Genomic DNA, 72089 nt, shown 5'->3' on the forward strand with positions numbered 1-72089 from the left:
ATCTGGTTGTGACTCACACCGGTCTAATTATCTGTCGGTGTGGTGATTAGATTTGAAGTGGGAGCATGATTGCAGTGATCTAGGTATTTAATTTGCAATCATGAGCTGCAAACACATGCAAATACATTTTGTGACCTGACGCAGCAGACAACCCACCATGAAAGTCGGGAGAGGAAAATTGAAACCATTTTACTCTAGCGGAAAACTGGGTTTTGACAACACCCTGAGTTTTTTGGTTCTGCTGCCATGATACAAGTCGCTGGCAGGACTGGAAAATCCTGCCCTTAGCCAGGCTACTTGCCACCTTTGTGTCGCAACTATGTGCCTGCATCTAAATTTACATCAAGTCCCATTTCCCTATCATCGTTGTGCTCACTGGCCTACAAATTGGCTCCGGGTGAAACATTGGGTGGGATTCTCCGGTCTCCGACGCCGAAATCGCGTTCGGTGATCGGCCGGAGAATCCCCGTTGATGCTGAAATCGAGGGCACCGCTGTTTTTGCGCTGCTCCGCCCCCTCCAAAACATGCATGCCATATGGATGGCCTCAGGACTTTACCTAAGGTCCTCCCCCCATGCTTTGCCCCCGATGGCCGAGTTCCCGACGGCATGGGTACCCATGCTATTTTTATTCGGGAACTCTGCGTGGCAGCGGACTGAGTCCAGTGCCGCCACACACAGTCGGAGGGAGCCGATCCGCGGGCAGGCGGGGGCTTTGGCGGGGGCTGTGGGCACTGGTAGGGGGTAGTCCAGGGATGGCGAGCCTGGCTAGAGGGGAGCACTATTTGGTCTGGTCTGCACGCGGCCAGCACAATGTTGCATGGCGTGGCCGCTGCAGGCCACCACCGTGCGCATGCGCGGTCAAGGACCCAGCAATTCTCCAGCTGTATCTGCAGCTAGAGCCAGATGCTTCCTAGCTCCCTACCAGATGGAGGATCATTATTGGGCCACTTTTCCGGGCGTAAAACGCCACTGTTCCCACGCAGCGTCAGCACTTAGTCTCAAAATCGGAGAATCCAGCCCATTGTCTTGTTTTTCAAATCTTTTCATAATCTCACTCCTTATCCTTGCAATCATCTCCAACCTCAGAACCCTCCAAGTCCCCTGCGCTCCTCCAGTTCTGGTCTCATATGCAGCTCCAGTTTTATTTTGTCTACCGTTCGTGGATGTGCTTTCAGTCACCTCGGCCCCAGGTTCTTGGACTCCCTCCCTACACTTCTCTGTCTCACATCCTTGCTTTCACCTAACCAGCACATCTTTGGGTTGTGGGGGTGAAACTCACGCAGACACGTAGAGAATGTGCAAACTACACATGGACAGTGACCCAGAGCCGGGATTCGAACACGAGTCCTCAGCGCCATGGTCCCAGTGCTAACCACTGTGTCACGTGCTGCCTGAAATTACACCACTATGCTCAAACAACGGACTCCAATTCAGTGCCAATTGGCTCCAATTCCCTTTCAAATCCTGCTGCCCATGTACAAGTTAATTGTGAACTAATAAGATTATGTAGACTTGTGTTAGAAAATAACCTGCCTCCAATCTTATAATGAATTAAATATCAAAGATTCAAGGACCTATGCTTTAGCTGTGTTCATTTCCCTCACAATAGAGACTCTTTGTCATCTAAAGAATGGATTCATGAAAATGAAACGACCATTTGAAAACAGCAGCTCTCCTCCCCACTAGACCATTTCATTCCACTACAGTTTGAAAGGGCAACTTTATTTTAATTCAACACCTGTGAAAACACTAGCTGAGGAATGCTTACTGTTCCCTCATAACCCGGGCCAGCACTTTTTGTGTTTAAATGCACTTAAACAGGGCTTTGTTTATCTGTACACTGAGGGCACCACAGCAGCTACAGTTTGAAATTGGTCTATTATTTGCTATTCATGTGAGGCGTTAAGAGCAAATAAGAGGATCTGTCAAACAGGAGGTCAGTAAGAGATTTGCAGCTTCCCCTGGGGGACTGTGAATTGTCTCATCCAGCTGTCAAATTATTCCCGGAGTTTCCCTCCCCCCACTTTAGTTTTCCCTGAGAAAGGGGATGAAGGAGGAGAAAAACAGTCTGTTGGTCTCTCTTGATTATCCGGAAGCGTCTTCTCAAAGGATCTTTTACTTAAATGATAACACATTGCTGAAATTCTGATGATGTCTGCTGCTAATTAGCATTTGGTAGAAAACGTTGCCCTTATGTTGAAATCAAGAGTGTTTAGTTTTCCTGAATGAAAATAAATCTAGGTTAGAATTTGTTGTTTAGATTTGAATCCTCTGATTAACTATGAAACCATCTGTTTTCTTATCAAAATAAACCTCCAAAGGCTCCCCTGATGGCACAGTGGGATAATCCAATGAAGCTGCTTTTATATTTGTATCTCTGGGGCGTCTGTGCCACTGATCTAAAGAAAGATTTGCATCCGTGCCTTCCCAAAGTGCTTTACAATATGTAAGTATGTTTAAAGGGTGGTCATTGTATGACTATTCCAATACATTCCGAGCTAACCAACCCCACCCCTCCATTTTACATCCTCCATAAACTTGAACTCATGCTACCCATATGCTAAATCACACCTAAGTACCATTTGCGCATCACTCATTGTGCTGTTGACCGAAATGTAAATTCTCTTTCTTGTTTCCAAATTCATCCATGGTCTTGTCATGGGGTAGGTGATAATGTGGGGTTGAAGTTGCAATCAGATCAGCCGTGATCTTACTGAACGATGGAGCAGGCTCAAGGTGCTGAGTGGACAACTCCTGCTCCTAGTTCATGGGTGGGCGCTTCTTTCTCCCTGTAGGGCTCTGCCATATTGCCCGGGGGCTGGCACGGAGAAGGGAACTCCCCGCGCATGCGTGAAAATACCCGGCCGGTCTGCGCATGCGCAGAATCATGCCGGCCGTTCCGCGCATGCGTGAGATTACGCCAGCCGTTCCGCGCACGCGCAAACTCGCACTGGCCCATCGTTGCCAGCTGGAGCAGCGGCAACCCCCCGGTGTCCACCTAGCCCACGAAATGCGGAGAATTCTGCACTTTCGGGGGCTGTTGACGCCGGAGTGGTTGGCGCTGGTTTTCCCGCTGGTGTGGAGACTTAGTCCCAAGAAGGGAGAATCCCAGCCCATGTGTTTGTATGCCAATCCCTATCTCTGTAACCTTCTCCAGTCATTCAATCATCTGAGATACCTGCTCTCTACAATTTTGGTAGTTTGCAAATCCTCAATTTTAATCAGTTAAATATTGGTGTCTGTATCTTTAGCTGCCTGGGTCCTAAGCTCTTGATGTTCCTTCCTAAGCTTCTCTGTCTCCCTCTCTCCCACCTCTGCGAAGAGACTCCTTAAAACCTCCTCCTTTCATTACTTCCGATACCTTTTTATGTGGCAGAGTGCCAAAAATGTGTTTGCTAGCTCTGCTTTGAAGCACCTTATGTTAAGAGGAGTATAGAAATCAGCTCCAGGGTCCCAGGTTCGATTCCCTGCTGGGTCACTGTGTGGAGTTTGCACCTTCTCCCCCTGTATGCGTGGGTTTCCTCCGGGTGTTCCGGTTTCCTCCCACAGTCCAAAGATATGTGGGTTAGGTGGATTGGCTGTGATAAATTGCCATTAGTGTCCAAAAAGATTAGGAGGGGTTATTGGGTTATGGGGATAGGGTGGAGGTGAGGGCTTAAGTGGGTAGGTGCAGATTCGATGGGCCAAATGGCCTCCTTCTGCACTGTATGTTCTATGTTCAAATGCAAGTTGTTGTTGTAGTCTACAAAGCAGGGTTCTCAAACAACCTGTCAACCAGAATGTAACTTGCTTGTTTACCAAGGCGGATGTTCAGCAAAACCTAGATAATTGTGAACTTCAGGTTAAGTGGCAGGTTGAGACCACAGATTTCCACTCGTAGTGTGTGGTGGCTCGAGACATACACTGGAGGCTTCCAGTAGTTAACAAAGGAATTTATTAATGAAAGTAACAGGCACAGAACACTATACAACAGGTCTTAACACTTTGGTTTGCAGGTCCACACTGCCTGGGGTCCTGCTCCCAGGGCCCAGCATAAACTTAAACTCCTCATTGGCCTGAGTTTGCATGCCCCCACACAATTGGCCGAGCCAGTCATATGGTCTGTGGAGTCCACTCCCCTCCCCTTAAAGGGCCGTGCTACCACACAGTGCAAAACATAATGCTTTAGGAAAAACAGTCTGCTGATTCCAAAGTAAAAACAGTTTGAGCAAACGAGTCACACAGGCCAGAAATGAGTTATGTTCAATTCCTAGTCCTTTCTAAGTAAGTGAAGGTGTGAGAATTGATCTCAATTGGGCAACATAGAATCAGAATTTACAATGCAGAAGGAGGCCATTCGGCCTGTCAAATCTGCACCAGTCCTTGGAAAGAGCATCCTACTCAAGCCCACGCCTCCACCTTATCCCCGTAACCCCACTTTACCTTTTTGGACACTAAGGGCAATTTAGGATGGCCAATCCACCTAACCCACACATCTTTGGACTGTGGGAGGAAACCGGAGCATCCGGAAGAAACCCATGCACACACGGTAAAAATATGCAGACTCCGCATCGACAGTGGCCCAAGCCGGGAATCGAACCTGGGACCCTGGAGCTGTGAAGCAACTGTGCTAGCGTGCTGTCCTAACATCATCCAGATTTCCTATTCTTAATCACTGACCAGTATGTGGACATCCAGCAAAGGTAGGATTGACTCAGTTGTGGAAATACTGTGGTTGAGTTACATGATGGCACTGATTGTCACTGATTCACGGAGCATGGCACTGAGAATGTTTGATACCTGTAGAGCTGTAACTGTATTATGTTCTTCGACACAGTACATGCATGCAGTGCTTTTCCCAATAAACCATCAGAAAACTTTGTGTAAATGCTCTGAAAAGAGAAACAGAAATGGTTCAAGGACAACAATTTGAATTTAGTACTTCAAGGGTTAATATGGTTTCTCACAGGCAAATTAAATATAATCACATAAACTGGTTAGACAAAGTGTCAAAGTTGGAGCAGTTCCAGATCAGACTTTCAAAATGTCATTCTGACAGTTTAACATTTAATTTAATTCCTCTTTCACACTTTATTCATCCGCTTTTGGTTTATATAAAGAATATATATGTAGTAATTGTCGACTGCTATTCGAATTCAGACCTGGCGACAGCCAGAACAATCACTGTCGACATTCATATCTACAGGTATGTATCACATCTGGTGCCTTGAATGCTTCCACTAACCAATGGGAGTTTCTTTGTTTCCATGATGCATGTCTCAAAATGGCAGTTATGTGACAGGAACTGACTTGCTTACTATGTTGGGCTGCTGCTGTACGAGGAGGAATATTTCCATGGCATTTAGCTGACTATGTCCAGCGAACTGATGAGACAGGCTATTGCTCGAATATTAACCAAGTTCAGATTTCTTCTATTTCAGCGTGTGACTGCTCTGAATTAAATGTCATCCTTGGCAAGCTAATAATTAGCTGTGTTGAATTGTCAGAAATATGTAATTAGATACATCCTCTTGTTTGTTTTTAGCAGCAATGTTTCTGCTGTGATTTGAACTGCAATGATATGGCGTACAGAGAATATTTGAGCAATGACCTCAAAGAGACAGGCAGATTGAGCAGATCCCAGAGTCACGATCAGTGAAGCGGAGGAAAAGGATGAGGGCGGGAAAGCGGAGCTGAGGTAGAAGTTCATCCATGATCGAATTGAATAGTGAAGCAGACCTGAGTGGCAAAAGTCCGAATCATAGAATCATATAATTTATAGTGTAGAAGGAGTCTGCACCGGCCCTTGGAAAGAGCACCCCACTTAACCCCACCCCATGTCCGTAACCCAGTAACCCTACCTAACCTTTTTGGACACTAAGGACAATTTGCCATGGCCAATCCACCTAACCCGCACATCTTTGGTCTATTGGAGGAAACCGGAGCACCCGGAGGAAACCCACCCAGACACGGGGAGAACATGCAGACAGTGACCCAAGCCAGGAATCAAACCTGGGACCTTGGAGCAGTGAAGCAATTGTGCTAACCACTGTGCTACCATGCCGCTCCTCCTATTTCTTATATTCTTACGAAAACGTTGACCTTGAAAAAGATAATTCATTTCTCATAAATTTACCGAACAAAATGATGCCGACCATAGTTTTCAGGCACAAAACAAACCCTAAAGCACCCAAGAGAGTGGGTGGTCCATCAACACTTAATTGCCAGAGGTGTGCTGCCTGCCAGATTGGATTGGGTTGCAGTGCGGCTGTTCAGGGCACACTCCAGTACTATTTGGATCACTGAATAAAATACTTAAATAGAATTATACACTTGTTAGAGGGCCTTTTTGAGATATTAGGGCTTTCTCAGCCCCTGACTCAGCACATGAAAAATTGGTCCAGCAATTAATGACACCAACAGGCAAGGACGACTTTTTAATAACACTATTTAAAGGGATTCTCTCCTTCATACGGGTTATCTGCTGGTTTGTCCTTTGAGGCTGTTGGTTAACAAGTTGTCAAAGTTTGGCCTGTTTTCTGATTATGAAAACTCAATTCTGACTTCTTGAAAAGAAAGTTTAGCTGCTGCAGCATTTTGTTTTGGCTGCCTTTTAACCATGAGTGCTGAAGTTGTGGGTGGTCTGGTAGACTGCCTTGGGGGCTGGAAGATGAGCAGGAGATCGGCAGGAAAAAGTGAGCAAGTAGAAGCGAACTTGCAGAACATGGAAGAGGAATGTACTTTGCCGGAGACTATACCTACATTGGATCTTTAGTGAGCATTTCCCCTGTCTGAACCTCAATGAGGATCAAAGTCAAAAGAGAAAATTCTGGAAAATCTCAGCAAGTCTGGCAGCATCTGTCGGGAGAGAAAAGAACTAACGTTTCAAGTCCGATGACTCTTTGTCAAAGCATCATGCGGATCAAAGTCCTTGATACTAACAGGGAAACAGAAGAATTTAGGGGAGCCAAAGGTCCCGAGACTCTGTTGATCTTGATATAGCAAATCATTAGACTCCACACCAACTGTTGCCAGCTTGGGTACTTGGCTAGTGAGTAGCAATAGAGATTTAGCAGCCAGGAGGTCCCAGTATTTAGTTAAAGGATGTAGTTCCAGCGAGTGGAACACCTCAGTGCAGAAAACAGGGCTATGTGCAGCCTCTGCTCCATTCATTTTCATCATATGTCTTTCTCTTGTCGTCTTCAGGGGCCAGTTTTCCCACAATAGGTGGAAGATATCACAGCAGGGGGGGAGGGACAGTTGATATCATTGCCCTCCCTGAATTCAAGGAGGCTGCTGCCATTTGGCTGGGGAGGACAGGGATCATTCCTGTGGGAGAAAGGAGATGGAATTTGCTAAGAAACCTGGTATAAATCGCACATCCATCAGTTCATCACACCCTGATAATCACTCACTGCTTTCCACAAAACCTCAGGGTTTGTGGTAGTACGACTAGGGGTATTACGGTACCTCAGAGGTGAGCTGCCATTGGTGCAGAGAACTCGCTGCCCATTGGCCCGGGTAAGTCATGTGCCTCTCAGCCGATTGGCTGAGAAGTAGGTAGCTCCGCCTACAGGGCGGGATATAAGAACCCGTGTTCCCCGGCAGTTGGCCATTCTTCTGTACGTTTGCTGCCGGGCACACATCTTGTGCATTAAAGCCTTTTGTTGGATCACATCTTCGCCTCGTGTCCAATTGATGGTGCATCAGGGTTGTCTGTATCTCCTGACTCCTAAATGCAAGACTCAGACCAGGGACTTTGATTTTCACATCATTGGTCATTTCCCTGAATAATGAATACTGTATTGCCTCCCTTCCCAAACCCCATCCCCCATTAGGAGTCTGCATGCGGCCCTTCCCTCTTTTGTCACTAACCCTTGCCCTTTCCGAATCAAGAGTCTGCATTCATCCCCTCCCATTCATTCATGTTGTTCCCCTTTCACAAATGTGTTTGTTAATGTTTTAATTACCCCTGCTAGTCTCCAGATTCCTATCCTTAGGACTTCCCTCTGTCTTCCATCATTCTGCCTTCTTCTCAATTACTTTGCAAAGCCTCCTATCCCTCTGCCTTCTATAGTGTTCCCTTCCCCAATTCCCACAACCCCTTGCCTAGCCTTTCTTCTCCATAACCTGGTGTGTTTATCACACCTAAGCTCTTTCCTAACCTTCCTTCCCTTTGTGTTTACCCTTTCTCACATTATCCCACCCCTCACAAAACTCCTTCCCCAGTCGATATGCTTGTATCTGCATGCTCAATGCTATCTGAGTACCGCTGCACACTGGTGTCCTTCTGGACAACGGTGGCACCTGCCAGTGCAAGCTACCCCTCCCGGTCAGATTGCTGGTCAATGTCTGAAAGTTGAGCCCTGCCTGAACTACTGCACAATGGAATCCTTATCCTAGAGGTAAGCACCCCTGTGGAGGCAACCCTCTAGCTCCAGCAGTGTGGCATTCCACTGACAACACAACAAAAGCAGCACTGTGGAAGATAGTCTACTTGTGGTGCACTCAACTTGAAGTCTTGAGTGAAGTGAGGTCTGATTTGTGTATGTCGCCCAGCTTGGGCCACTGTCTGTGTGTTGGCATGTTCTATACTTTACAACTATACTTATGTAGACTCCCCCAGGATAGCCTTAAACAATGGTCTCTAAGGGAATGGGCACTTAAGCTTGGCAGACAAATATAACAACTGCTTTGGATCCAGGCCACTTATCAGCAGCATCACCAGAGTCTTGCTACTCTTGCAAAATATATTCACCAATCACAGATCTTCTGCCAAAGCTGATCAGTACCATGAGACTTTCCAAAGATGTGCAGGTTAGGTGGATTGGCCACACTAAAATTACCCTTAAGTGTCCAAAGGTTAGGTGGGGTTATGGGGTTCCAGGGTTAGGGTGGAGGAATGGGCCTCGATGGGGTGCTCATTCAGAGGGTCAGTGTAGACTCAATGGGCTGAATGGCCTCCTGCACTGTAGGGATTCTATTCTATGACTGAACTAAATACATTGTGTTTTAATGCCTCCGATTTCATGGGAGACACTTGATATTACAATATTATCCAACAGTTTTAACGCAATGAGCTGGTATGTTCTCATAGAATCTCATGGAATCCTTACAGTACAGAAGGAGATCATTCGGCCCAACAAGTCTGCACTGATTGTTCGAAAGACCACGCTACCTCGGGTAAATTCCCCGCCCTATTTTTGCAACCCCATTCTAAGGGACACTTTAGCATGACCCTTCCATCGAACCTGCACATCTTTGAACTGTGGGAGGAAACCGGAGCACCCGTAGGAAACCCACGCAGATATGGGGAGAACGTGCAGACTCCGCACAGTCACCTGAGGTTGGAATTGACCCGGGTCCCTGGCGCTGTGACGCAGCAGTTGATAACCACTGTGCCACCATGCCGCTCCCTGTTCTGGAATACACTGCCTGAAAGAGTGCTGGAATCATTCAATAATAACTTTCAAAAGGAAATTGGATAAATATTTGAATGGGAAAAGGTGGCAGGGCCTTGAGGAAAGAGCAGGAGTGCGAAAAGCTGGACATTTCTTTCATAGAGCTGTCACAGGCACAATGGGGTGATGGTCTCCCTCCATGTTGTATGATTCTATGAGTTACAGAAATCAGATATTTCACTGATATTAGGTTTTGCTGACAACCTATTTATTTATTTCCATGCTGAGTTGCAAATCAGCTAAATGCTTTGAGATAATGGCATGGCTTGTTGGACCAAGCCTAACTTACGTACTCAAGTGCCATGTTGGGCCTTGAAGATATAGGGTGCGATTTAACAATACCGTACCGGCCTCTCCGAACCGGCGCTGGGGCGTAGCGACTAGGGGCTTTTCATAGTAACTTAATTGCAGTGGTAATGTAAGCCTGCCTGTGTCAATAAAGATTATTATTATTATTATAACAAGAAAAAAAAAATCAGTCCTGTTTTGGGCACATTTAGCGGGGTCTTTCTTGGCACCTGCATCGCTGAGAACGATGGAAGGAATGCCCTGCCGAGGCCGCACTTACCTTCATTTCCTGCATTGATGAGCTCAGCTCGTCAGTATAGGAAGAGAGATCGAGGTGGCATTCAAAAATCTTTCAATGCTCCAGACCACACCCCACCCCCCAATGCCCCAACTTACTTGGCAGCGGGTTCTCGAGATCCCTCACCCCACCTCATAAGGGCACCTCGAGACCCAATGCTCGGCATGGGCAATCTGCCACCTGGGCACCAAGTGCCAGGGTGCCCAGGTGGCCCTGCCAGGGTGCCCTGGTGGAAGTGCCAAGGTGTCCGTGTGGCTCAGGAGTGCCAGGGTACCACCTTGCCCAGAGCCCGACCAGCCTCCGATGCCCTGGGAGAGCCCTCGCAGGTGCCATTATGCCTGATCCACATTTGTGTGGACCAGTTCTAAATGGTGCCACAGCGAGGTCTCCCAGGCGCTTGCGTTCAGTCCCGGGCCTTGGGAGACTCTGGCAGTGACATATTTAAATGAACCCAACGTCTCACTTAAATATGGAAATCTGGAGACTGCCCAGCAAGGGCAAGATCTAGATTGCGTCGTCTTGCGAGATCTCGTTAGATCTTGCGAGATGTTCCGAGCATTGCAAATCTTGCGATAGGCCCTTTGCGAGATTTAATGGCCTCATCAAATCCCAAGCCAGGTGCAACGAATACATACGTTCAAACCCATTACTTCCAAACACAATGACACAAGAGTGCTGTCACTCAGTCAAGCAAATAGATGAAGAGTAAGCAACAACCCTGCCAATGGTTTGCGGAGTGGGTGAGGGCATGGGGTCAGCATCATGGAATTTTAAAGTTATTTCCCTGGAGTGTTCTATGTAACTGCAAATTGTCTGCTACATGATGGCATTGCCTGAGGCCTGGGCAAGCAAATGACGTCCCTCCACTGACAGATTGAAGTTCTGGAGAAGAAGGCAAAATAAAAATTTGCATGAACCTGCTGAAGCCTAGCAATATGCATGGAAAAATCATTCCGTAAGTCAAAAAGAACAGTTCCTTTAGAAAACAAATCAATCGCCACCAATACCAACCACAGCTAATTGACTTTCTCTTCTGTCAAAGTGCATATTAAAGTGTTAGTGAATTATCCACTTCCACCTTAACGTCTTAATGGAAATTTGAATCTATCACCCTAATTCATCAAAACCATGACCCATGTATCATTACAAATACTTCATAACAGTGGGAATCCCAACAATAGCTGAGAAGACCCAATGGCAAAAATGCCTATTTACAGGAGGCATTCATTAAGTTGTCAGGACAGAACATTTTGTCACATGTGCACCATGACAAAGAGCAAACAAATAAATTAAGAGGGTGTAATCGAGAATTGGAAACATTGGGCTTCTTCTAAAGTAACACATTGTTAAATTGAACATGAGTTAGCCCCACAACATTCAGATAAATTACAGATAAAAAGGGTAAAAGATACATAAATCAAAATTGGATGAGGTGTATTCCTAACGGACAATGCACTCCTGCCCATTTCCCACCACAGCTGATAGTTAAGGTCAGTCCTGTATCCATGATTAAAAATAACAACTTTTTTATGGTCACAGAAGAATATTTCTGAGCAGTGGTCGAAGATGTAGGTTTTGAGGAATGTTTTCAAAGAAATTTTTTTTTTTATAAATTTAGATTACCCAATTATTTTTTCTATTAAGGGGCAATTTAGCATGGCCAATCCACCTACTCTGCACATTTTTTGGGTTGTGGGGGCGAGACCCACGCAGACACGGGGAGAATGTTCAAATTCCACACGGACAGTGACCCAGAGCCGGGATCGAACCTGGGACCTCAGCGCCGTGAGGCGGTTGTGTTAACGTCTTCAAAGAAAAATAATGGTACAGCGATTTAAGGAGGAAATCCCAGGGCTTAGGGCCTTGGTACCTGGATGCATAGCTGCCAATGGTTGGGCAGTTGAAAATCAGGGAAAAAAGAGCCCCGTTTTAGGCATGTTTATTTGGGGGTGTTTATCGGTGCCTGCAATGCGAGATTGACCCTGCTATGAAATGGCAGTGTGGGGTTTTTGGGCCTCAGTGAGGAATGCCCTGCCAATGCCGCACTTCATTTCCTGCACTGACGAGCTGATATCAGGGTGCCATTTTTAAATGCTGCCCCGATCTCTGAACCCCACACCGCAGCCTCTGCACGCCCCCAACTTACCTGCTTGAAGGTCCTCGAGCCGCTCCCCACATCCCACCTCATGAGAGCATGGCACGCCTGGGCCCGATCCCTGGCAGTGCCCACCTGGCATCTGGGCACCTTGCCACTGCCAGCCTGACACTCTGGCCATGCCCCTGCAAGCCTGGCAGTGTGCCACCTAGGCACCTTGGCAGTTCCGTGGTCCGCTTCCGGTCCGGCGAGTTTGATAAAGTCATTGGAACAGTACAAAAACATGGCAAAATGCTGAAAGGTGTCGTAGAGGCATGAGACACGAGGACCAGCTTGTGTCACTCGAGACCAAGATTGCAGTGGTGGCCAATGAAAATAAAAGATTGAAACGAAGGTTGACGACCTGGAGAATCGGTCATGGAGGCAGAACCTCCGAGTTGTGGGTCCAGAACTAGTGATGATGCGGGTGGACTTTAACATGGTAAAGGCAGCGCTTTACATGAAGGGCATTTATTGTGGAGTGGTGTACCTGGCGAGGCTGTGGGTCACGCACGAGGCTGAGGACATTTTGAGATATCTGGGGCAAAATTCTCCCCTACCCGGCGGGGCGGGGGGGCTGGGCGTAGAGTGGCGCCAACCACTCCGGCTTCGGGCCTCCCCAAAGGTGCGGAATTCTCCGCACCTTTAGGGCTAGGCACATGCCGGAGTGGCTCCCGCTCCGCCGATGGCACCAAAACTGGCGGCAACGGCCTTTGGCGCTACGCCGCCCAGCGTCGGGGCTGGCCGAAAGGCCTTCGCTGGTCCGCGCATGCACCGGAGCATCACCGGCCGCTGACGTCACCACCAGCGCATGCGCGGTGGAGGGGGTCTCTTCCGCCTCTGCCATGGTGGAGGGCGTGGTGGCGGCGGAAGAAAAAGACTGCCCCAACGGCACTGGCCCGCCCGCCGATCGTTGGGCCCCGATTGTGGGCCAGACCACCGTGGGGGCACCCCCGGGATCCGATTTCCCCCCCCCCCCCCCCAGGACCCCGGGGGCCTGCTCGCGCCGCCAATCCCGCTGGCACAGAGGTGGTTTAAACCACTTGGCGGGATTGGCCTGTCATCAGCGGGACTTTGGCCCATCACGGGCCAGAGAATCGCCGCGGGGGGCACGCCGATTGGCGCGGGGGGCAAGCCGATCGGTGGGACGTGATTCCCGCTCCTGCCGATTCCCGGGTGGCGGAGAATTCTGGCCACGGCGGGGGCGGGATTTACAACAGCCCCGGGCGATTCCCCGACCCTGCAGGGGGTCGAAGATTTCCGCCCCTGAAGAGGTGAAGGACTTTATCAACAAACATGGACAGAGGTCCAGTCAAACGAGAGCTGTAATGTAAGGGACCTCTTTATTTGCAGTTTCTTGTAAAAGTTGAGGGCTGAATGGGATGGTAGGTTTTACTGTATATAGTTCTTGACATTGGTCGTTGAAGTATGCTCGTTTTTTCTAGTTGAAGGAATAATGGAGGAACTTATATGTTGTATGGTTGGTGGATTTAAAAACAATTTAGAGTACCCAGTTCTTTTTTTTCCCAACTAATGGGTAATTTGGCGTGGCAAATCCATCTCCCTGCACATATTTTTGGGTTGTGGGGGTGAAATCCACACAGACACTGGGGGAATGTGTAAACTCCACATGGACAGTGGCCCGGGGCCAGGATGGTTGTTGGATCTTTATTTTTTGTCTTCCTCAAAATGGTTTATTCTCATGTTGGGTAATGATTTTGTCCCTTTGCTTGTCCTGGTGGGAGCTACCTCACTAGCAGTGTATAATGTTGGCGAACAGGAGTGAGGTGGGGGGGGGAGGAGCTGCCGCCGTAAAACAGCACTAACTGGCTTGGAGTACTTAATGTCTGGGTTGGGGAGGTGGGGGTGAAGGGGCTGCAACTGCGGGTCTGGTTGCAGTTTGGGGATTTAGTGGGGAATAAGGTGGCGGGAAGGGTTAGCTGGCTGCTGGTTGTTCTATAACATTCTTTGTGTTTTTCTGGGGGCGGGAATGGCTGTCATCTTTGGGGTCCTTTGATCGATAGCTCTTTAAGGTTTATTTGCTGATCCCTGATGCCTGAAATGGCTGATTCCAGAAGGAGGGGAAGTGAGAAACCCCAAATTCGACTGGTCACCTGGAACTTAAGGGGAAAGGGTGACCTCGTGAAGAGATCAAGAGTATTTTCCCATCTAAAGAACTTAAATGCTGATGTGATGTTTTTGCATCATAGAATTTACAGTGCAGAAGCAAATGCTATTCAACCCATCGAGTCTACACCAGCCCTTGAAGGAACACCCTATCTAAGCGCACACTTCCACCCTATCCCCGCAACCTAGCAACCCCATCTAACATTTGGACACTACGAGGCAATTTAGTGTGACAAATCCACGTAACCTGCACATTGTTGGACTGGGAGGAAACCGGAGCACCTGAGGAAACCCACTGACACAGGGAAAACATGCAAACTCCACACAGACAGTGACACAAGCTGGGAATCGAACCCAGATCACTGGCGCTGTGAAGCAACAGTGCTAACCACTGTGCTACCGTGCCGCCCCATTTGCGGGTGAGGGACCAGGCCAGACTCCGGAAGAGGTGGGCGGGACACATGTTCCACTGGGCTTCGATGTTGAGCCCTAGGCACATCAATTTTGATAGAGTGCCCTTTTCGACCACCGGGATTGTGGCTGACCCTAACGATAGGTATGTAATAGCGAGTGGGTCTTCGGCAGGTACCCTGGTAGTTATGATAATGTATATACTCTAATTAGAACGATGTAGCATTTATCAAAGGTTTGATAGCCTCCATCCGTGATTTAGACACACATTGATTGATCATGGGGGTGGGGAGTTACTTTATTTGTATTTTGGAACCCAAAATGGATCGAATAATCCCTAAATCTCTGGCTCTCTCGGGGATGGCACCATGCTTCAAACTTTCATGGGAGTAGACCGATGGAGAATCCTGCATCCACGTGATCAGAAACTCACCTTTTTCTCACATGTACTATGCAAGAATAGATTACTTTTTGTTTGATAAGTCTCTGCTCCTGGGAGTCAGAAAAGTGGAATATTCCGGGATAGTGATCTCTGATCATGCTCCACATTTGGTTAGACCTTGAGCTGGAGACAGATTCCATCCAGTGGGCTCCATTGAGATTACATGCGGCAGGAGACTTCCGGTGGCAGCGATGACGTAGGAAGCCACACAATTGGGAGCTCCCATTTCAAACGGACTTTTCGGCTCTTTTTAGAGCCCAAAACGGAAATTTTTCGACGTCACCCGGTGGGAGAAGGTGTGCTGATCGACTTTCCCCGCAGTTCATGACTCGAACTCGGAGTGGAAAGGGGGAAAAAACGGCAGCAGCTCCCCAGAAAAACGGGGGAAGGAATCCAAGTTGGCGGCCGGCGTTGCTCCAGAGGAGTGGAAGCAGTGGGCCCTGGAGCAACAAACTGCTCTCCTGCGCTGTTTTGCAGACTTCAATGCTGAGGTACTGAGCTCTCTGCAGGAAACGAACAAAAGGCTCTCAGAGATTCAGACGACCCAGGGTGCTGCCATCAAGGAGTTGCAGACACAGGCCACTGAACGAGAGGAAGAGGCCGGGATCCTCGTGAGTAAGGTGGAGGGACATGAGGCACTCCACAAGAAGTGGCAGGACCGCTTTGAGGAACTTGATCACCGCATGAGGCGGAAAAATCTGCGGATCTTGGGCCTTGCGGAGGGGCTGGAGGGGTCGGACCTGACAACCTACGTGGCTACGATGCTGAACTCGCTAGTGGGGGCCGGGTCTTTCCATCTGCCCTTGGAGCTGGAGGGAGCACACAGAGTACTGGCCAGGAGGCCTAAGGAGAATGAACCCCCGTGTGCGGTGCTGGTGAGGTTCCACCGGTTCTTTGATCAGGAGTGTGTGCTGCGCTCACCGCATGAGGCGGAAAAATCTGCGGATCTTGGGCCTTGCGGAGGGGCTGGAGGGGTCGGACCTGACAACCTACGTGGCTACGATGCTGAACTCGCTAGTGGGGGCCGGGTCTTTCCATCTGCCCTTGGAGCTGGAGGGAGCACACAGAGTACTGGCCAGGAGGCCTAAGGAGAATGAACCCCCGTGTGCGGTGCTGGTGAGGTTCCACCGGTTCTTTGATCAGGAGTGTGTGCTGCGCTGGGCCAAGAGGGTGAAGAGCAGCAACTGGGAGAATGGGGTAGTACGGATCTACCAGGATTGGAGTGCGGAGGTGGCTAAGCGGCGGTCCTGGTTTAATCGGACGAAAGAGGTGCTTTACAAGAAGAAGATTAAGTTCGGAAAGTTGCAGCCTTTGCGCCTGTGAGTAACTTATTCGGACCGGCATCATTATTACGATTCCCCGGAGGAGGCGTGGGCCTTCGTGCGGACGGAGAAACTGGACTTGAACTAGGAGTTGGGGGTTGCGGGGTCAGTTGTAATACTTTATTGCTGGATTCTGCTGTTGCTGTGTTCTCTTTTTCTGTACTTTTACAATTTTGATATAGTTATTTATGGGGGTGTTGTTCTGTTATGTTTTTTGCTGTGGGGCATTGTTTGAATTTTGTATCTTGCGGGGAGGGTTGGAGGGGTTTGTTGTATTCTATGTCGGGTTGGGGGTATGGAGTGGGGCTGGTATTTGGGAGCTGCGTCAGAAGGGTGTGGTGGGGCAGTGCGAAAGCGCGGGCTGTCCTCCGGTTTCCCGCGCAGCGGGCTGGGGGGGTGGAGACGATGACGGGGGGAGGCAGGGCCTTAACTGGTTCTTCCCCGTGCTGGAGCGGGGCCTGGAGGAGGGATAGGATGGGGGATGATTCTACTCTGGGAGGGGTCGGGTTATTGGCGGGAGTTTCCGGGGTCAGCAGAAGTTAGCTGACCCACGGAAGTACAATGGAGGACGGTTCGCGGCTAGGAGGGTTCCTAGCCTGGGGGGGGGAGGGAGGGGGGAAAGGGGAATACCGGGTTGCTGCTGGCAGGGTCAGGAAGGAGCTGGTGGGGGCCGGGGGGACAGAGGTGAGGTGTTGTCGCTGTGGGGACTGGGTCAGGCAGGGGGTGCTGGCCTGGGGCAGGCAGCCGACGGGCTATGGCTAGTTGACGGGGGAGGGGGGGGGGCGGGACGCCCTCTGATCCGGTTGGTCACCTGGAATGCGAGAGGATTGAATGGGCCGGTGAAGGGGTCGAGGGTACTTGCTCATCTGAGGGGGCTAAAGGCAGATGTGGCAATGCTTCAGGAGACCCACCTGGCGGACCAGGACCTTCTGAGGAAGGGATGGGTGGGGCAGGTTTTCCACTGTGGGTTGGATGTGAAGAACCGGGGAGTGGCGATTCTGGTGGGGAATAATGTGTCGTTTGAGGCATCGGAGGTGGTGGCGGATAAGTGGGGTAGGTATGTTATGGTTAGGGGCAGGCTACAAGGAGAGAAGGTGGTACTTGCCAGTTTGTATGCCCCACATTGTGGGCAGCAAGGTAGCATGGTGGTTAGCATAAATGCTTCACAGCTCCCGGGTCCCAGATTCGATTCCCGGCTGGGTCACTGTCTGTGTGGAGTCTGCACGTCCTCCCCGTGTGTGCGTGGGTTTCCTCCGGGTGCTCCGGTTTCCTCCCACAGTCCAAAGATGTGCGTGTTAGGTGGATTGGCCATGCTAAATTGTCCGTAAAGTAAGGTTAAGGGGGGGTTGTTGGGTTACGGGTATAGGGTGGATACGTGGGTTTGAGTAGGGTGATCATTGCTCGGCACAACATTGAGGGTCGAAGGGCCTGTTGTGTGCTGTACTGTTCTATGTTCTATGTTCTATGGGACGACGTGGGCTTTATGAGGCGTATGTTGGGACGGGTCCCGGATCTAGAGGCGGGAGGTCTGATCATGGGGGGGACTTCTATATGGTGTTGGATCCTTCACTGGATAGGTCCAGCTCTAGGATGGGTAGGAGGCCGGCGGTGGCCAAGGTACTGAGAGGGTTTATGGACCAGATGGGTGGGGTGGATCCATGGAGTTTGTGAGGCCGAGGGCACGGGAGTACTCTTTCTTCTCCCACGTACATAGGGTCTACTCTCGGATAGACTTCTTCGTGGTGAGTAGGGGACTGATCCCGAGAGTGGAGGAGGCCGAGTATTCGGCCATTGCAATCTCCGACCACGCTCCGCATTGGATGGAGTTGGAGATGGGGGAGGTGCGGGACCAGCGCCCGTTGTGGCGGTTGGATGTGGGGTTGTTGGCGGAGGAGGAGGTATGTAGGAGGGTCCGGGCAAGTATTGAGGGGTACTTCGAGGTAAATGATACGGGGGAGGTTCAGGTGGGGGTGGTCTGGGAAGCCCTGAAGGCAGTGATTCGTGGGGAGCTGATATCCATCCGGGCACACAGGGAGAGGAGCGAGAGGAGTGAGAGGGATAGACTGGTGGGAAGGATGCTGGAGGTAGACAGGAGGTACGCAGAGGCACCAGAGGAGGGACTGTTGGGGGAGAGGCGCAGCCTGCAGGCTAAATTTAATTTGCTGACCACTAGAAAGGCAGAGGCACAGTGGAGGAAGGCACAAGGGGCAGTGTACGAACATGGTGAAAAGGCGAGTAGGATGCTGGCTCATCAGCTCCGCAAGCGGGATGCGGCAAAGGAAATTGCTGGAGTGAGAGACAAGAGTGGGAATGTGGTGCGGAAGGGGGTAGAGGTGAATGAGGTCTTCAAGGACTTTTACGGAGAACTGTACCGGTCGGAGCCAACGGGGCAGAGGAGGGGAATGAAGAGGTTCCTCGACGGGCTTTCTTTCCCGAAGGTGCAGGAGGAGCAGGTGGAGGGGTTGGGTGCGCCGATTGAGCTGGAGGAGCTATTTAAGGGGATCGGGCAGATGCAGTCAGAGAAGGCACCGGGGCCGGATGGGTTCCCGGTGGAATTTTATAAAACGTTTGTGGACCTAGTGCAGGGGTGGGCAAACTTTTCCATGCAAGGGCCACATTCAGAAATTCACAATTTTAAAGGGCCGCATAGTATATTAAATAAAATAATTACTTCACCCGGTTATGATTCTGGGCGCCTCATAGAGAACATAGAACAGTACAGCACAGAACAGGCCCTTCGGGCCTCGACATTGTGCCGAGCAATGATCACCCTACTCAAGTCAACGTATCCACCCTATACCAGTAAGTAACCCAACAGCCCCCCCCCCCCCCCCCATTAACCTTAAAAAAAATAATTTAAAGTTTAAAAAATAAAAAAAAAATTTTTTTTTTTTTTTTTTTTTAATGACATGGTGGGCCGCATAAAGACCTTTGGCGGGCCACATGCGGCCCGCGGGCTGTAGTTTGCCCACCCCTGGTGGGCCCCTTACTGGTGCGGACACTTAATGAAGCGTGGGAAGGGGGGACTTTGCCCCCGACGATGTTGCGGGCGCTGATCTCGTTAATCCTAAAGAGGGACAAGGACCCCCAGCAGTGTGGTTCATACAGGCCCATATCTCTCCTCAACGTAGATGCCAAGGTGCTGGCAAAAATCCTGGCCACCAGAATAGAGGACTGTGTGCCAGGGGTTGTACACGAGGACCAGACAGGTTTTGTGAAGGGAAGGCAGCTGAACACGAATGTGCGGAGATTGTTGAATGTCATCGTGGTGCTGGCGATTGAGGGGGAGGCAGAGATAGTGGTGGCGCTGGATGCGGAGAAGGCCTTCGATAGTGTGGAGTGCGGGTACTTATGGGAGTTGTTGGGGAGGTTTGGATTTGGTGAAGGGTTTATTAGATGGGTGAGGCTGCTATATGAGGCCCTGATGGCGTGCGTGGCCACGAATGGGAGGAGGTCGGAGTACTTCCAGCTTTACCGAGGGACCAGGCAGGGTTGCCCCCTGTCCCCCTTGTTGTTTGCATTGGCAATCGAGCCGCTGGCGATGGCGTTGAGGGATTCAGAGAGGTGGAGAGGTTTAGTGCGAGGTGGGGAGGAACATAGGGTGTCGTTGTATGCCGATGACCTGTTACTGTATGTGGCGGACCCGGTGGGAGGGGTGCCGGGGGTGATGGAGCTTCTAGCTGAGTTTGGGACCTTTTCAGGTTATAAACTAAATTTAGGCAAGAGTGAGGTGTTTGTGGTGCACCCTGGAGACCAGGAGGAAGGAATTGGTAGGCTCCCGCTTAGGCGGGCAGGGGAGAGTTTTAGGTACCTGGGGGTGCAGGTGGCCAAGGACTGGGGGACTCTTCACAAACATAATTTCACCAGACTTGTAGATCAAGAGTTCAAGAGGTGGGACATGTTGCCATTGTCGTTGGCGGGGAGGGTGCAGTCCGTCAAAATGATTCTGAGGTTCTTGTTCCTCTTTCAGTGCCTGCCCATCTTTATCCCCAGGGCCTTCTTTAGGAGAGTGACTAGCAGTATCTTGAGCTTTGTATGGGCACATGGGACTCCGAGAGTGAAGAGGGTTTTCTTGGAGCGAGGGAGGGATAGAGGCGGGCTGGCGCTGCCCAACCTTTTGGGGTACTATTGGGCGGCCAATGTGTCAATGGTGCGTAAATGGGTGATGGAGGGGGGAGGGGTGGCGTGGAAAAGAATGGAGATGGCGTCATGTAGAGGTACGAGCCTGGGTGCCATGGTAACGGCGCCGCTGCCATTTTCCCCTAAGAGGTTTACCACGAGCCCGGTGGTGGCGGCGACCCTAAGAATCTGGGGACAGTGGAGATGGCATGGGGGGAAACAGGGGGCTCGATGGAGGCTCCTTTAGGTGGCAATCATCGGTTCATCCCGGGGAACAAGGATGGGAGATTTAGGGGGTGGCAAAGGGTGGGCATCAGTAAATTGAGGGACCTGTTTATTGGCGGGAGGTTTGCGGGCCTGGAGGGACTGGAAGATAAATTTGGGCTTCCCCAAGGGAACATGTTCAGATACTTGCAGGTAAAGGCATTTGCTAGGCGACAGGTAGAGGGATTCCCTTTGCTGCCCTCGCGGGGGACGATGGACAGAGTGCTTTCGGGGGTGTGCGTCGGAGAGGGGAAGGTGTCTGACATCTATAAGGTAATGCAGGAGGTGGAGGAGTCGTCAGTGGAGGAGCTGAAGGCTAAATGGGAGGAGGAACTCGGGGAGCAGATAGAGGACGGGACTTGGGCGGATGCCTTGGAGAGAGTCAACTCTTCCTCCTCATGTGTGAGGCTTAGTCTCATCCAATTTAAGGTGCTGCACCAGGCCCACATGTCCGGGACTAGGATGAGTAGGTTCTTTGGGGGTGAGGACAGGTGCACCAGGTGTTCGGGGAGTCCAGCGAATCATGCCCATATGTTCTGGGCATGCCCGGCCCTGGAAGAATTCTGGAAGGGGGTGGCGGGGACGGTGTCGAGGGTGGTTGGATCCTGGTCAAACCAGGGTGGGGACTCGCAATTTTTGGAGTTGCGTTGGAGCCGGGAGTGCAGGAGGCGAAAGAGGCCGGTGTTCTGGCCTTTGCGTCCCTAGTAGCCTGGCGGAGGATCTTACTACAGTGGAAGGATGCGAGGCCCCCAAGTGTGGAGACCTGGGTCAATGACATGGCGGGATTTATAAAGTTGGAAAGGGTTAAATTTGCCCTGAGAGGACCAGTACAAGGGTTCTATAAACGGTGGCAGCCTTTTCTGGACTTCCTGGCTCAAAGATAGGTATCTTGGTCAATGGCAGCAGCAATCTGGGGGGGGGGGGGGGGCGGCAAGGGGGATGTTCCTAACTATAGTTTCCATATTTTATTTTACTACGGTTATGTAACTTAACACTGGGTTAACTTAAGTTGTTGTTAATATGTTGGGTTGTTCATTGAGGAGGGGTGAAGGCTTATGATTGTCGTTAGTACTGTTATCGTTGGTATTTTAGTATGGTTTGATGTTGTTGTGTAAATTCAAATTTATCAATAAAATTATTTAAAAAAAGAGATTACATGCGGCACTACTGGCTGAGAATGTGTTCTGCAGCCGCATAGCCGCAGCCATTGAAGAGTATATAAGATTTAAAAGCAATGGATCGATCTCTCCCTCTCCCTCTACACTATGGGAGACTGTTAAGCCGGTGATAAGTCTCATATAAAGCACTCTTAGATAAGGAAGTGAGGGAGGAACATTTGAAATGAAATGAAAATCGCTTATTGTCACAAGTAGGCTTCAAAAGAAGTTACTGTGAAAAGCCCCGAGGCTTTTGGTAGGAGAGATCCTTGAAATAGATCACTGTTACATGAAGGCTCCTACTGTTGCAACCAGGAACTGTTTGCAATCAGCTACGGCACGCGAGGGCTGTAGTGTGTGTTTCCATACATATATGTACTTTTTAAATATTATTCATGTGTGGGCGTCGCAGGCTGTGCCAGCATTTATTGCTCAACCTTAATTGCCCTTGAGGGGGCAGTTAAGACTGAACCATATTGCTGCTGTAACATGTAGGCTAGAAGGATGGCAGATTTCCTTCCCTAAAGGACAATAGTGAAGCAGATGTATTTTGTTTTTTGACAATCGATTCATGTTCATCATTACACTTCAAATTAGAATTTAAATTTCACCATCTGCAGTGGTGGGATTTGAACCTGGATCCCCAGAGCATTACTCTGGGTCTCTGGTTTACTCATCCAGTGACAATACCACTATGCCACCGCCTCCCCTACATGAGCATAGGGAGAAGGCAAGCCAACTGTTGGTGCACCAGCTGAGGCAGTAAGCAGCCTCTTGGGAGATAATGTAGGTCAAGAACTCAAAGGGAGGTTTAATGAGAAGTCGAGAGAAGTCAATGCGGGTTTTGAGGCGTTCTACAGAAGTCTGTACAGGTCGGAGCTGCTGGACGGGATGCCAGATATGACAGAATTTCTGGACAGGTTGTCCTTCCCGAGAGTAGAGGAGGAAAGTAGGGAAGAGCTGGAGCCCCCACTAGGCTTGGATGAGTGCTTAGGGCGATTGGGTTGATGCAGATGAATAAAGCCCCAGGCCCAGATGGGTTTCCTGTTGAATTCTGCAAGAGATTCTCTGACCAACTAGTACCAGTAATGGTAGATATGTTCAATGATGCTTTAGCTTGGTTACCTGCCTGATACGCTTGTACAGGCCTTCATCTCCTTTATTTTAAAGAAAGATAAGGACCCCACGAAGTGTGATTCCTACAGGCCCATTTCACTGCAAAATGTCGATGCCAGGAAACTGGCTAAGGTGCTAGCTTTGCAGTTAGATGTGTCTCAGACAAAGTCATAGAAGACTAAACGGGATTTGTGAAGGTTAGGCAACTGTCCTCTAGTATATAGTGGCTTCTGAATGTTGTACCCTCGCCTTCTTTTGCCCCCGAGCCAGAGGTGGTTATAGCTATGGATGCAGAGGAAGCATTCGATAGAGTCGTGTGGAAGTACCTCATTGAGGTACTTAAGAGGTTTAGGTGAGGCTGCTATATGAGGCCCCAATGGCGTGCGTGGTCACGAATGGGAGGAGGTCGGAGTACTTCCGGCTTTACCGAGGGACCAGGCAGGGTTGCCCCCTGTCCCCCTTGTTGTTTGCATTGGCAATCGAGCCGCTGGCGATGGCGTTGAGGGATTCAGAGAGGTGGAGAGGTTTAGTGCGAGGTGGGGAGGAACATAGGGTGTCGTTGTATGCCGATGACCTGTTACTGTATGTGGGGGACCCGGTGGGAGGGGTGCCGGGGGTGATGGAGCTTCTAGCTGAGTTTGGGACCTTTTCAGGTTATAAACTAAATTTAGGCAAGAGTGAGGTGTTTGTGGTGCACCCTGGAGACCAGAAGGAAGGAATTGGTAGGCTCCCGCTTAGGCGGGCAGGAGAGAGTTTTAGGTATCTGGGAATGCAGGTGGCCAGGGACTGGGGGACTCTTCACAAACATAATTTCACCAAACTTGTAGATCAAATGGAGGAGGAGTTCAAGAGGTGGGACATGTTGCCATTTGGGTTCGGGCAGAAATTAATTTCATGGGTGCAGCTGTTGAACATGGACCCCATGGCAAGTGTTCATACCAATATGACAAGATCGGAATACTTTCCTCTGAGCAGGGGTGCGCATTGTTGCCACTCCTTTCCGATAGAACCTCAAGACAAATGAGCTTGCTGCGCACATTGAAATTTACCGGCACAATGCTGTGGACATCACAGACATGGCTGCAAGGTGATTCTATCAAAAGGACAGGCAGATGGGCAGAAGGTGCGGGTTTTATTGCTGGTAAGGAATTAAATTAAATTAATAGCGAGAAGTGATATAAGGTCGGAAGGCATAGAATCTGTGTGTAGAGTTGAGGAATTGCAAAGGAAGAAAATACCCTGATGGGAGTTATGTACAGGCACCCTAGCAGTAGTCAGGATGTGGGACAGAAAATAATTCAGGAGATAGAAAAGGCAAATAAGAAAGGCGATATTACAATAAATCATGGTGACTTCAATATGCAAATGATGGGAAAATCAGATTGGTAGTGGATTCCAAGAAAAGGAATTTGTGGAATGTCCATGAGATGGTTTTTTGGAGCAGTTTGAGAGGGAGAAGCTAGAATCAGATGGAACGGTATTACAATTAAGTAAGGGTAACTACAAAGACATGAGGGAGGAGCTGGGAGGAGTTGATTAGATCGAATAATAGTCTTAGTATATTTTGTAATCTTTGTAACTTAGTAAGTTGGTTTGAATCTAGTTTAGTTGTAGTGTTAATAAATCAGCTTTGTTTGAAACATAGCTTGATGTTCTTTGTAAGTCACTAGACTTCAAAGCCATCATCATTCATGAAGCAAAGAATATCACACCATGTTGAAGAAGGGAGGGAGGCAGAAGACAGAAATTACAAGCCGGTTAGCCTGACTTTGGCTTTAGAGTCCATTATTAAAATTGAGATTGCGGAGTGCTTGGAAGTGTATGATAAAATAGGACTGAGTCAGTATGGCTTCATCAAGGGGAGGTCATGTCTGACAAATTTGTTAGAGTTCTTTGAGGAGGTAATGAGGAAGTTAGACACAGGAGAACCAGTGGACGTGATATATTTGGAATGTGGCGACACCAGAATGTGGCGACTAGGGGATTTTCACAGTAACTTCATTGCAGTGTTAATGTAAGCCTACATGTGACACTAATAAAGATGATTATTATTGAACTCCATTCCTAACAGCATTGTGGATGTACCTACATCACATGGATTACAGCAGTTCAGGAAGGCAGCACACGACCACATTCTCAAGGGCAATTAAGGATAGGCAATAAATGGTGGACGAGTCTGTGAATTTGATTTTGATTTGATTTATTATTGTCACATGTATTAGTATACAGTGAAAAGTGTTGTTTCTTGCATGCTATACAGACAACGCATACCATGCATAAGGAAGGAAGGAGAGACTACACAATGTAATGTTACAGTCATAACTGGGATGTAGAGAAAAGATCAACTCGAGGAAGATCAACTCGAGGAAGAAACAATAAATGAAGAAAAGTATGGACGTGCAAGATTGAATATATTTTACTGCTGATTATTGCCAGAGCCTGGCTTTTAAAATGGATGGGATTCAGAAGGTAATATAATTTAAGTCAAAGACAGATTAGGAAACTTGTTATTTGAGAGGTTTTTGTCTTAAATGTTAGCCATCTGTTCAGCATTGCGTGTTTGCGCAGCCTGAGAGAGATATTTAGTTCATTTATTTTATTGACAGTCTGATTGAATTGTAATGCAATCACTCCCACGTTTGGCGCATGCAGTTCTCAAGAAGAGCACACTGTGGTTTTGCATTGAGAATGCTATGTACTAAATGTGTTTGATATGATTTCCTCCCATGAATAAAAGGCTCTGCAAATCCATAGGATTCCCAATTGTCAGAATAGGAGGGAGCTAAGTCAGGGACTTCCCGGCTCCCATAATCCAATTTGGGGGCACCCCAAAGATGCGCTGGGGAATTATGAAGTTGGAAGTTCCCAGGTAAGGGGTTACCCGGCGCTTGTCCAGAAGGGCTAACTTTCCCTGGACAACTGCGCTGGGCTGCGAACCATCCAACAAAACGATTTAAATCACTAACTTTGGATGGTTCTGCCAGTGTTACATTGATAGTTACTCTCAAAGAGTTAGAAGGAAATAAAACCAATTAAGGTCTTCCCCGGGTTTCGTGAATTATTTTGGCAAATAACTTCAGAATAACTCTTTTAAATACACAGGCCGATCGGCACATGGAACACCTCCACACTCCAGACCTCCCACCTCCAACCAATCACCCTCCCCAATGTATTCCCAACACCCTCCCCCCAATGGGATCCTCCCACACCCATGATCCCCAGTTTGATTAGTCCCCTGAAAATAGTGACCCCCCCTCCCACAGTGAAGCTTTCAATGTGTGCTTCAATGAGTGCTCACAGTCAGTCTTAGCCGGGACAGGGATTCGACCTGCACTGCTGGCCTTGCTCTGCATCACGAACCAGCAGTCCAGCCAGCTGAGCTAAACTGGGCCTCCCACCTAGGGCTCACAGTCATGATGCCAAGATCAACCTTTACACGGAAGATTATGGAATGGCTTTGAAAACGTCCCTAAATGTGGAATAAATTTGCCAAAATAACTCACGAAACCCAGGGAAGACCTTAATTGGGACACATTAGTAAACTGAGGAGCCTGCATGATTGCCTTGATTATCTTTGAAGCCTCCTGGAGCCCCTTACTGTCGATGGTATGTCCATAAAAGTCACAATTTTCCTTTTTTACTTGTAAGCAATGTGCTTGCATGCGTCTTAAGTTTTCTACAATGTTCTTCAGATGCTCTGGAGCCAGTGATCAAGATAACATCGAGATAGCATTGTTCTCCTTTGCGTCCACTTAGGATTTGATCCATAGACCTCTGAAATAATGTTTGGGCAGACGTGATTCCAATGGGGAGACTTTTATAGCAAAATAAATGCCGATGAGACACTATGGCCAGAAGCTGTTGGGATTCAGCAGCCATTCAAATCTGCAGGTAGGCCTGTGACAGGTTCATCTTTGTGAATTTGCACCCATCTCCCAGGCCACTGAATAGAACTTTGATTAAGGGCTGTGGTATTCATTTTCACATGGAGCAGGATTAATAGTAACTTTGAAGTCCTCACAGATTCAAATTGATTCAAATTGAGGCAGCACGGTAGCATGGTGGTTAGCATAAATGCTTCACAGCTCCAGGGTCCCAGGTTCGATTCCAGGCTGGGTCACTGTCTGTGCGGAGTCTGCATGTCCTCCCCGTGTGTGCGTGGGTTTCCTCCGGGTGCTCCGGTTTCCTCCCACAGTCCAAAGATGTGCGGGTTAGGTGGATTGGCCATGCTAAATTGCCCGTAGTGTCCTAAAAAGTAAGGTTAAGGGGGGGGGGGGGGGTTGTTGGGTTACGGGTATAGGGTGGATACGTGGGTTTGAGTAGGGTGATCATTGCTCGGCACGACATCGAGGGCCGAAGGGCCTGTTCTGTGCTGTACTGTTCTATGTTCTATCTTAAAACAGGTACAATCGTTGTTGCCCACTCGCTTGTCGTTACTAATTTGAGTATATCGATGTGCACCAGCCTTATCTGTTCGATACTTTCAGATGGTTGGCATACGGGTCCTCACACTTTTGGGATGATTATCTGGTTTCAATTTGAGTTTAACCTGGACTTGTTTCACTTATCCAAGTGTGTCTTCGAAAACACTGTGGTACTTACTTGGGATGTCTTGCAGCCTCGTTTCAAAGTTGACCAATGTGTTCACAGCCGCCCCAGTTCATTTTAGTTTCTGTAGCCACAAACATCCAAATAGGGATGGGTAATTTCACAGAAGAATAGAAAGAACCATTTAAATAGAACCATAGAATTTTTACAGTGCAGAAGGAGGCCATTCGGCCCATTGAATCCACACCGACCCTCTGAAAGGACACCCTTTCAGAAGGCCCACTTCCCTACCCAATCCGTGTAACCTCCACCTAACCTGCATAGTTTTGGACACAAAGGGGCAATTTAGCATGGCCTATCAGCTTAACCTGCACATCTTTGGACTGTGGGAGGAAACCAGAGCACTCGGAGGAAACCCACGCAGACATGAGGAGAAAGTGTTACTCAGTCACCTAAGTCCGGAATTGAACCCAGGTCCCTGTCACTATGAGGTACCTGCACTAACCACTATGCCATCATTCCGCCCTTTGAAAATGTGGAGGGTTAACTCCACGCCCTGGTCCTGCTGTTGGAGTTTTACCATAATATACCCCCTGAAGTGCTCCACCTACTCTGTGTATGCCCTGAGGGTGATGTTAAAGTACTTGAGTGGCAGATGTCTTTGGCGGGATTCTCGTTACTGAGGCTACTTTTTGACATTGGGAGGGTTTGTGGACTTCCAATACAGCAAAACTGGCACTGCGCCTGGACCGATTCAGAGACCATTAAGGGGCTAGCACCGGTGCCACGTGGAACACAATCGATTCCAATGAGAAACGATGCCGGATTTGCCGGTTTCATGATTGACATTCAAGGCTGATAAGCTGCATAGAATTTACAGTGCAGAAGGAGGCCATTCAGCCCATCGAGTCTGCACTGGCTCTTGGAAAGAGCACCCTACACAAGATCAACACCTCCACCCTAGCCCCATAACCCAGTAACCCCGCCCAACACTAAGGGCAATTTTGGACACTAAGGGCAATTTATCATGGCCAATCCACCTAACCTGCACATCTTTGGACTGTGGGAGGAAACCTGAGCACCCGGAGGAAACCCACGCAGACACGGGAAGGATGTGCCAACTCCGCACAGACAGTGACCCAAGCCGGGAATCGAACCTGGGACCCTGGAGCTGTGAAGCAGTTGTGCTATCCACAATGCTACCGTGCTGCCCAGCTGCATATCCACACTTCACTCCCCACACACACCATCCCAGCCAACAAGATGGCAGCAAGGCCTGTACCCCGGCCCAGGAAGGAGGCTGCCAGCCACCACCATTCACCATGCCTGGCCGCTGTTGGCAGATGCAGTCAGCACCATCAGCAACACTGTCTGGACCAGTGCCGGAAGAAAATGCACAATCTCCTCAGGACAGCCAGAGTGAGTGGGCAGCACTGTGCCCCTGCCACCAAGTCCCACTCCGTACACCCGTCAGCCCACACCCCATCAGGATGGCGGCCGAACCCCCACCCTGCACCACATGCTGGCACCCATTCCGGCCGCAATGGCTGGGTGCCCTGGCCACTGAAATCACCAGCTACCCACACCCTGGGTTGCATGCGTCGGACTGTCCGACACTGCGCATTTTCTGTTTTCACCCTCTCCGCCGGGAGCGGGTGAAAACTGGAGGGGGACTGCCGGACCTGTGGTCCTTCACTGGGGTAGAGCAGTGTGGCTAATGTGCCTAAGGAAAGGGTAGTTGCCGGGGTGGAGATTGACCGGGGGCGTGTAAGTGATACCCCGCTGAGTTATGGTTCCCCATGCCACATGTTTAAACCCCCCTAACACCTCACCCTCACTCCCACCCTAACCCCACACCACCTGCACTCCCACACCACCTTTACCTACACACCACCCCATCCCCGCTTCCTCCTAGCCCACAGTCTATTCATGTGTCTTGTCTTGTGTCTTGCTGCTGGTGATGAAGTGGGTCCATGTGATGTTCCCCACCCCCAGCCCCAGCCAGTGCCACGACTTGAACCCCCTCCCACCATCGTGTGCCAAGCAGCGATGATGATACTGACATGGAGTTGACTCATATGCCTGAGAACCAGGGCACTACGGAGCTCGAGTCCGAACTTGACACATATTCCCATCATAGCTGTATCCAACACCCTCCATCTAGAGACACTCACCTCGGTTGGGTACGTTATTGAAAAGGCACCTGGGACCCTCTCTAGTGCGCACCATACAGATGCTCAGATACATCAGGTGGAGCTAGGAACTCCTGAGCGGTGGATGGTCAGAGGGCGGGCTGTCCCCACGGATTAGCTGCCGTGCAGACTGGTTTGGAGCTTCTGGAAAGGACAATCCCACTCTATTGTGCAGATGCAGTCTCAGAGCCAGGGTCTACATGAGGGGTTTTTGACGAGCATCCAGCACCTGCAGGCCCAGACGGAGAAGTCCAACCGTGTGCCGGAGCAGGAGGTGATGCCAACCATGCGTGCCACCCAGGCAAACACCGCAGGGGTGGCGTCCGCAAGGAGGCCTTGGGGGTGAGGGATTTGGCTATGGATCATCATGTTTTAGGCCTGGGGCAATCTGTGCAGGTGGTAGCTGAGGGCCTGGACAGGGCTGCCCTATCACAGGCAACCATGTGCCAGAACCACCTGGACATTGCAGCAGCGCTCCTGAGCGTGGCCCAGTCACAGTGGATGATGACTGACAGTGTCGGGGGCATTGCCCAGGCACTGACTAGCGTGGAACAGAGAGGTGGCCCAGTCCCAGAAGGAGATGGCGCAGTCATTGGCTAATGTAAATCATAGATCATAAAATTTACAGTGCAGAAGGAGGCCATATGGCCCATCGAGTCTGCACCGGTCCTTACAAAGAGCACCCTACTCATGCCCACGTATCTACTCTATCCCAGTAACCCCCACTTAACCTTTTTGGATACTAAGGGCAGTTTAGCATTGCCAATCCACCTAATCCACACATCTTTGGACTGTGGGAGGAAACAGGAGCACCCTGAGGTAACCCACACAGACACGGGGAGAACATGCAGGCTCCGCACAGACAGTGACCCAGCCGGGAATCGAACCTGGGACCCTGGAGCTGTGAAGCAATTGTGCTAACCACTATGCTACTGTACCACTATGCTAACCACTGTGGCACTGACCCAGAAAGTGTTGGCACAGTTGCAGCGTGATGGGGTGCAGTCCCAGACGGAGATGGTCCACTTCCTGTGCTCTATGGCCATGAACATGCAGACCCTGGTCGAGGCAAGAGTGGGCCTTCAGGCCTGGCAGTACCAGGTGAAGGCGAGCCTCAGGGGATTGCTCCGCTTGTATTACCATCCCATGGAGTGGCTCGAGGGAGGAGGAGGTGATCGGGCCTTTGCCGGTGACTCCTGCAAGGGAGGTGCCTGAACACCACAGCACCTCGGACTGCCCTCCCTCCTGTCCCAGGCTCATCTGATGGGCAATGGGCAGAACAGGGTGGCACCATAGCATCGGGGACACACAGTGGCAGTTGGGACCAACCAGGCCCGGTCCCACCGGAAGACAGGTGTCAATGAGGACCTAGGTCGCAGGGCAGGAATTACAGCAGGCCACCTCCACTCCTGCTGTACTATCTGGGGACCAACCTAGACGTAGCATTAGGGCTCGTGAGTCCAGAAAGTTGATCGCCAGTTAAGTTGGCACAGACGCAGAGCACAGGTTAGTCGTAAGGGCTAGGGCACGACTCTATATTTTTGTTCACATTACACACCTGTTCACACTGTCTCGGTGCTCTGTCAGAAGGGTGTGCCCTGGTCAGCCCCCCTAGTTGGTGAACCTGATCGAAGCATTCCATGCGCGTTGACCCTGGCACACGTGTTGTGCAGCCTCACGTGCCTTCTGTGCCCCATGTCATGCCCATCATCCCCCTACCCTGCATCCTCCTCAGACGAGGACTGTTGTTCATCCTCCAACTCCAGCATGTCGCCCCTCTGCTGCCTGATATTGTGGAGGACGCAGCAGGCTACCTTCTCAGCACCATCCTGGAGGGCCCCTCCAGAGCAGTCCAGATACCTGAACCACATTTTCAGGTTGCCGAAGCGCCGCTTGATCATGCCCCTCGTCGTTGCACGGGCGTTGTTGTAGCGGGTCTCTGCGTCGGTCTGTGGTCTCCGGAAAGGTGTCATTAGCCACGACCGCAGCGGATAACCCCTGTAGCCCAGGAGCCAACCCACCCCAGCCAGGGAGACAGAGGGGGAGCATTTCAAAGAGGCGGGGGAGGGGTGGGAGCTTAGGGGCTGGGGTGCAGGGGTTGGGCACCCATACGGGACACCCGTATGGCCTGTGTCACACTACAGAACCAGGGTCACGGTGGGTGCTCAGTGTGGTGCGCAGCAAGATGGTTGCCTTGCAGGCCGTGGCAGTATGTCCATGCTTCAACACCACCCCAGTCCCGGCCCCATGGCCCATTGTCTCATTTCCTACATCCCCATGCTCCCCCCCCCCATCCCTGACTTTGGAAGGCCCCCCCAGTACCCCAGCCAGCCCAGCCAGTGTCCAGCCCAGCAGCCCACGGTTGCACCTCTTGATGCCCTTCCTCCTCCATCTCCCTCATCAGCCATGGCATTTCACAATTTTTAAAAGCACAAGTGAACCTCACCATTGGGAATTCACCCCAGTGAAGGCGGAGAATTGCGGAGACCCCGGAGAATACTGGTTCAGGCCCGCTAATGATATGCCAAGTGTGTTTACTGTACTTGCACTCTGGAATGCAGTGACGCCACTGTCGAAGCGACAGAGAATTACGATTTGCTGTGAAATTGGCACCTGCGATTTCAGCGTCAGAACTCAGCCTCCGCTTCATCATACTTCCCAATTCCGGCGTTGACCGACGGAGAATCCCGCCCCTTAGCTTCTGGTCATAAATTGTTCCGGGGATAAGTGAAACCTCCAACCTGGTGTCCACCTTCATTTTAACAGGTTGCCCATCCAATTTAGGCACAACCCAAAAATAAGTGTGCTTCACCCTGGACTGTCAGGATGTTCAGTTTAAATTCCTTGTTGGAGATGTTTGGTTCACTGGCTTTATCCACATCAAGGACTTTCTTCCTCGGACTTAAATTATTTTTCTTTGGCTGAGACTTTTCCAGACTACTATTTTTCCTCCAGCAGGCCCTAGCATTGTGGCCTTCTCACTTACTGTTCGTGCACTGTGCTACTCTGTACCAGCAGTTAGTTTCAGAGTGTCCAGATCTGACACACCCGTGGTACTCCTGCTGCCGTGCAGGTTTCTTTTGTGTGGCCGCCATCTGATATGTTTGGGTGCTGCCCCCTAGCTGTGCATTGACTGCTAATTCCATAGACACACCAGTGCCCAATGTGGTTTCAAGATTTAGATTTCTCCCAGTCGGCAGTCTTTGTTGAATGGCATCATTTTGTGGGCGACATACAAGCCGGTCTTTTAAGGCACCATCAACATTTCAAAACTCGAGTGTTCTGGAGACACTTAAGGATCTTGATGAATTGAGCCACAAATTGCCCTTCCCGTTGATTCCTCTTGCAATTAATAAGGATTTTTGGAGTATAATGGTCCTCCAAAATACCAACTAACTCCTGGTACATTTTGTCTCCAAGTTTGTCTCGTTTGACCAGGCTTCTGAGCAAATTAAAGGCTTTACTGCCAATTGTGCTGAGGAACATGAGTATAATCAATTCATCTGCAATTTTACTTTCCATAATATAATAGCTGAATCTTTCCGTGTGGGCCTTCCGATTCTTCTTCAAAAGGTCAGATGGCGGTAAATTAACCCGCCTTTTTTTTCTTGTTCTTTGGGAACAAAGGAATCGGCCATCCTTCCCCCTTGCTCTTTCTTATTGGGTCCTGAAGCTGGATGCAATTCCTCTCCTGTTGGTCCATTGTCAGGGTGGGTCAATGAGTAAATTTAAAAAAAGGTTTTTTCTCTCTCTCACGCTGGCCACTGAAGACTCCATCGTCATCGCCAATTATGTACTGGGCCATTTACTAGGCCACAATCAGGACCAAAGAATTTACAACTCGTGAATTGCTGTGACTCAACACTTTTTATTATTTTATGCTGTGCACTCTCACAGGCGTAATTACAAAACTGGGCCTAAAGTCTGTTCATCTGACTGATGATGTCACCAGTGCTTAGGTGACTCAACTCTTAAAGGGACATTGCCCTATCATCATATACACCAACTATAATACATAACAAAACCCATTCCCGACCGATTACCCCTCACTTCTGACCCGACCTGACCCCCCAAAACTGTGACCCACCTCTGACCCCTCCAACCCGTCCCCTCCCGCCCAACCCACCATCCCCAACAGCCCAGCCTCCCCTCCCTTTCCTGACTTGAACCAAACTTCCTGACCTTCCCCTCCTGACCCCTCTCTCCCCCTCCCAACCTTACCCCCTGTGACCCGACGCCTCACTTCCCCTCTTGACCCCGCGATCCCTTCCCTCTCCCAACCTGACTCCTTCCTCTCCAGACAGATTTGCCTCGACCAGCCAAATCCTATCCACATACCTAGACACTTAACTTCTCCCTGGCCAAGCACTTTCACTGGGCCCTTTTAGCTTACCGGCTTTCCGGCAACCAGTGCAGTAAGAAAGGGGGCGAGGCCTCCCAGAGTTTGCTGGTGCTTCCCTTTTGCTGAGACCTTTGGGAATGCTTTCACTTTAGGTTCCTAGCAGCTCCAGCCAATGGATGTGCCAATGGAGTTTTCCAGGCAGGTAAGTGTACTTTATACTCTTGTACTTCCAGAAGACCATGCCCTTCCGTTGCTGATAGAAGTTGTGGCGCACATTATCTTTCATTGAAGTGCTGGTCTTCTGGTGCTACTTGCCAACCAGTGTCAGCAAGCAATTTGATGATTGATCATCAAAGTCAAGTCTGCTGGCATAATTTAGATCCAACTAAGCAATGTGTATCAGTCATTGCTCAGTGGTAGCACTTACAATTGAGTGAGAGCGTTGTGGGTTTCCTTCAGGGATTTGAGCATAACAACGGCTGACATTTAGGTTAAGCACTGAGCAAGTGATGGATTTGAAGGTACTATCTTTTGGATGTGACATTAAAGTGAGGCCCTATCTTCCCTCTCAGCTAAAATATTCTATGGAAGAAGAGCAGACTAGCTTTCTGTGGTGATCTGGCTAGTATATACCCCTCCCCCAATTAGGGTAGATTATCTAGTTTGATCTCAGCACAGCTTTTGCTTCTTTCTTTACCCTTTATCAATCCCTTTGGCCTATGAACAATGAAATCTTTTGTTATTTAATCTCCTGCTTTTCACCCTATTCTAAACACTTTTTGTTCCTCCTCCCCTCTCCATTCATTTTCTCAAAACGTATTGCATTTCTAGCTTCCGTCAGTTCTGATGAAAAGTCACAGAAAACAAAATCTGTTTTTCCTTTCACAGGTACTGCCCGACCTACTGGGCATTTCCAGAATTTTCAGTTTTGTTCCAGATTATCTCGCCACTTAACTCATTGTTGTTTGTGGAAGCTTCATGTGTACAAATTGGCGCTTTGCATTTTCAGCCGCAAAGCATTAATGGGCACCTTGAGGTTGTGAGAAGTACATTGTAAATGCTCCGTGCGTGTTCTACCTCGTACTTCCAGTTCCAAAGCAGCTGGCAGCCCTAAAGGAGTAGGGTAAGTTTATTTTACTGCCTCTATTGTGGAGGTGGGTGGAGCAGCCCAGTTATTCCTGGCTCTACAGCTCTACTTGTGGGCCGCTGCGTGCCATGCTTTGCCCCTCCCCCTCCAATGCATTACTCCCCCACTTCCCCTCACCCCATACCCCAGAACCATGGCTGGCAAGGCAGCAGCCCCAAATCTGCTCGCTATGTCTGGTGAGCTGTTTCTGGGGATGTTGCTCGCAGCTGCAGTGTCATTACAATAAAGCCCTAGACTGAATTGTAGGCAATTTACTGACCTCTGGCATAGGAGGGGAAGAGAGGGGTCACGAGAGAGGGGTCAGGAGGGGAAGGTCAGGAAGGTTGGTTCAAGTCAGGAAAGGGAGAGGAGACTAGGGCAGAAACCAAGTTTTATCTCATTGCGTAATATTTTTTTAGAGAGAATATTGAAAGCTTTAGCACACTGCCAGTATTGGATAACCTGTTAAGACATTTCAGACCTTTGAAGTTTCATTTTATTTACAGTCACGGTCACTGCTTTTTGTGAAAGAATGTAGTCTCTTTCTGGGTGTCTGACTGCTCTGCTCATTCAATCTATGTTTCTCTTTTCAATCAATGTTTCTCTTTAATGACAAAAGCACCCATTCTGATGGTCTGATCTCAGCAACTTTGAGATAATCGACAGCCCTTCAGTCATCTTTTGTTCTCTGTTACATCACCTGGTTTCCTTCTCTTGGAGTTCTCACACTTCTGATTTGAAGCCAGCTTTATTGTTGGTATATTCAATAGATCTTACCAATGTTTAAAAAAATGTTCATTCAAGGGATATGGTCATTGCTGGCTTGGCCAGCATTTATTGCCCGTCCTTAATTACTCTTGAGAAAGCTCTTGAACTGCTACAGTCCGTGTAGTGGTGCACCCACAGTGCTGTGAGGGAGGGAGCTCCGGGATTTTCACCCAGCGACAGTGAAGGAAAAATGACAGGTTTCAAGCCAGGTTGGTGAGTGGCTTGGAGGGGAAATTCCCAAGTGTCCAGATATAGTCATGTGTCCTGCTCTCCCACAAAACAAAACTTTTTGTGAGTGAGATACTAAAATTAATCTTTGTTAAATTCAATCTGTCTGATTGCTCTGTTTGCTTTGAGATCAGAGCCAAACCAAATTAAAAAGTTTAATAGCTGAATTTTTAATCATTGAAAAGAAATCTTCAAAAGGTTAGGTTATTTACCAACACATTTTGGTAATGCTTTATATGTATTTTTTTTTTTTTTTTTAAATTTAGATTACCCAATTATTTTTTCCAATTAAGGGGCAATTTAGCATGGCCAATCCACCTACTCTGCACATTTTTGGGTTGTGGGGGCGAAACCCACGCAGACACAGGGAGAATGTGCAAACTCCACACGGACAGTGACCCAGAGCCGGGATCGAACCTGGGACCTTAGCGCCGTGAGGCGGTTGTGCTAACCACTAGGCCACCGTGCTGCCCCTTTATATGTATTTGATGAGAGCACATAAAAGAACAAATGCCACTCCCTCAGTCTTCTCAATTTGATGGATGTTTTAGAATGAGCAGTAAAATGCCATGTAGACACAAAAAATGCACAAATTAAAGATAAAGGGGGGATTATCTGCCCCATTTTCAGCAGGTGGCAGAGAATCTAACGGAAGTCGTGAAACAACATTTATGCCAATGGGATTTCCCATTGAGATGGTCCCTGCCCCCGCAAATGGCGTAATGGAGTTCCTGTCATGAATGGTTGGGAACCCTATTACCCTATATTTAAATGTCTTCAGCCGGCCTCCCTGCTGCGTAACCCCACACGTGTGGAATTCTCCCCCTCGATGATGTGATGTCATGTGGTGGGGTCTCCCACATCTTTTGACGAACAGGGACCTAATGAATGGAGCCCGCCGGGAGTGCACAGGTAGGTACAGGTCCCAGAGGCAGAGCATTATGCCTGAGCGGTACCCCGGCAGTGCCCCCTGGCAATTCCCAGGTAGCGCTCCTTGGTACTGCCCCCTGGCATTGTCGAGGAACACTGCCAGGGGGCATTGCTGGGGGTCATTGCCAGGGACACTGCGAGGTAGGTTTCTGTTGGGGAGTTTAGGATGGGGGGGAGGGGGAGTTCCTTGGGTTTTGGGTGGGGTCTTGTGTCCATAGAGGGGGGGGGGGGGGGAGCAGGGGTGACACTGGGGACTTTGTTTTTTAAAATAATTTAGCGTACTCAATTATTTTTTATCCCAATTAAGGGGCAATTTAGCGTGCCTAATTCACCTAACCTGCACATCTTTTTGGGTTGTGGGGGTGATACCCACGCAGACACTGGGAGAATACGCAAACTCGACACGGACAGTGACCCGGGGCCGGGGTTGAACTCAAGTCATTAGTGCTGTGAGGCTGCAGTGCTAACCACTGCGCCGCCATGCTGCCCTGACCCATAGGGATTTATGTTTGTATTTTTATTACTTTCTGAGATATGCGTGCCCTTCCAATCTGTCAGGAACTGAGGTTGCTGAGCCCGCCCCACCAGCACGATGCTGTGGGGCCCACCCTTCCATTTTTTTCAAATAGTTTTAAAGTATGACAGGAAAAGCTGGCAAGGCAGCTGGCAGGCTGCCCTCTTCTTTTCCCACCTGGAAGAAGTCTTACAACACCAGGTTAAAGTCCAACAGGTTTTTTAAAAATTACTAGCTTTTGGAGCACTGCTCCTTCCTCAGGTGAATGAAGCGATAGGTTCCAGAAACATTTATACAGACAAAGTCAAAGATGCAAGACGATACTTTGAATGCGATCATTTGCAGGTAATTAAGTCTTTACAGATCCAGAGATAGGGGTAACCCAGGTTAAAGAGTTGTGAATTGTCTCAAGCCAGGACAGTTGGTAGGATTTCGCAAGCCCAGGCCAGATGGTGGGGAGTGAATGTAATGCGACATGAATCCCAGGTCCCGGTTGAGGCCGTATTCATGTGTGCCGAACTTGGCGATAAGTTTCTGCTCGGCGATTCTGCGTTGCCATGCGTCCTGAAGGCTGCCTTGGAGAACGCTTACCCAAAGATCAGAGGCTGAATGCCCTTGACTGCTAAAGTGTTCCCCGACTGGAAGGGAACATTCCTGCCTGCCGATTGTCGCACGATGCCCATTCATCCGCTGTCGCAGCGTCTGTATGATCTCGTCAATGTACCACGCTTCAGGACATCCTTTCCTGCAGCATATGAGGTAGACAAGGTTAGCCGAGTCGCACGAGCATGTACCGCGTACCTGGTGAGTGATTTTCTCACGTGTAATGGTGGTACCCATGTTGATGATCTGGCACGTCTTGCAGAGATTGCCATGGCAGGGTTGTGGGGTGTCGTGGTCGCTGTTCTGAAGGCTGGGTAGTTTACTGCAAACAATGGTTTGAGGTTGCACAGTTGTTTGAAATGCAATCTGTTCACTTTGATCCACCTTGTGTAGAAATCAATGACAATAAGGTATATAAAAACAAAATACTCCGGATGCTGGAAATGTGCAACAGAAAATGCTGGATAAACTCAGCAGGTCGATTAGCACATGCAGAGGGAAGCAGAGCTATGATTTTGGATCAAAATGATCCTTCTACAGGATGGGAACCAGGAAGGATATCTTGCCTTTAAAATCAAATGAATCCATTCCCAGGCATTCCCATAGTCTTGATGGAAATAAAGAAGATGATAGTGGTTCTTTTTTCTCTTGGCTGTCCACTGCACATGCAAGGCAATCAGAAATAATTTCTTCCATCGAACAAATAACACCTGGCCACCAGACTGATTGCTGGGCTCTTGCTCGATGTTTTGCTAACCCTAACTGACTTTTAAGTGCAAGTGTTCTCAGAATCACTATTCTATTACTAAAAACTAGGAGGTTATCAATGATTGTGAGGTGCTTGTTCTGTTTGATGTAGTGCTGAGGTACTGGGTTGTCAGGAGTAACGTCTGGCCATACTTCCAGACAGTCTTTTATTATTGAGACACGTTTGTCACCTTTCTGCTCTGCTTGTTTTATCTCCAGTTTCTTCATAAGAGCTGCTAGATGTTGGGTACTCAGTGATGTACACACTTACATCTCCTCAATGAAAGTCAAATCTCCCAGTTTGGTTCCTTCAAAAGATATTCTTGATTGTGAATGTGGTACTTGCCTTGGACGTATTCAGTTACTAAACTGTACCTCATTAGTCTCAGTCTGAAGCATTGAATTCTAAGCAGCGTCTTCGCGATCTCCTTCAGAATGGCGACTGAAGGTTTATGGTCCTATCACAGATGCTGAGAACTTCTTGCACACCCATGTTGCTGCCAGTGCTTCTTTCTCAATGGTAGTAGATATTTTTTACATGTCTGAGTGATCTGGAAGTGTAATAAGCTGGTTTATGTTTACCGTCTCTTTGCACTTGGAATAAAATGCACCCAGACCTGTAGAAAATTACTAATATGGTCAGCAATTCTGGATCATACTGCCCTTAACCTTCAGGAGAAATTAGAAGATTTTGTACTTCTCAAAAGCATTTTGCCGGTCCACATTCTAGCACCATTGTTGAACTTGGGCACGATTCTCCCAAAAAATTACATTTTGGGTGGGTTTGGCAGGTAATTCCTGCCAGGTGTTTGGGTGCAATCCAGCCCAATATTCACCCACACTGAGTTTGAGTAATTTCTCACTGGTCAATCCCACACTTGGGGTGCAATTCTCCGGAATAATTTCCATGCGTGGTAGCAAGCGGGCATTGCCGTGAGCTTCCCGGCGCTCGGCCCAGTGAGGCCGGCAACGCAATTCAACGTAAATTGGTCCACTTATCGAGGCCCCACTGGTCTTTCGCTGCAAATAAAGGCTCGGCAGCTGATTCGCTGGGACTGTGCTCGCCAACCTACCCCGCTAACAAGGTCGAGCAACACTTAAGCTGCACTTGCTCAGACAACCCCAGCCAGCTCACAACAATGGTGCCCAGGGGACCGGCCCCAAGATTCGGGGTGGAGGCCAGGAGGGTTGTCCTGTTCCCCCGAGGGATAAGGTAGCGGCAGCTGTCAGCTCGGGGAGTCTGACCATGAGGACTGGCCTACAGTGCCGTAAGAAGGTCAACGATCTACATTGGGCAGCACAGTGAGTCGACACCAATGCCGAACCCCCCCCCCCCCCCAGAAAGGGAGCATCCACCCCCCAACTCCCCATGCAATCCCCTATCCTTTCTCCACTCCCTTCCCCTGCAAACCCACCCAACCCTCCCTTCACACACACCTCCCACCACTAACCATGCATATGGCTAACGATAGTCTCTCTGTTTCGCCCCAGGAAAAGCTCTCTCATAACCATCGGAAGGGGGCCCAGACTGGTGGAGGTGTGCTGGACTTAAGAATTCTCACCTCCTTCGAAGAGCATGCCCTGGAGGTGATGGGGGCGGCCGAGCACAGATTGGATATCCATGTGGAGACTGCGGATGCTGCAGAGGTGAGGAACCACCAGGTTTCACCCAGAGGACCTGCTAAACATGAATTATTATTGCCTTACTGACTGACCCATCCCTCCCACTGACCGCATGTATATTCTCTCGCAGGTCATTCAGCTGACGGTGCTGGCCTATCCCGGGCGGCACCCTCTCCTGACTCCGAGAAGAACACCTTGGAGGAGAGTTCCGAGGATGCAACTCGTATAGTTGCAACGCAGCTGTCATCCCCACCCTGCAACAGCGCAGATACACATACCTCGGTGGGACATGTTCATGGACAGGCTTCTGGGGCATAATCTGGTGAGCACCACACTGCTGATGATTCACATCAGGTGGAGGCAGGAACCTCCAGGCAAAACAGCAGTCCGTGGGGTGCTGGATCCCAGGATCCAGTTGGGTCCCAGCCTGATGCTGAGCTTCTGGAATGTTAGCCGTTAAGCTGCTGTTGTATAAAGAGTCAAAAGTTCTGCTCCTTCTCACAAACACCTTTATTTTACTTTAACGCAGCTCTGTACAAAAACTCTATCATCACATCACATGCCTCAAAGGCCACCTGAAGCTTCTTTACATATCAGTGTCAATTATTGGATACTTAAGATAAATGAGATATTTAATTGGAATGTCTCTTAACGCATTCCTTAACAGTCTCCCCTTCCTTGGAGAAAAAAAATAATTTGGTGAAACAAAATTACAAGAAAATCAAAAACACACGCAATTTCTCCCCTTTCTTTTCAGTTTTGGAAGGAAAAAAATATAAAGTCGCAGAAACAGGCTCCCTTCATTAACAATATCCAAAAATTTCTGTGAACTAGCCCCTCTTCTCATAAAACAGTCGGGCAATTGATAGCTACTGTCGACCCAGTTAATTTTTGCTCTCTCCCCTCTGTCCAACATCTGCTTCAAACTTGCAATGTCTATCCTTAACCTGTCCGCATTGACACTTTTTGTAGATTGCACATTTTCCCACAGGGATTTATTGTCAATGTGACACTCAATGGGTATGTTCCCCAAATCCCCTAATCACAAAATTTCTGTCAATATCTGAGATATATAAAATGCCATATCTACCGCCTCTACAAGACTTAATGTCTCAGCAGCTAAAGTGCTTTTGACCACTCTCTTATTTTCTTTGTTTCCCACACAAGAGGGCAACATTTACCATTGTTCCCCAAAAGGAAAATTATGAACCTCTTGCGCTTGAAACCCGATCACATAAATTTGGATAGGACTCATCACTATAAACTATGAGTTTCATTTGCCTAAGTCCACCTAAAACCGGGAACCTTAGAACTCACTCCTGCAGTTTTAGTTTGACCAACACTTTATTTGCTCTTATGTCTTCCACTTTGGGATCATTCAATTTTGTACTCAACTCTTAAGGTATCAAAACTAACATCCGGTCTAGTCTGTCTACCTAACCAATTTGGTTGCCCAATTAAAGTTCGCAGTTGCTCTTTTTCCATCTTTGAAACTACTGCGTCTTTTTGTGAAACCCGACTACGACTAATTGCTATTGGGCTGATGCTCTCCAAATAAGATTGCTGACGTAAAGTTGCCCCTAACTTAGTCCGATTTCCAGTCCAATATATTTAAATGCACCGGAAGCCTGACTTCAGGGAATTCAACCCTGAATTCTTTCCTCAAACCAAAGATTACAATAGCTTCAAAATCACTAGTCCCACCCCACAAAAAATCATCGACATGCATCATAAAGATGCCAGAAAGATTTCCTTTATAGTGCCATAAAGCATTGCCGGATCTGCTTTCATCTGGCAACAGCCTAACTTTAACAAAACTGACCTTACCGAAAAATAACAGATTCTAGCCGCATCATTTAATCCATATACACATTTGTTCAACTTCCAGAGTACCCCTTCTGTGTTAGCTGCCTCTTTAGGAGGACGGAGAAAAATGTCTCTTTGAAGCTGATACCCCTGCAAAAAGGCAGCTTTTATATCTATAAATTTGCGTTCCCATGCCTTTGTGGCTAATAGAGCCAAGAAGATCTTTAAAATAACCTTTCCTGACGTAGGTGAATCTACCCTTAAATCCTGATCTTCTAAGTTTTCTTCAAATCCCCTTGCCACAAGCCTGGCCTTTGCCTTATAAGTTCCATCCGGAAGAACCTTTTCTGTGCAAATCCATCTGTGGGATAGAGCTCTTTGTCCCCTACTTTATAGGTACTTCCATATATACACAAAATTCACTCCAACTATGCAGTTCTTGCTGTTTGGCATCTTTTATAACTTTTTCATCTAATTTGTTGGAAGCCACCAAAATCTCACTTGCATGTGGGCTTCTACTCTTAGTAGTATTTATAGTGTTACCCATGTTCCGAGACCTTGATAAACCAAACTACGTCCCCTCTCCTGCCTGGTATCTCATTCTGTACTGGTACTGCTTGATCTTTCCCTTCTGCTGTGTGATATCCTTTCAATAGTTCTCAACCTTTTCCTGTGAACCTGTTCACTATCCGATGTACTATCTGAACTGGCACTGCGATTCTGTGCCCTCCATTTTTGAACGTCATGTTCCCAATCCATTGTCGTGACACCCTCCCCTGAATGCTGTACATTCAACCAATGTTTATACTTTCCAGTGGCCTTCCCTGCTCTACTAATAACAATTGCATACTTCCATTGACTAGACCCTTCAGGCAAGTATGTTACTTTTGTACCAACTTTTGGCAGTTGTCCTTTTGGAAAAATGGCCTGTTCTAATTCATCAGAAGTATTGTGTTCCTCTACAGAGACCCTGGGTGCGATTCTCCGCTGCCCACGATGGGTCAGAGAATAGCGGGAGGGCCTTCCCGACATTTTTCCCAACCTCCCACTATTCTCCCCCCACCCCCCCCCCCCCCCCCCCCCCCACGGCCACCCCATGACACGAATCGCTGCTCACCGTTTTTTACGGCGAACAGCGATTCTCCCCAGGCCGATGGACCGAGTTCCCAGGCCTTTATGGCCGTTTTCACGAACGCAAACACACCTGCTCTCACCGTTCGTGAAAACGGCCGCAAAGTGCCGTCCCGGACAACCATGGCACCGATTGGCACAGCCGCACCACGGCCGTGCCAAGGGTGGCATGGGCCCGCGATCGGTGGGCCCCGATCGCGGGCAGCGGGTCCGATACCTGCGCACTATTTGTTCCTCAGCCGCCCCACAGGATCAGTCCGCCGGGCGGCTGAGTGGCATGACGGCCCGTGCATGCACGGGTTTGACGCATATGTGCGATGACGTCATCCGCGCATGCGCGGGTTGGAGCCGTCCAACCCGCGCATGTGCGGGTGACGTCATCGTGCGCGTCAGCCGGCGTGACGCTTGGCGCGCGGGCTTAGCGACGGTTGCTAAGCCCGCGATGCCGTGCTTCACGGGGCTGCGCTGCTAGCCCCGCCCGGGGGGGAGAATCGGGTCCCGGGAGGGGGCGCGGAGGCTGCCGTGAAACACGGCCAGTTTCATGGCAGCCTTTACGACTCGCCGCATTTGCGGAGAATCGCACCCCCTGTCTATATCAGTTAACTGGTCCTCATAGTTCTGTAACACGTGCGTACCAGATGACCCTGGTTCCTCGTCATGTCTGTCTGCTCTGTGTAAATTTGAAAATTTGTAATCTGTACCCATTATCCTTGACAAATGTACCCTAACAGTTTGATTGCCATGTTGCAAAATAATTTCTTTGCCATCTATGCCTATGATCTTCCCTGGGCCTTTCCATTCATTAAAATTGTCTCTCTTATAGTATACTATGTCTCCTTGCTGTAAAATGGTATTTGATGGCTGTACATTATGCCTTAAAGCTCTGTGAATTCTTTTAGAGACTTCACCTTCCAAAAAAGCTTTTCTACTGCTATGTAATGCATTTAAATGTTCAGCAAAGGCAGAGCTAATTGTAGTCCCTTCCCAAGCTGGAGGCTGGTCAACCCAAAATGGACAGAATTTTAGAATTTCTACCAAACTCTAATTGATAGGGACTATAACCCCCAACCATCTGCAATGAATTCTTTGCATGTACCGCCCATGCTAAAGCTGAATTTAACTTGAAAATTTTCCGGAGCATGTTATCTATTACCGCATGGTTTCTTTCACACACACACCATTACTAAATGGGCTTTCCGCAGCTGTATTCATAACTGCGATATTCACGTTTGAACACATATCCCAAAATTTATCATTAGCATATTCGGGACAGGGCAGTCTGGCTGTGCATGTGCAGCTGACAAATGAGGCGGAGCCCTCTGGGAAGTGCTCACTTAACCACGATTGCCAATTCCCTATCAGCAATAGCCTTCAGCCACGCAGCCAGAGGCCTCAGCAGTTGGTGAGGGTTATGGGTGGTCGATGGGACAGATGGGCAGGGACAGGGGTTGCCCCCGGAACAGGTACACATGATCCAGGGGTTGGCATGGCGGTTGCCCCCCCCCCAGCACATCCCCCACACACCCTCCCATGGCGGCCCACAACTATGCAGGGTCCCCCACCCCCAGCCAAGAGTCCCCCACCCTCCACCGAGCACTGGGATTGTTGCCTTTGAGCAAAGATGGCTACTCACCTCCTTGGCACCCCACAGAAGCCCTTCCGCCAGGTTCACATTTCTCAAAAGGAGTACTAATCGGCGCAGCCTGAGCACTTGCTGGGGAGGCCGATGAATGACTGGAGGCCATTGGACGTGGGGTGGCTCCGTTATTTGTCTGGAAATTGGGCTTAAGTGGTGATAATTGGTTTCTGGCCACATTAGAGCGAGATCCTGATTTCACCCACTGGAAAGGGTCGGTTGCATCACAAACTGGTGCAAATCTCTTTTCTGGCCTCCCGCTATTCACCGGCATTGTTTCGCTTGAATGCGAGCGAAACGGGGCCGGAGAAAAGCGTCCTTGGAGTCTTTTCTGCAGTGGGGAAATAAAGATCGGTTCCTCAGAAATCGGGCGCCATTTTTAAAGGGTTCCCAGATCTCAAAGTAAGGTTGAGGGTTCACCCCACTCATGGATACCATGACCCCCCTGCATATAGGGTAACATCCCAAACCCTCAATCTGGAGGGGCTACCCCCTTCCATGATTAAAATCTGTGTGTCCCCTCACCATCCAGACATGAGGGTGACCCGGCCTCTCACCCATCCATTCATGACAGCACGGTAGCATGGTGGTTAGCATAAATGCTTCACAGCTCCAGGGTCCCAGGTTCAATTCCCGGCTGGGTCACTGTCTGTGCGGAGTCTGCACGTCCTCCCCGTGTGTGCGTGGGTTCCTCCGGGTGCTCCGGTTTCCTCCCACAGTCCAAAGATGTGCGGGTTAGGTGGATTGGCCATGCTAAATTACCCGTAGTGTCCTAAAAAGTAAGGTTAAGGGGGGGAGTTGTTGGGTTACAGGTATAGGATGGATACGTGGGTTTGAGTAGGGTGATCATGGCTCGGCACAACATCGAGGGCTGAAGGGCCTGTTCTATGTCCTATGTTCTATGTGGACATTGGGGTATTACCCACCCCTCTCCCAAGTGAGCAGACCCTGCAGTAGTGTCCCCCACCGTTACGGTCCCCCCTTTCAGTCCCTCCCACATCAGGCCCCTCCCTTCACAACCCCGCATAACCCCTTTTCATAACTCCCCTTCAACCCCCTACCCTTCATAACTCACTTCTCCCCCCCACCTCTCATGGGGATGTACCCCTTCAGGCCCAGCCCCTTAACCATGCCCTGTGGCACCCTGGCAGTGCCAAAATGGCACGCCTGCAGCACCAGGTTGGCATTTCCTTTTTTTTTTGGAGTTTTTTATTTAACACAAATTTGTAACAGTTACAGAGAGCAAAATGGCCCTGTGCAAAGAGCCTTAACATAGTGAAAACGAACAGTGGGAAAGAATAAACATGTTAATAAGGCACTTCCCCTACCAGCTCGGTTTGCCCATGCCACACGTGTTCAACTAAACTAACGTGGCCCTAACCCTCTACCCCCCCCCCCCCCCCCCCCCCCGGCCTCCCATGCCCCCCGCGTCCTAGCCCGCACCGCCCCACCTCAAACTCTCCCTGGTGCCCCCTGACCTACGCTAGCTACGCTGACCCCTGCCCTTGGCACCTGCCTGTCCCCGTCCAAGCGCTTGGGCCCTCACCCCACACACCAGGGACCCATTAACCTAATTGCATCCCACCATGCCCTTCCAAGTCCCGTAGTCAGCCCCTAGCCCATCCCCCTATCAGAGGCCCCGATCTCCCGCCAAAAGTTACCAAGTGCAAGGCCCCCTTTGCAGGGCCCCTCTCTTCCCCCCCCCCCCTTGTTGCAATCCCCCCAAAACACCCTAAACAGTGCGCCCTCCAGCCCCCACTCTCTGTCCAGGCTGAAAACAACCTTGGATAAAACATTACAGTACAGGATAGTTTAACAAACCGCCACCACACAAAAGCTCTGAGAGCCCAGAGTCCTTTAGTTCAAGTCCAGCTTCTTCTTTTAATAAAAGTCCGCACCTAATCAGAGCACATTAGGTTAACAGACAGCCTCCACTGCACAGCACTGAAAGAACCAAGTGCCCATTAGTTCAAGTCCAGTTTCTTATCTTTAATAAAGGTCCAAACCTGTTCTGGTGTCTCAAAATAGTAGTGGAGTTCCTCAAACGTAACCCAGAGCTTTGCAGGATACAGCATTCCAAAACTCACCTTTTTGTAGAGGGCTGCCTTTACCTTGATGAATCCTGCACGCCTCTTGGCCAGCTCCGTTCCCAAGTCCTGGTAAATGCGCACCTCGCAGTTCTCCCATCTGCTGCTCCTCTCCGCCTTGGCCCATCGCAGCACATGTTCCCTGTCAGCAAGCCGGTGAAAGCGGATCACCAAGGCCCTCGGTCGGTCGCCCGTCCTGGGCTTCCTTGCCGGGGCTCTATGTGCCCCATCCAACTCCAGGGGTTGAGGGAAGGCCTCCGGTCCCATCAGCGCCTCAAGCATACCAGTCACGTATGCGCCCACATCCGACTCCTCGCAGCCCTCGGGGAGGCCAATGATCCTTAAATTCTGCCTCCTGGCTCTGTTCCCCAAGTTCCCTCTGTTCAAGCTGCTCCTGCATCCTCCTCTGACGGGCATTCAGCTCCTCCACCTCATTCTCTAGCTCCGTTACCATGCCCTGGCTGGAGAGCTTCGCCTCGACCTCCCTGAGCGCCTTCTCTTGGGCCGCCTGTGTCTCGACCATTCGGTCCATCACCGCTCTCATCGGGTCCAGCGTGTCCCTCCTCAGCTCGGCGAAGCAGTTCTTAAAGAATTCCATCTGTTCCTCCCTTGGCCAGTGAGCCTCCACTCCCCGGTCCCCGCCGTCCGCCATGCTTGGCCGCCCGGTCTGAGGTCCCCGCTGCTCCCGCTTCGATCCTTGCCGCTCCACTCGACCACTTCTAGTCCAGTTGCCCATACCCCGGAAGAAGCCTCTTCCCTATCGTCTCCTCCACCGATTCAGGCTGCCAGGTCCCAAAAAGGTCCGTTAAAAAAGGTCCGTTTGCCTATCGCGGGCGGGAGCGATCCGACCTGCGACCTGTCTCCTCAAGGGCGCCACCGTAGGTCCAGGTTGGCATTTCCAGGGTGCCAGGTTGGCACTGCGCAAGTGCTGTGGCACTGACATGGCACTGCCCTGCCCTGCCCTGCCCCAACCATCCGGGGTCTCCAATGGCCTCCCAGATGTCTTGCTGGACCATCATACTAGGTCTCCATTTGTGGAGACATGTACGAATCCGTGCCAGAATGAGGCCTTACCCAGGATCCGGGAGAATGAGTCCTCAAACGGGTTGTGTATAAATGAGTCTAATGTTTGATTTAAATATGATTATCTGGATCACTTCCAGTGAGGGCATGATACAGATCCCGCCAGGTGTAGTGAGTTGGGTGCATCGTAACCGGCTCGGCGCCCGCTGCGAAACCCGTTTTGGGCTTCTCTCACTGTGGACCCAGCATAACAAGATCAACCCAGATGATACGGGATGGGAAAAGGTCACCCTTTGTCTCAACAACTATCTTCACAGCTCATTGGTTTCTGCCAAAATTGGTAGGAACTTGCCTACAGACTTTATTCCTAGGAATCTCTGTCGCTCAGTGATGGTCCTGATTTATAGAAAATCTCCACTCACCTTTGTTTTCTGTGCGGCAACTTTTATTCTGGAGGCTTGCACGACATGTGCTAAAATTTAATCATAGGATTTGGAAATTGACATTTCTTATCAAACCTGCACCCTGTCGAGCTTCCAGCACTGCTCCCACTCTATGGATATACTTTTCTCTCGTGGAGCCACATACAAGTAGCATCCATGTAGCACATTACTCCTGCCACGCCTTCTTGGGTTTGAGACATTGTTTTCTGGAATATTTCCGGGGTATTTACAATTCCAGAAGATAATCTATTAAAGCAACAATTACGAGGGTGGCACAGGCACAGTGGAGAGCACAGATACCTCCAGGTGCCGAGAACCCGGGTTTGATTCCGGCCCCGGATCACTGTCCATGTGGAGTTTGTGCATTCTCCCCGTGCCTGCATGGGTCACAACCACCCCCCCCCCCCCCCTCCCCACCCCCATAACCCAAAGATGTGCAGGGTAGGCGGATTGGCCATGCTGAATTGCCCCTTAATTGGAGAAAAAAATAATTGGTTACTCTAAATTTATATTTACAAAAAGGTAATAATTACTGAATGGTGTTATATAAGTGGTCTGCAGTTTGTACGTTACAGCCAGAATCCATCTGTTTGTATCTAACTTGGTGAGTTGAGTACTCTTAGCTGGTTTCGCAAGACTCTCAGCCACTGATGGCACTGGGGGAGATCGCTCATTCCTCTGATTTATTCAGTTGAGTCAAGTCCACGCAGAATCTAATTGTGCCACTTGGTTTTGGGACCGTGACTATTCCAGAATGCTTTGTTGGCATGGTTACTAGCGCAATAACTCCCTGCTAAAGCATGTGCTCAATTTCACTCTTGATTCTGCTCAAGTGTGTGTTAGGGGTCTTCCTCAGTGTGAAATGGCAAATTGGTTTAGCATCAGCTTTTGGGGTTACATTATATTTAACTTTCAATTTTTCCAAGCCTGGAAATAATAGAACTCATAGAACAGTACAGCACAGAACAGGCCCTTCGGCCCTCGATGTTGTGCCGAGCAATGATCACCCTACTTAAACCCACGTAACCCGTATACCCGTAACCCAACAATCCCCCCATTAACCTTACACTACGGGCAATTTAGCATGGCCAATCCACCTAACCCGCACATCTTTGGACTGTGGGAGGAAACCGGAGCACCCGGAGGAAACCCACGCACACACGGGGAGGACGTGCAGACTCCACACAGACAGCGACCCAGCCGGGAATCGAACCTGGGACCCTGGAGCTGTGAAGCATTGATGCTAACCACCATGCTACCGTGAGGCCCAAATCTTGGATATTCATTCCTAAATGTGCTACTGTACTGCTTGCCAGCAACTTAATCAACTTCATCGATCAATTTCAATTCTAAGCATGCCTTCCTACTTAGTAAGAATGATTCTTGGTTCAGCATGACATACAAAAGTTCAACGATTTCTCTATCCTCCCGACTGGGTGTAGGGAGTGCGGAGGCTGACTCGGAACCTTCCTACAGGGAGAAGGCACTCTCCAGCTCTCCTGAATACCCCCCCCCCCCTCCTATCCTGATAACAGTGCTGTTTGGGGTCAGCGGGTAGAACAGCGTAGCACAAAGAGTCATGTGCCACCAACAATGCGGCAGGGGCCCTCTGCCCCACAGCCTCCAGAGGATGCCCACTAGAGGTGGCAAAGGCCACAGGGCACGTTAAGCAGCAGGAACGGGGCAGGGCCCCCTGGACAATTGAACATTCCACCTGGGGTCACCCTCAGAGTTGGTAGGGGATGGGGTCAAATGTTTGAGCCTGCCTTGTAGGACAGCTTATCCAGTGAGTGACCCATCATTGCTCACCATCTCCATAAGCAACCCCTCTTGCCCATCACCTCAAAAGAATGTGTAAGTCCGTGAGATGGACTGGCGGGATCACCTGGGCGGACAGTAGAAGGTGATCCTGAAGACAGGAGTCAGACTTTGTCAAACAATGAGGAGAACCAGAGCTCATTTCATAGTGAGCCATCGTCATTCCTCCGTCCCATGAATACGATTCGCTGATACTACCTGCCCAGAGCCAGTACCCTGTACTGATGCTAGTAGGGCCCTCAGAGGGAGGAGGGGGAGTTGGAGTGATAGGATGGAGTGAAGGGAGGAAGGGCAGGGAAAGTGTGAGCAGCTGTAGGGAAGTGGCACCACTTGTAATTGGGTTGAGGCGTGAGTGGGGGACAGTTTGGAGAGGTGGGACAGGGTGGCGGAGCTGCCGGTGGCCAGGTCTCTTCGTTGCTAAATCTGGAGGTGACGAGGTTGCCCCATGTGTGGTGGCCTGGAGCACACATAGGACAGCCTGCAGTGCAAGCCCAGGCTCCATGTTTGGTTCTTCCTGGCCACACTTCTTGTCATGTAAGGCCTGGCTTTTTTCCTCCTCCTCCAGCACATTCCCCCCTCTGCTGCATGATGCAGCAGGCCAGACAATGTTGGAGGCTATATTAGAGCTCCCCATCAAGGCCCAGGCATCGAAGCGTATCTTTAGGACACTGATGCACCACTCACTGATGCACTGATGCTGTATGGGTGTTGTTATAGCTGTTGTCTGCATTGATCTGGGGTCTTCAGACAGGCATCATTAACCAAGCCCTCCATGGGCAATCCTTGTCACCTAGGAGCCAACTCCTCACTTAAGGCAGTGCCTTAATGGTGCCGGGAACCGATGAGTGCACCAGGACGTATGCATTGTGCATGCTGTCTGAATATCGGGCGCAGGCGTGCATGATGTGCAACTGGTGGTCACACACCATCTGCCTATTCGGGGAATGGAAGCCTTTCCAATTGATGAAGGGTGCCCCCTGATGTCCTGGTGCTCAGAGGGGCAACATGTGTTCCATCAATCACTCTGGAACTGGGGCATCCCAGCGATGGTAGCAAATCCTGCTGCCCAGGCATCCTGGTGGGCTTGGTCCAGATGGAAGTTTATGTAGTCAACTGCCCAGGCGCACGGGCATCCATCACAACGCGGATGTACATATGCACAGATATCTGCGAGATCCTAGTCAGGTCCCCACTCGGCTCCTGGAAAGATTCAGAGGCATAAACGTTCAGGGCAACCCTCACCTTGACGTCTACCGGGAGCAGGTATCCACCTCCATAACCGCACTATGTCAGATACACCATCACCTGGCACAGGTGGCGCACAGTCTCCCTAGTTAGCCAAAGTCTTTGACAGGAAAGGCGGTTCGACAGCTCCTCAAAGGCACTGACAGTATACACCTGGCCTGATGCGGTGCCTCCTTTGCGCCTCCTCCTCAGCCTGTTGGACGGCTGGCCTCTGCTCTTCTGGGGCAGGCTCCTCTTGTGCAGGGTCCTCCTGAACAGGCCTTGTGCCTCCAGCCTCCATGCGTCTGCAACGGCAGCTGCAGACAGGTAGATAGCAAGCATTCCTGGCTGTACTCCAAAATTAATTCTCTATAGGGGGAAAAGAGAAGATTTGTTAGCAAAATGAGTGTTCCTTTCCAATCCAGATTCAAAAGGCTACATGGTGATCCTAAGTTGCACTTCAACTCCACCCTCCACATAACCCCCAAACCCACAATCGCCCCTCAGCCATTCCCCACAATATGTGGCCTTCCGCACTGCATCCCTATCCCCTTCAGTGAGTAGCACTGGGACTGTGATGTGGGGAGCTTCTATATTCCCACCTGTCCCTATCAACAGGAGTTCCAGTGGCTGCCGCAACCCATGTCAACAATAGGCTCTGTGGCCCCTGTCATGTCTTCCCATTGGGGTTTACTGTAGATGTCTTTCTTGGGTGAGCATGTGTTATCCTGCCTGCAGGGTGGCACCTGATTGTGCATTGGAGAGGATCTCCATGTGCCACCAATCGCCTCCATGCTTAGAGGCTTGTGTGTGGGCAGGTCCCACAAATGGGGGTGAATCAGGGAAGTGTTTGTCTGCTGGGAGCGTAGCTGCAGTGTGATTTGGGTCCTGGGTATGACACGCAGACTGTGACAACCTGTCTGGGGGCAGGATGGATGAGAGCATGAACGCAATGGGTAGGCAGGGCTTGGAGACAGCTGGCGGTCCTGCAAAGTGGGCTAGCTGATAGTGTGACTGTTGAGGCCTCTGTCCTGAGAGGGGCAGTGTGACAGGGAGGGTGCCAACGGCCATGGTGCATGTGTCCTTTGTTTGGGGTGAGGTCTGCTTTCTCGCTGCTTCCTCTGCAGTGGGGCTGCGCTTCTGATGAGTGCACTGAGGAGTGGCAGCACCTGGTGTGCCACTGATTGAGCTTGGCCACACCCATCCCATTGATAGGTCAGCTGGGGTATGAGGGTTGCCATAGGGGCGGCCTGGGTGGGTTCCCAAATAACCAGAGACTCTGTGAACATTCACAGGGCACAGTGAGCAGTCAGCAGAGTGAGCAGCCAGGGGTCCGTAACTTGTGCCATTTAAAACAAATACTTCAGCAATGGAAGCCTGAGCCAGGTCACCCCGATACCAAGGGGTACACCCCAAATCCACGGAGCTATCAGCAAGTTGCTCCCCTCTACTCCCCCCCCCCCCCCCCCCCCGGGCCTGGCAGTCACCCCTTCAGCAAGCAATACAATTTTTAACACTTTTCAAACTTTACTTACCTTCTCTCTTCCCCTCAGCAGCCATTGCACTGCTTGTAACTACCTGTAGTAAACAGTGCCCATGTGACTTCCAACCCGTGGAGTCGGAGCATTACAGAAGCCCAGAGCATAATGGGTCAAACTTGCTAATCACATTTAAATGAATGCAAATGCTAGTTTAGCATGCCACTGCTGGTTCAGGGTATGAACCTTGTTATCGCCACCAGCGAGGGACTGGAGCATGTGTCTTGATTCAGCACCCGGCGCGTTCCTCGATTTTGGCCAGATGCCCGATTTTCCACCTGATTGCGGTTCGTGCTTGCAGCAATTTAGCCTTTCTGTCATTCGCAAGGGATCCGATAGAGCTTCATCCAGGACCTCAACTACTATGGGGTCATGAATCAATTTCTCCCTCAATGTTCCTTCATGGAAAACTGCTGCCAGCCTATTTAGATTGTTAATGAATTAATCCATGTTTCCCCCTGGTCTTTGTTTTCACTTGTTAAATTTTGCCCTTTCTGTAACTACATTTTCGCAAATGCTCAAGTACAAATCAAATGCCTGAAGGACCTCCTCAAAAGAGCTTGAAGTTTCATTGACTCCCTGTCTTGTTATTGTTGTCAGCAATAGCTCCAAATGAATGAAGTACTGATCTAATCCCTTTGTTCCCTTTTGTAAAAACCACAAGTGGTCCTGTACCTGGAAAATTTCTATCCAGATGTCAAAGTGCTGAGCTTGCTGAGAGCCTTCAGTGTTTCGGAAAGGCTCTGGAAGTGACAGTCTATAGCCCACGCTTGTACCAAGCTGCTTTACCCGTGTTGCTTGTTGATTCTGAGATGTGATTGCTTTGTCTGAATTCTGTGTCTGTGTCTCAGCTTGCATCGACTGCACATGCGATGCTCTGACTTTCTGGTGAGTCTTGAGTCAGTTCCTTTTGTCTTTCTATTGAGAATTTCATTACTTGGCAGGTCTGTAGCTGCTTCTTGTAGTTTTTTCTGTGTTTTTTACTCGCTGTCTACTGCTACCATGTTTTGTCATATGTTCAAAGTCTAGATTTTTAAAAATTTTTTTCAAATAAATTGAATAATAATCTTTATTGTCACAAGTAGGATTACATTAAGTAGTTACTGTGAAAAACCCCTAGTGGCCACTCCAGCACCTGTTTTGGTACACAGAGGGAGAATTCAGAATGTCCAAATTACCTAACAGCATGTCTTTCGGGACTTGTGGGAGGAATTTAGAGTACCTAATTCTTTTTTGCCAATTAAGGGGTAATTTAGCATGGCCAATCCACCTATCCTGCACATCTTCTTGGGTTGTGAGGGTGAGAGCCTCGCAGATATGGGGAGAATGTGCGAACTCCAGACGCACTGTGACCTGGGGCTTGGATCGACCCCGGGTCCTCGGCGCCGTGAGGCAGCAGCGCTAACCACTGCACCACCCTGCTGCTGTTCAAGGTCTAGTTGTGGCTCTTCAGGGCTTGTCTACTTTCCTTAAGTAATATGCTCAAGATTGTTGTTTGTGAAAACCATTATCATTTATTTGCAGCTCTATGTACATCTTAAGAGCTCTGCAAAAGGTTGGACTTCTTCTCCCTCCTGATCTCTGTTCCTTATTCATGTGTTTTTAAATCATAGTTACATCAGTATCAGGTTAACCCTTTACTGTACAGAACCTACAACCTAACTCAGAAGTAAGAGTATTATCAACAAATTTCCAGAATACATTAGGGAAAAAGAAGTTTTGTTTCTATCAATTTAGAAAAACAAAAGACTACGCTTGCTTGCCAAAAACGTCCATGAATAAATTTTCAGTTGCTAAATCCAGCAACAATTCTTGTTGTGTTAAGCCAACTTGTGACAATTAGCTATTATTATTAATATTAATTGGAGCTGGCCCTTCCTTATTATTTAAACCAAATTCCCAGACTGGTTTTGGTCATTTTGCCAAAAAGAGACGCAGAGAATCCAATGCATTGCTTTCAACTCTTAAAGTCCTACAGGCCAGATTTAATGATATGTGATTATTTAAAGGTGATTGATTGTCTGGGGGATAAAAATAGCCTTTTCAGAAACTCTATGTGGCAAAGGATTTGGCTGGCAAAACATATATTTAAGTATGAAGCAGAATTTGAACACAGAAACCCCAGCAGGGGTAAATAGTCTGTAACGCAGGCAAATAGACTGAGATGTGTCTGAGAATTGATTGTTAATGTGTGCAAAGGCAAAGGGTTTTGTTGCCGCAGAAATGGAACTTATATTTAATCAGCACTGCAGTCAAGAAAACTGACCAAGAAGGATAGATTTTGATTACCAAGACATTTACTACATGAAAATGAAATGAAATGAAAAAATGAAAATCGCTTATTGTCACGAGTAGTAGGCTTCAATGAAGTTACTGTGAAAAGCCCCTAGTCGCCACATTCCGGCTCCTGTCCGGGGAGGCTGGTACAGGAATTGAACCGTGCTGCTGGCCTGCTTGATCTGCTTTAAAAGCCAGTGATTTAGCCCAGTGAGCTAAACCAGCTAAACATGAAGTATGACAGGTCATTGAGGCCATGGCACAGGGCATGGTTAACAATTGCAGCAGTGCCATGCCAAGGCATGGAATTATGCAAAAGGATGCTTACTAGGAGGGGGAAAATATGAATCTACCTTTACATCAAAGTAAAAATGTATTAGAACTTTGGATTGGCCATGCTAAATTTCCCCTTAGTGTCCAAATGTTAGGTAGGATTAGCGGGGTAGGGAGGGGTAGGATACTCTTTCAGAAGGTTGGTGCAGATTCTATGAGCTGAATGGCCTCCTTCTGCAATGCAGGGATACTATGATTCCATGATGACAATATGAAATGAAATGAAATGAAAATCGCTTATTGTCACGAGTAGGCTTCAAATGAAATTACTGTGAAAAGCCCCTAGTCGCCACATTCCGGCGCCTGTTCGGGGAGGCTGTTAAAATAGTTCCATGTAACAATAGGAACATTCCCCATTCACACTGTATCCCGTTCACTCATCACCTCTGTTCTCACTGACCTCCCAATCCAGCAACAACTCAAATGTAAAATGTTTAATGTATTTAAACCTCGCCATGGATGGACCTCTTTCGATTCCTGCAACTTCCTCCTGCCATGAAATTCTCTTCTAAGATCTCCATGGTCCTCAAATTAACGACAAATTAAGTTGTTCATCCCCAATTTCCTCCACCTCCCTGCCCAACACAGTCATACCATCCACTGTCTGGATCCTAATCTCTGCAGCTCATTGCTAAACTTCTCTTCCTTTCCACCTCACTGTTTGGGGTACTATGAGTGTATTCCTGTGCACTGGTCGGTGTTACATCTGGCGAAACCAACTCAGGAATTGTCTCTGGTTGTGTGGATGATTCTGTCGTCACAGATTGTGTAATTTCGGCAGTTTTAGTCCTCAAATTGTGAATGCCACTGTCCATACACACTGCTGTAAACATCTGCTATAGGTTCTGTACTCTCACTATGTGCAGCAATAATTGGTCAGTGTGCCGATGCCAAATTCATTCATCATCAGATTGAACAGTATATGAAATCGAACCTGTTTTGGCTAATACAATTGATGGAGTCTATTTATCATCTGAGGTGTAATTTCTCACAAGAACACGTTCCCCACGGTCAAAGACTGCATTTGGAATGTTGTTCCATTCTAGCCTGATGTTGTTGCCTGACCATCTCTGAAGTAGAAGGGGGAGTCAAAAGGTTGAACTGTGTACGTAGTTTCCTTTTGAATATCAGTATAGACAATGAGCTTTGTGTTGTTGAATGTTCAGTGTTTCTGTGTGTCACTAGAAAGCGAATGAGCTTCTATTCCTCAAAAACGTCACTGCATTCTTGAGTGATTGTACAAAATGTTCGGTATCTGAATGGTAGGGGGGCAGATTTGATATGGCAGATCCCACACCCCCTCAGGTAGTCCTGGAATTCAGCTGATGTGAATGGAGTACTGTTATTGCTCACCAGTTTTTCTAGCTGGCCTGAATCTTGCAAATGCTTTGTTAAGCCTTTCTATCGTCTGTTTCAGAGTTGTTGATTTACGTCCACTTTGAATGCACGTCACCCATAACCAAAATCATGTGTCCTTCGACTGGTCCCTCATAATCAACGTGGATTCTTTGCCATAGCCTGGTAGGCCATTCCCTTGGATGCAAAGGTTGTACTGGCGGTAAATTTCTTAACGTAACGCAGGCTTTGCATAACCCCACTTTCTCCTCTAATTGTGCATCAAAGCTGGACTCTCAGAAATAGTTTTCTCGCCAACACCTTCATTTTAACTGTGCTGGGATGGCCCTCGTGCATCTTTTCCAGAATTTTACTTTGTAATACCATAATGATTACTCTAATACTTCCATTTTGTACTGTCGACTCAAGATGCCTGGTAAGATAGAGTTTAAGGTCTGGATTCTTCCTGTGCTCTTGTGTTAGAGTGCCTTTTTGAATCATGGCCAACACCTTACCCATCACTGGATCTGTTTGGGTAAATTTTCACACCTGTGCAGACGTTTACCAGAACATTTTCCACATGAGACCGATTGAATATGTCGTTGAAGTGTTCATCAGATTCATGTTTATCTTTTTGGCCTGGTTGGTCTTGCACTGGCAGTCTGGATAAAGTGTACGCATTCGTGTGATGTTCCGACCTACACTTTGATACTTGGTGAGTTTTCAGTTCGATTACTTAGCTGGTTAACTCGCCCTGTAGACTTTGCAGTATTTTTCTTGGTACACTTCTTTTGTGTTGATGAAGGTTGGCATGACCAACATGCCTTGGCAATGTAACCAATTTTACCACAATTTTGCATTTGTTCTCCTTGCTTCATCTCCAGCCATCTGTCCCATTTGGTTGCAGCAATGACATGGTAGTGGACCTGCTTCTTACTGGCTCCATCTTATGGAATTTAGCTTGTAGCCCAATCAGCGCGCTTCTCTCGCAGCAAGTTTCATTGATGTTGCGATTTCTTTGGCAGATTTTAGGATAACTGTGACTGCAGTCAACAAGTTCCTTTGAGTGGCTTCATTCTTGAGGACGCAAACTAATCGGTTGCAAAGTCATCATCTAAAGTCTGGCCAAATTCGCAGTAATTTGGCAACTTTCACGGTGACGCAACAAATTATTTCCAACTTCCTTCTGTGCATGATGGTGAAAGTGGAATATTTTAGCTACTCATAGTGGGCATGGCGAGGAAGGTTATTGCAAGACAGTCAATAACTCACCATATGACTTGTCTCCAGGTTTAGCTAGGTGTAATAAATTCCATAGCGACATGAATGTTTTCCTCCCAACTGAGCTGAGAAAGGTTGCATTGTGCAGATCTGCTGGTGTCTGATGAGCTTCAAGGAACGATTGGAACCTTTCTTCATCAGAGTCCCATGTCTCCTCCTCATCAAACATGCCTCTTCTTCCTGCCCTTTTGGATTGCAGCTCCTTAATCTGTGCAACTCAGCCTTCAGCTTGTCTTCCCTGCCATTTGTTTTCTCTATTTAAAGCAGACAAAAAGCAGACTGGCTGTTTCTGTGTCCAACTATTGATTTCCAGGCAGTAGGTTTCAGTCGGCAGCCTGATAGGTTTGTGTTTCTGCGGCCCGTTTCAGTGTCCCGTGCGCGTCCTCTGCCGTGCTCCCCGCTACAACGATAAGTCGACTGAAAGCTTTGATCCTCCATTTGAAGTAAGCCCCTAGTAATTATCCGATAGCTTTTTTAAAAAACCCTTTTACTTGCACTAGGAGCTGTTGCGATCGACTGCGTGATTTTGCCTTGAAAGTCGACGATATTCTTCCCGACACCACTCCTGATGGTGAATGGGTCTAGATCTCCATCAATGATTCCTTCTTTTGGCTCACAAAACTGTCATCAAACAGATCCAGATCTCATCCTCAATTTTTCTTTTGTTATATTTTTTTGCTGTTGCCACAAAGAGAAAGAATATTTTTCACCAAAAGACCTGGGCACATATCAAGTTATTATAACAATGTGCAAGAGGTTATTTACAAGATGCTGATCAAACAGGGTACAACGGTGAACTCCACAAATGCCCATGAAATGCTCCAATGACATGATTACATAACATGTGACATTACACCAGCCAATGGTGTTACTCGGATACATAATACTTCCCATTGTGCACAGTATCAAATTTTGTTCCTCTGAAGCCCCTTGTTGTACAAATAAATGAACATACAAACATATAGACTGGAATCAGGTATAGGATACTGGGCTCCTTGAGCTTCCTCTGCCATTTAATAAGATGGCTGATCTGAATTTAACCTCAACACCTCCCCTGGCTACCGCCAACCACCTTTCACCTGCTGCTTATCAAGGATCAATCTATCTCTGCTTTAAAATATTCAAAGGTTCTGCTTCCACTACCTTTTGAGTTAATGAGCTACGAAGATTCACGACCAACTGAGAGAAAACATTTCTCCTCATCTCTGTCTTAAATGAGCAACCACTATTTTTTTAGTGGAGAAAATGAAGGTCATTTCAAATGTAGGACAGGATTTTTTGTGCAACTTTCGGGTATGCGCCTGACTTGGATGCGTGTGAAATTGCACAAGAAGATGTCGGGCATGTGTCCCAGTCATCGCACACTTATGCAAGATTTTGATCACTGGGCAACAATCAAGAAGCCTATTTAAATTGATTATACAACAATTGACCAGGATTTTACATTACCTGTCTGCTTTTACAGTTGGTGGGGTGGGCGGATTGGTTGTTGCTGCAATCTCAAACCAGGGTGGGTGGAAAGGTCAGGGCTCAAATAAAATTAACAATGTATCTTGGCACTCAGGTCTGTGTATATTGTGCTGCCTAGACATTAGTGGCATAGTTTTTCCATTGATATTTATTTTTCATTAGCAACACGCTTGATCACAAAAGCATCTGTAAGAATCTGTGCGTGAAAGTAAAGCAGCAGGAGTGACTGGAATATCCTCTGAACACAATGGGAAGAGGCATTGTTAATGTTATAGAGTTGAAGCATCAGTGCAGAAAACAATGGGCAGGATTCTCCGTTCCTTCACTCCGGCAGGATTCTCCGTTCCTTCACTCCGGCAGGATTCTCAGTTCCTTCATGCCGATGGGATTCTCCGGTCCCGCTGCAGTGAATACCGATTTGGCTGAGTGCCAAATTCTCCATCCTCGCTAGCAGCGGTGACGGGGCGGACTCGCAACGGAGAAACCTGGCCACTATTTTAAAAGAAGGTACACCACAAGTAATAAAGATGAACATGCTGCAGTTCAGGAAGCTACTACATTTAGGTGAAGGCACTTGGCGGCCCAACAGCATAATTTGGGAGAGAAAGCTGGAGATGGGAACATGTTTGTTCTTCTGCTTGCTTTTTCCCTCAGTCAGTGTTTGTGAACATGTGATGTTTTAGCAACGGTTCGTGCACATAACGGTCATGGTGCAGCCCATAAGTATATAATTGCTTGAATTTATTTGCCTTTATGTTTGTCCTTATTTATGCTTTCACAGAAATATGTGAACAATCAGAGACTGGACTTTCCACAGAATCTGCAAGGAACATCCCATCAGGCATGCCTTCACTATTTCTTTGTATTAAAATTTAGAGTACCCAATTAATTTTTTCCAATTAAGGGACAATTTAGTGTGGCCAATCCACCTAGACTGCACATCTTTTCGGTTGTGGGGCGAAACCCACGCAAACACAGGGAGAATGTGCAAAGTCCACATGGACAGTGACCCAGAGCCGATTTCGGACCTGGGACTTCGGCGGCATGAGGCAGCAGGCCTAACCCACTGTGCAACTGTGCTGCCTTGCCTTCACTATACCAAGATTCGGCAAGTAGCTTTCCCGCTACACCTCCAAATGAGATGATATAGATACACGGGGCGGGATTCTCCCAACGGCAGTCTAAGTGCCGACACTGGAGTAAAAACCGGAGTGTTTTACTCCGGCGTTGGCTCTCATTCCCAGACCCCTATTCTCCCCCCTGGGGATAGCAGGGGCGTCACACGATTTACGGGGTGGGGACTTGGCGCGGCGTCAGACGCGGCGCCTTGGGTCCCACGCATGTGCAGTTGGGCCGGCGCCAACTAGCGCATGCGCGGGGGCCATTCTCCCCAGGCCGACCCACACAAAAATGGCGCATGGATCCAGGCTTGCCAGTGGAAGAAAGGAGGCCCGCCGACAGAGAAGCTAGCCCGCCGATCGGTGGCTCCCAGGCCACTCCGGAGGGCCTCGCCGGGGTTGGCTGCTCCCACAGGCCGCTCCCGGCTCTTGAAGCCCCAGGTCCCGCTGGCCCGAGAGCAGATTAGAACGGCGCCGGCGGGACTGTCAATTCTTTTGCTGGCCACTCAGCCCATCCGGGCCAGAGAATCGCCGCTTGCTGTTTGTGGCGATTCTCCGAGCGGCCCGGCGCGATTCACGCGGCGCTGGTTTCGGGGGGCTGGGAGAGGCACGTGCAGGGGTCGGTGTGGCGTGGCGTGATTTGCGCGGCGCCCCGGCGATTCTCCCACCCAGCAGGTGGGGGGAGAATCCTGCCCACAGTATTTGAGGGGAACACCGAAGTAAGATCAATGAATGCAGGGAGATGTGACTGTCTCTCATCGCAGAGAAAACCTCCTCCTTCATTTCAACAGTCAGTAAACTGAGAATTATTTGACCACTCTGAAACACCAATATTATTTTACAAAATTGTGCCACTTCAGACAGAGCCCACATGGGAATTTTTATAGCACCGCATGATGTTTTTCGGCAGCCCATCAGGGCTGACTGGGAATTTCCGCCCCACGTGGCTGTTCATTCCGGCAATGGAGGTGGCTCACCATTAGCCGAAAACGGAATCTTTGGTCCCGTCAAACTCCATGGCCATTTGCACTGCTCACAGGCCATGCCGCTGGGAACCCGCCACAGGCGGTCTCTTTTCGGCGGGATTGGAAGATACAGCTGGCAGGAAAGGCTGGAATTCCACCTGTTTGTTATGAACTCACCTGTAAATTCAGTTCACAGCACTTTCTGTTTTGATGTTTCTTGCATACGATCCCAGGAAAATTTGTCCTATGATATCATTGTACTACAAGCTAGCCAAATGATGCATGGTCACATATAGGTATGCAGGGTTGGAATACAGGTCGAACACTTATGAAAGATTATGCTCTTTTGATTAATGTCATTTACCGGTCTCTACTTGCATGACATCTTTAGGGAGAAAGCAAGATTTGCATTTATATAATACTTTTCATGGCCTCAGGACATCCCAAAGCTCTTTATATCAAATGATGAAAGATCAAAATGTAGTCATGGTTATAATGTAGAAAATGCGACAGCCACAGCAAAGTCCCAAAAACAGTAATGTGTGGTCCATCTGAGAGTGCAGACGGGGCCTCCATTTAATATCGCACCCAAAAGACCTGAGCTACGATTCAATGGAGAAGTTTCTAAGTGTGGTAGTGAGCCGGAACTGCCACGAGGCCATCACCAGTATCAAACATTAATTGCGCCATTTAACAAGGCTACACGGGCTTCACGCCGCACACCATGGTCCCACTGGCTGATTTGCTGGGTCCATGCCCGCCAGCTCCCCGCTAACAAGGGGGAGCAATCCTTAAGCTGGTCCTGCAGAACAAATCCCACACGGCTTGTAGCCATGCCACCGAGGAGACCAGCTCCACGATTCGGCGTTGCCGACCTGGCCAGATTGCTGGATGTGGTTGATAACAGATGAGATGCCCTGTTCCTGAGGGGCATGGAGGGTCAGCCACAAGGCAGCTAGTGCCGCCTACGAAAAAGAGGCAGTGACGGTCAGCTGGGAGAACATCACCAGGAGGACCAGCCACCCAATGTCATAAGTAGATCAATGATCTCCACCAGACCGCACGGGTAGGTTGGCACCGGCCCCCCTGGCATAACCTGCACCCCCCATTTCCCCCATACACCCCATTCCCCCATGCTCCCCATCACCCCCATCCCCTTCCATATTCCCCCCCCCTCCCCAAACCTGCAATGAGTGAAGCATGTGGCGCACGATGCCCCCGCCATGTCATCGCAGAAGTTGGCCCACAACAGACGGGAGAAGCCCCAGATGGCCGGTGGTACGGCAGACATCAGAGTGGTCACTCCCTACTAGGAACAGGCCCTGGAGGTCATGGAGGTGGCCGAGGACAGATCGGGCCTCGACGTAAAGGTTGACGGATGGCACAGAGGTGAGGATCCACCGCCCCCAACCCAGATGACCTGTCACATGTGAGTTGTTAATGCCATACAGACTGACCCAAACCTCCCACTGTCCACATGCCAATCTCCCGCAGGATCTACATCCAACGGTGCCAGTCCATCTGGGGCGCTCCCCCCCGCTTCCCATGAGAACCAACGAGACCACCATATTCATGGCACAGCTGTCACCCCCACCCTCCACCAGCGCAGAGACACACGCCTTGGTGGACAATGGTACTGGTCAGGCATCTGGGGCATATTCTGGTAAGCACCACACAGTTGTGGATGCACATCAGGTGGAGGCAGGAATGCTCAGGCTAAACAGCAGTCAGAGGTCTGCTGGATTCCAGGATCCAGCTACTGAGCCTCCTGACCAAGTTTACCTGGAGCTGATGCAATCGATAGGGTGTGGCTGTGATATTCAAAAGGGGATGTCAGCGACACTCCAGCATAACTGATTGGAGGAGTCCCAGACGCTACAAGTGCAGGAGATAGTGGCGGCAATGTGTGGCACCGAGGCCAACTCTGCTAGGCTAGCGACCGCAGTGGAGAGCCTGGTGCATGATGTCAGCAGCATGAGTGGAGGTGGCCAAGGCATGGCTCAGTCAGTGACGGCCATGGCTGAGCACCTTGATAGCATGTCCCTGTCCCAGCGAGGGCGGGATCCAGGTCGTGTTGGGCGGAGAGAGTTGGATGACTGGTGATTGGGCCGGCACCCGGTATGGAGCCCGATTTGGGGCTCTCGCGGGATTCTCCAATTGCGCCTGGCCCCACATCGATCACATCCCAGTGGCTGAATCATGCCCAACATGCTTAAAGAAAAATAAATTAAGAATTTGCATTTATTGAGCGTGTTTTTAATGACCTTAGAACATACTACAGTGTTGCAATTAATAGGTTACCTATAGAACATAGAACATAGAAAAATACAGCACAGAACAGGCTGTGGTTATATGATTGTGCCGAACCTATAGTTATTGTTAAGTAAGCAAAATGGCTGTCAATTTGTACACAGTAGGCTCTCCAAGCACCAAAGGGCTGAATAATCAAATGATCTATTTTTGTTATTTGGATAAGGAGTAAATCATTGATCAAAACACTTCCTATGAAGAATACCATGATAAATCTTACATCCACTATCCAAGCAAATGTGGCTTCAGTTTAACAACTTACTCAACAATACAGTATCCATAGAATATCAGCAGTGCAGAAGGAGGCCATTCAGCTCATCGTGTCTGCATCGGTCCTTTGAACAACCACACTGCGTAGGTCCTATTCCTGCATCCTCACCCTAAGGGGCAATTTATCCTGGCCAATCCACCTAACCTGCACATTTTTGGACAGTGGGGGAAAACTGGAGCACCCGGAGGAAACCCATGTAGACACAGGGAGAATGTGAAAACTCCACATAGACAGTTAACTGAGGTCAGAATCGAACCCAGGTCCCTGGTGCTGTGAGGCAGCAATGCTAACCACTGTGCCACCATGCCACCCTGGAATTCCCCACAAACTGCACTGAAGTGACAGTCACGGTGCGCAATGTGGTCTGCAAAGGGGCTTGAATCTTTACACTCAGAGAGAATAATGCTGTCATGTTTCTATTCGTTCAAGGATGTGGGCATCGCTGGCTAGCCCAGTATTTATTGTCCAAACCTAATTGCCCTTGAGAAGGTGGAGGTGAGCTGCCTTGTTGAACTGCTGCAATCCACTGTAGGTGTAGCTACAGTGCTGTTAGGGAGGGAGTTCCAGAATTTTGATCCAGTGCCAGTGAAGGAACGGTGGTAAATTTCCAAGTGAGTGACTTGGAGGGGGCCTTCCAGGTGGTAGTGTTTCCATGTGTCTGCTGGCCTTGTTCTCTTGGTGGCAGTGATTGTCGGATTGGAAGGTACTGTTTAAGGAGCCTTGTAGATGGTACACCTTGCTGGTAAAGGGAGTGAATATTTATGGATGTGTTGCCAATCAAGCGGACTGCTTTGTTCTGGATGATGTTGAGCTTCTTGAATATTCTTGGAGCTGCAGGCAAAGTGAGAGTATTCCATCACACTCCTGACTTGTGCTTTGTAGATTATGGACAGGCTTTGGGGAGTTAGAAGGTGAGCTACTCACCACTGTATTCCTAGCCTCAATATTTAGATGGCTAGTCCAATTCAGCTTCTGCTCAGTGGTAAATTCCAGGATGTCGATAGTGGGGGAATTCAGTGGTGGCAATGTCATTGAATGTCAAGGGGTGATGATTTGATTCTCTTTTGTTGGAGACGGTTATTGCCTGGCACTTGTGTGGCTCATCATTGAGGATAGGGATATTTGCAGAACCTCCTCCGCTGGTGAGTTGTTTAATTGTCCACCACCATTCACAACTGGATGCGGCAGGACTGCAGAGCTTAGATTGATCCATTGCTTGTGGAATTACTTAGCTTTGCTTACCCCTTGCTGCTTATGCTGTTTGGTACGCAAGTAGTCCTGTGTTGTAGCTTCACCAGGTTGACAGCTCATTTTTAGGTATGCTTGGTGTTACTCCAAGAATGCCTTTCTGCACTCTCATGGAACAGGGTTGATCCCGTGGCTTTGTTGTAATCTTAGAGTGGGGTCTATGCTGGGCCATGCAGTTACAGACTGTGCTTTCGCTGATGGCCCACAGTGCCTCATGGTTGCCCAGTCTTAAGTTGCTAGTTCTGTTTGAAATATATTGCATTTAGCATGGTGGTAGTGCCACCTAACAGATGGAGGGTATCCTCAGTATGACGATGGGATTCATCTGCACAAAGACTGAGCAATGGTCAATCCTGCAGCAGGCAAGCTGGTGAGGATGAGGTCATGTACGTTTTATCCTCACCACCTGCCACAGACTCAGTCTAATAGTTATGTCCTTTAGGACCCGGCCAGCTCGATCTGTGGTGGTTATACCGAGCCAGTCCTGGTAATGGACATTGAAGTCTTCCAACCACGGTACATTCTGTGTGGTTGCCATCCTCAGTGTTTCCTCCAAGTGTATTCAACATGGAGAAATACTGATTCATCAGCTGAGGGAGGGCAGTACCTCGTAATCAGCAGGAAGTTTCCTTGCCCTTGTTTGACCTGATGCCATGAGACTTCATGGCACCCAAAGTCAATGGTGAGGTCAACCAGGGAAACTCCATCCCAGCTGTTTATTATTGTGCCACCCACCACCTCTGCTGACAGGGCAGGAAAAAGAACCATAGAAATAGCAGGAGGAGGCCATTCGGCTCTTGAGCCTACTCCATCATTCATTATAATCATGGCTGATCATCCAACTCAATAGCCTATTCCCGCCTTCCTCCCATATTCATTGATCCCCTTCGCCCAAGTGCTATATCTAACTGTTTCTTGAAAACACAAATGCTTTGGTCTCAACTATTTCCTATGGTAATGGATTCCACAGGCTCACCACTCTCTAGGTCAAGACATTTTTCCTCATCTCTGTCCTAAATGATCTACCCCGTATCCTCACATCTACTCCATATCCTCACATCTACCCCATATCCTCACATACCCAGGGATGGTGGTGCCTGGGACATTTCTGGGCAGAATGGTAGCACAAGTGATTAGCACTATGGCTTCACAGCGCCAGGGTCCCAGGTTCGATTCCCCACTGGGTCACTGTCTGCACGTTCTCCCCGTGTCTGTGTGGGTTTCCTCCGGGTGCTCCGGTTTCCTCCCACAGTCCAAAGACGTGCGGGTTGGGTGGATTGGCCATGATAAATTGCCCTTAGTGACCAAAAAAGGTTAGGAAGGGTTTCGGGGATAGGGTGGAAGTGAGGGCTTAGGTGGGTCTGTGCAGACTCAATGGGCTGAATGGCCTCCTTCTGCACTGTATGTTCTTTCTATCTATCTACCTATTCCTGTAAGGTATGAGTTTATGAGTATGACTATGTTAGGCTGTTGCTTGACTAATTTGTGGGACAGCTCTTGGCACAAACCTAGAGATATTAATAGGGAGAACTTTTCAGATTCAACAGGACTGGGTTTCCTGTGGCTGGTTCGATGCTGACTGGCCCATCCAGATTTTCAAGTAATTTGATACAAATGAGTGACTTCCTCGACTGTTTCAGAGTCAATCACATTGCTGAGTGTCTGGAGTAACATGTAGGCCAGACCAGGTAAGGTCAGCAGATTTCCTTCTCTAAGTGAATCTTTGTGGGTTTTTAATAATGATCGATTCATTGTCAACATTAGATTTTTAATTCCACATTTTTAACTCAAATTTCACCTTCAAACCCAGGTCCCCAGAGCATCATCCTGTACCTCTGGATTACTTTATCTAGCGACAATACCATAATGCCACCGTCCCCCTACAACTGAGTTGAAAGGAAGGAAGTTCTATTTGCAAAGTCGTAAAACACTGCATCAATTTGTTTTTTGTAGTGTTGCCACTTTGGGAGAAATGGATTCAAACAAGAGAAGTGCTCAGAAAAGACAAACGTTGATTTAAGGAGCAGGAAAAGATTTTTTCTAATCTAGGGGGCCAATATAATCTTCCTGTTATACCTTTTGTCTCCCTTTGTATTTAAATAACACAAACATCACACACATTATCCTGAAGCTCTGAATGAAGTTATTTCTCAGGGTGAGCACTTGTTTCCTTGGAAGTGCAGTCTGTCAGCGTTGCCAAGGGACAAGACAATGCCTTACAGCACCCTTCTCATCAATCAGCATCAACACACCGCAAAGTGTGTAATGTAATTCAGGAACTTGAGCAGGTAGAACGGGGTAACTCACTATGCACAGGAAAAAAAGAGTCCACCAGGTGGCAGAGGAGGAGCAGCAGCATGGGGCCCAAAAGGCCACAACAATGGTTTGTCTTGTGCTTTGTAAAATGCTGTATTATGGTGAAGTTCGGCAGCTATGTCTTGTTTTGTCTGCTTCTATGAGAGCGAAAGAATTTGTCTGCTTCTATGTGAGCGAAAGAATTAAGAACAAAAAACAAAGAAAAGTGCAGCACAGGAACAGGCCCTCCGGCCCTCCAAGCCTGTGCCAACCATGCTGCCTGTCTAACCTAAAACATTCGACACTTCTGCGGACCGTATCCCTCTATTCCCATCCTATGAAATTAAATGAAATGAAAATCACTTATTGTCACAAGTAGGCTCCAAATGAAGTTACTGTGAAAAGCCCCTAGTCGCCACATTTCGGCGCCTGGTTGGGGAGGCTGGTACGGGATTCATGTATTTGTCAAGATGCCGATTAAACATCACTACCGCACCTGCTTCCAGCATCTCCTCCGGCAGTGAGTTCCAGGCACCCACTACTCTCGTGTAAAGAAACTTCCCTCGCACTACTCCTCTAAACTTTGCTCCTCGCACCTTGCGCCCTAGTAATTGACCCCTCTACCCTGGGAAAAATCTTTGGACTATCCACTCTGTCTATGCCCCTCATAATGTTGTGGATTTCTATCGGGTCTCAACCTCTGTCGTTCCAGTGAGAACAAATCGAGTTTATCCAACCTCTCATCATAGCTGATGCCCTCCATACCAGGCAACATCCTGATAAACCTCTTCTGCCCCCTCTCCAAAGCCTCCACATTCTTCTGGTAGTGTGGCGACAAGATAAAAATGATGCATCAGCCAACTGATTGATACCTGGATGCTGACAACTTACTGCAGATAAATAATCATTGAATAATCATCAAATCCCTGCAACACAGAAGTAGGGCATTTGACCCATCAAGTCTTCACCGACCCTCTAAAAGAGCAGCCTATCTAGGCCCACACCCACCCTTTTCCCGTAACCCCACCTAACCTTTGGACACTAAGGGGCAATTTATCATGATCAACCCACCTAACATGCACATCTTTGGACTGAGTGGAAGAAACGGGGAGAACACGGAAACTCCACACAGTCACCTGAGGCCGCAATTGAACTGGGTCCGTGATGCTGTGAGGCAGCAGTGCTAACCACCGTGCCGCCTTGATTGTCTAGGAGAATGTGGAGAGAGGAAGGTTGAGGGCAGTGGCAACTTTGAGTGTTGCTGTTGAGAGAATCTGGTGCAGGTCTCCTCACAGCAGATGGGAACTTCCTGCCAGTTGATCTGATGAAGCCGGCTGGGGCAGTCTAGTAGATGAATTCAGACTGACAGATGCAGTTGGTGGTATCATAGTGTGTGCGAGCAACATCACACGGATTGTCCCGGCTGCCCTTAATTTACAGGATTGCAGCTGATTCAACATTAAGTCATCTAATCATTAAAAACCTGGGGCGGGATTCTCCGACCCCCTGCCAGGTCGGAGAATTGCCGGGGGAGCGGCGTGAATCCTGCCGATTCTCCGGACCCCGAAGGGCCGAGTGGCCACCTGTTTTCGGCCGGTCCCGCTGGCGTATGTTACAACAGGTACTTAGTGGCGGGAGGCGGCCTCCGGGGTCCTCGGGAGGGCGCGGGGGGGGGGGGGGGGGGGGGATCTGGCCCCGGGGGGTGCCCCCATGGTGGCCTGGTCCGCGATCGGCGCCCACCGATCCGCGGGCGGGCCTGTGTCGTGGGGGCACTCTATTCCCCCACGCGGGCTGGTGAACCCGTCCACCATGGCCAATGTGGAGATGAACCCCCCCGCTGCGTACGCGCTGGGATGATGCCAGCACACGCTGGCGCTTCCGCACGTGCGCCAACTCGCGCCGGCCGGCGGAGGCTCTTCGGCACCGGTTGGCATGGCGCAAGCCCCTTCCATGCCAGCCGGCCCTGAAGGTGCAGAGGATTCCGCACCATTGGGGCGGCCCGATGTCGGAGTGGTTCACGCCACTCTTTAGCGCCGGAGTTATCCACCCCGCCGGTTTCCGAAGAATCCCGCCCTTGAAGTCTTACGCTGTGGCATATGAGAATCCTCCATTAGGGAGACTAAGGGCACAATCTACTGGCCACGTTGCCCCCGAAAGTCAGCGTGCCAAAGCTTAATGTGGCCGATAAATGACAGGAGACCCTACTCCCAGGATCTACTGGGTTTGCTGCACCTTGTGTTGTGGACGGGATCACATTTTGGAAAATCTGCATATTCGAGTGAGACAGCTATCCTCACTCTAATATGCAATTCCTTGAGGTAACTAAGGTATGGTCATCTATCTGAGGTATGGTTATCGATGTTCCGATCTCTCCCTGCACTGACGATTTCCGGCAAGTGGGGCTCCTCAGTGGAGGAAACAGGATTAAGTGTGGCCTCCGCCACGCATTCCCCACTGAGGTTCCTTATCTAACTGGAGTCGCGATAGATAATGTTGTGTTTTTCGACACTGTGAGCCCCAGGAAACAGGAGACTAAATGCACTCGCTATCGGACTCTGTTTCCATTTGGTTAGATTGAGCCTTAAGTGTCCCCGCTCGGACTGCATAGTGTGTTATGGCAGTGGTAGTCAGTGCTGCCAACCTCACCAGGGGAAGTCATCTGGTGATGTCATGTACGACCCGTACATGAAACTTTAAATTCTTGTCTTGGTCTTCAAATCTTTTTATGGATTCATGCATCTCAATCTCTGCAACCTCCTCCAGCTTGGCCTGTTCTCCTGGCTCCTTTGACCCTTTAACTTTGACCATTTTGTGCACGTTTAGTCCAGCAAAAATGGAGAGCCTTGTCCCTACTCTCTGCCACCACTCCCCTCTTCCTGTCCATTTCCATCTCCACCTTCAAAACCCATGAAAATTCCATCTAGTCAGCCAAGCCTTCTCCTAACTGTCACGCCAGGTTTATTGTTCTTTTTTTACACTTGTCATGTGAGAATACCTTTAAGAAATGAATGTTTAAGCAATGTACCTTTAAGAAATGGAGCAGCTCATATTACTGAAGCGATGTCAGAGGGTGGGTGTAGCTGAGTTGAGCTCACTTCTGCTTTTTGCAGTGTTTAGGTTTCATTTTGAGAGAGAGCAGCTGAAAAGTGCCTGGCTGGTTTGCTGTGAGCTGTTTGAAAGGGAAAGCCAGTTTTGAGGAAAAGAGCTTGGGTGTGTCTTTGTTTGCAGTGAGCTGGATCTGCCATGATCTCTGCCATGAAAGACTATCTCTGAATCATTTGGGTGATTTAAACTCATAATAGTAATGTCTTTAACCTGGTGTGTTTCTGTTTAAAGGTGTTAAGTCTTTTGGAGGTTTGAAGGAACATTTTGAGGGATTATTTAGTGTTGCATTATTTTTGGGGTTATCTTTGAAGTAAGGGATAGTAAATGATCCAATGTTTATTTAAAAAGGTTAAGTTGAATTCATGGAATAAACATTGTTTTGTGTTTAAAAACCCACGTGTCCACAATTGTAATACCACACCTGGAGACCAAGCCGTGTGCTTCAAAAGCAACAATACATTAAAGGGAGAGGTTGGTTGAACTCCATGATACATTTAGGGGTTCTGAAAACGCCCCTCCCATAACACACTTTTAAACAAAAAGATTTGGTATGTTTTTCATTATATTAAAGGTGCTATATAAATGCAAATTTGTGCTGAATTTGAAAATAGAGTGGTTTTGTCTCTATCTTTTC

The sequence above is a fragment of the Scyliorhinus canicula genome, chromosome 20, assembly GCF_902713615.1.
Source record: "Scyliorhinus canicula chromosome 20, sScyCan1.1, whole genome shotgun sequence".
Classification (NCBI taxonomy): Eukaryota; Metazoa; Chordata; class Chondrichthyes; order Carcharhiniformes; family Scyliorhinidae; genus Scyliorhinus; species Scyliorhinus canicula.